Source organism: Hyperolius riggenbachi, chromosome 9 (assembly GCF_040937935.1).
Source record: "Hyperolius riggenbachi isolate aHypRig1 chromosome 9, aHypRig1.pri, whole genome shotgun sequence".
NCBI classification, from domain to species: domain Eukaryota; kingdom Metazoa; phylum Chordata; class Amphibia; order Anura; family Hyperoliidae; genus Hyperolius; species Hyperolius riggenbachi.
The window spans coordinates 142,964,092-143,036,180 of NC_090654.1; positions in this window are offsets into that span (position 1 = coordinate 142,964,092).

Below are 72,089 nucleotides of genomic sequence, written 5' to 3' on the forward strand. Positions count from 1 at the left end.
CGATATACCTCCCCTTGTCCAATCTCAGTTGTACAAGATCTTTTAGCATCTCCCTGACAAAATATTTCCCCAACTGTCCTGATTGGACCTCGTCCCCCCTTATGTCCTGAGGCAAAATGTGTACCTGAGGTCGGGAAGACTGTACTCTCTGCAATCTTTCAATTAAGAGCACCTCTTCACTTACCCAACTAGCATGAGGATAAGTAGCTGCATATGGACTGTGTAATATTGTCCCGTTGTGACCCGTGTAGTGAGAATGGGGTTCCCCATGTTGGCTTTCCCTCCCCCTGGATCACTCTCCCCACCCTCTTTGTCACCTGGAAATGTGGCTGGATCTCGATTTTTACTTCTTGTTTCGAGAACCACAAACCCTCGGCTTTCCAGCCTCTACGTGTGTATAGTTGTTTCGGAGACACCCTCCATTGGTAACCCCAGAGTGTGATGTTGTCCCCGGCGTCTCTCCCGTAGGAGAATTGACGCCTCCTGCTCGTTCCTCTCCAATCTGGAACCATCTCACTCTGGATAACCAAGACAATGTACCCCCGAATCACACACTCCACCTTTTGCATGTATCCATTGTACTGCACTGTACCTTTTAACAAAACTTTTGATCGGTGCATTGATTCTGGGAGTGTGACATTCAATAGCAGATTTACACTGCCGTTCAATTCAAACTTCCAGCACACCTGACCCTTCAGACCTTTCACCCACATTGTGCCATGAAATTTGTTTTCACCTGACACTTGTGTTCTCATTAACCCCTTATTATACATGAGAATGTCCTCTCTTCGTTCTCCTAGGACGAAATGGCAGCCTAGGATCACCAGCAGCACGGTACTCTTCATTATAAAAGCACCTCCTTGGAAAAGAAAAACATTAGCAATTTGCATTATGCTTTGCTCAGCAATCAGGTTTTTTTAGTCTCTTTCCGATCTCAGGAATCTCGTTTTTTAGTCTCTTTCCAATCTCAGGAATCTCGCTGTTCTCCAAACTCAGATTGGCATCTAGAACCTCTCGCTTATCTGACTGACATCTCCATCTTTGCTGCCAGCACTGCAGCTGTCTCGATTCCATATTGCCAAGCTCCTGAAATCGAAATACAAACAAATCAATTCTTATTAATGATTTAGGTTTCGCCCTGCGGCTTGTACTGTGTACACTTTAAATTGATCAATATATATACCGTAATTCATCTCGTTGCTTTATGGTTCTTGTCATAGGAGCCCTAGTGGCTGACCGCACTTAGCCTTCTAAACGGTGCCAGCGCACAGATCGTGCGAACTCTGGTCGCAGTCAATGCTCAGGAACCGTTAAGAATTAGCCGCAGACAACTCAGAAGGGAGCCTGTGAGACACGGGTGATTACAACTTCACCCACTGGTTCAGGGTACTGCCACCACCGCGGTTACCATGGGACCGTGGAGCCCATTAACTGACTAATCCTGCGAATAAAACGGTTAAACACACGATATTCTGTCTAGCCAACAACAAACAAACAGTAGCGTATCTTCAGAGACCCGGGATCAGTTCTGTGTGTGCTGATAAGCAGGGTAGCAGACAGTGAATGACTTGGAGAAAGTCGTTTATTCACGCAATATAAATAATTAATATATACAGACAATTATTAAAATCAACAATTATTAAAACAGTAATAGCCAGTATAAAAAATAAAAGAAGGGAGAAAAATACTTACTTCCTGGAAAGATGTCCTTTTTGTGGGAAAACAGAGTTCTGGGTTTCAATTTGAGTTCAGAGTTCAGACCAGGTGGATGCCAGCATATCCTCAAGCTGGCATCTGATGAATTCAAGATGTTTCAGTGTGGAGGACACTGAGTTTGGGTCCTCTGCCATTCTTATGCCCCTGCTTCAGTAGGAGGGAGTGAGGGCGGGGAGCCATACACCCCCTTAGAAGATGAGATGAGCCCTCCCCTTGTACTGGGGGCTAGAAATCATATCTACCCATATATGGGCTCTATCTCACAGAACCGTACAGGTCAGGGCAGATTTATTAACATTTTCAGGTCTGTCTCGATTTACCCAGCGCCCTGATACCAGACATGAGGGGTGGGACCCCTGTGGTATCATCAGGCACTTTCAAACTGCCTAACTGGCAGTCCTTACCTCAGAATGTTCTGAAACTTCCTCAGAACCAGCACCGGGGCTCATGCTACACTTCCCCCACGTTTGGCGAAGCTGCCATCTCAGGAACCCCAGAAATATGACAGATCTGGGAAGTTATGGATTTGCTATGAGACTCAGGTTATTCCCAGGCAAAGGCTCTTTGAAGTTTGGAGCAGCCAGCGAGGTGTCGCCTCCCCTGCTGGGAATGAGCCAGTGGGTCTGGCTTTTAGCCCAACTAGATTGCTTCTGCCATGGCGCTTGTCACCTTATACCTGATGGATGGGCCATCAGCACAGCTTGAAGCCAGGGACTCTCTGGGGCAGATTAGGCTCAGGCTCATTAGCATATCAAAAGAGCCATCCAGCCTTTAGGATGGTGCTCTCTTTGCTAAGAAAAGGACTTCAGCTGTCCCTACACACTCAACCCAGATTGTACCGATTTGAAGCGCAATCGATGCAGGGAATCGAGTGCGATTGCTTTTTCTTCACGGGCGGTTCCAGGACGCGCCTGCGGCCCCGCAACCGTCCGTGACAGTTCTCATGAACTCTGTTTACTCTTTTTAGTAGATTAGATTAGTACTCTTGTAGCCTGTTGAGCAAGATTCCATGATCGACTGTGTCAAAAGCCGCTGAGAGGTTGAGCAAAATCAGGATGGAACATTGACCCTTGTCTCTTGCAATGAGCAGATCATTACAAATCTGGGTGAGGGCTGTTTCACAGCTGTGATATTTCCTGAAGCCAGATTGAAGAGGGTCAAGGATGTTGTTTCTGGAGAGCCTGTCTTCAAGTTGGAGGTAGACAGCCTTTTTAATCACTTCTCCCAGAAAGGGGAGGGTAGAGACAGGTCTGTAGCTGTTTAGAGCATCTGGGTCTAAGCTAGTGCTAGTCTCACAGCAACTGCTTAGTGCACGTATTCTGGCATTCCTTTCCCTGGACCCAGGCTCTGGGGAAATACTCCGGAATCCGAGATACTCAGTAGAATGTCTCATTATCTTCTACCCTCCCTTCCTCTCAGCTGCTCAGCCCGGAGCCGCGAGCACAGCCTGACGTGACATGGATCCCCCAGCCCCTCCTCCCCCCCTGCCATGACGTGTGGGGGCCATGACTCGTGGGGGCGGGCCCTCCCCAATGCCGCCATTTTGAGTCCTGGACTGCCAGCTAAGATGGCTGCTATGCAATCTCCCATAACAACCTCTTAATCCTATACACATTAGGAGAAAAACAAAATCAAACAGAACAAACATTTTATGCCTAGTTACATATAGCATAATTACACATTGCAGAAGATCAGCATTCCGCTACAAACACTCTTGTAAGCCTGCAAAAACCTTAGAAAAACCCCGTCCCAGCTGTAATCCTAACTGCTTCAGACCTTAGGATCCCCAGTGACGTGCAAATTTCTCCACAGGACAGCCGTCCGCTTATCTCAGACATAACTCAGAACTCCTAGAGCGTGCTGTGTCCTCTTCTCACACAAACCCTTAACCGTTACCATCCCAGTTACAAACTTATTCTGAGACGAACACATAGACTTATGCAGAAATTAAAAAAAATATTTAACATTTAGTCCTAACTGGAACCAGTTTGCTTTTCCTCTATGCTCTTTCTACCCAATCTCCCTCCGACTGCTGCACTCCCCGCTGCCCACCAGCCGACTTTTCTCTGCTGCGGGGGACACCACTCACCTCTGGCATATTTCCCAGACTCTGTGAAGTGAGAGAGAGAGAAAAACAAAAAAAAGAGAAAAGAAAACCCAGCAACTAACACAGTTAACATCTGTCCAGCGAAAAGCATCATGCCCGTGAACAGACAAACGTATATATATATATATATATATATATATATATATATCCACTTTGTAAGCCATAACATGCAACACAGGAACATTAAAGCACATAAACTCTGAAGACAGCACTATGTACGCTTTACACCGGAGCTGCACCCCACCTTACCTCCCCCTTCCCACCACTCCCGGGAGGGGGAGGAAGTACGCAGACTCCAAGCTGCAATTAACACAGAATACATTATCTATTCGTTGTACAACTCCAAATACAATAAAGATAATGCAATATAACAACGTAAACCATACGTGCCTGTGGTCCCAGACTTCTTACGCCTGCCAATTCGATCAGCCTATTCAACTTTCCCGCGAAACTGATTGGACCCCCGGAACTTCTGAGCGTAATCTCTCAGTACTCTCCTAAGTACTTACCTGTTTAAAATATGCTCCCGCGGACTTCACCGTTGGAAGCTCTCACCTCATTGCAAGCTCTCACCACACCCCCCCTTCTGTACATACGCTGCCGTCACATGCACAGATTACAGATGTCACACACCTGTTGCTGCTTTGCAGGTGAGCCTGCAATGGTCTTACTCATTTTCGCATTAACTTACCTAGAACTTCACTGCGATACCAGCTCTGCTAGAAGTTCTGTGTGTTGTACCCTCTGACCACTGTTTGCCGTGCTACTACCCCCAGACTACAAAAAAAAATGGCTGCCTCCCTGTAGGAAGGAGCACTTTGTACTTAAACTACACAGGGTGCAGGGCTAAGCATTCCAGCGTCAAATGCCTGTATGCAGAACCCTGAATGCCCACTTGGTAGGTAGTCATATGGCAAACACTGTACTGATACACTGTCACTCTGTAAATGGCAATTCTTTCATCTTTATAATTGCCCCATGAACTGCTGTCAGTTCTTGGTATTTGTGCTACACTTGGTAGGAGCTGGAAAAAAATATATCTGACCAATCAGTGGACGAGAAAAACGCACAAACAGCCCGAGCCCGGCATTGACCTCTTCGTCAAACTCTGGCCCTGTCCACGACAAAAAACGGAAAAAACATTATCGCTCTGCAGCCACGGCGACGGATACCTGGATTGGTCAACTCCCTTTTTTCCAACTCCGGCACCCCCTGATGCACTGTCCCCCCTTTTACTCTATTGGGAACTCATGCTGCACCACCCGTTAAGGTGCCTCACTTAAAGGAATAATCCCCTAAGCAACCCACTACAGATACTTTCCTGATCTGCGCTGCACTTGCAAATCACTCCCTGGGAAATATCTGACTTCTACGTGTCTCCATGCCCCTAGCTGGGAAACACTTCCTATCCGTGACCATACAATACAATACAATACAATAACATTTGTAAAGCGCTTTTCTCCCATAGGACTCAAAGCGCATAGTTGTGTCTCAGATTAATACAGGGTTGCAGGCTGGGTTGTGTTACAGAGGAGATAGTCAGACGTTCATGAATGCCAGACTAAAGAGGTAGGTTTTCAGTTTAGACTTAAATGCTTCCAGGGATGGAGCTGTCCTGATTGGGTGTGGCAGGGAGTTCCAAAGTGTAGGGGCAGCATGACAAAAGGCTCTGTCTCCAAAGGTTTTGAGGTGGACTCTGGGGGTGACCATGGTGTTGCATCCTTTTGATCTAATATTGTGGGGGGGGGGGGGGTGATGTAGCTGCAACAAGTCCTTCAGGTATCCAGGGCCCAGATTGTGCAAGGATTTGAATGTCAGTAAGCCAATCTTAAACAGAAATCTCCATTTTATCTGTAGCCAGTGGAGTGAGCTCGGGGTTGGTGTTATGTGGCAATGGCGGGGTTGGCTTGTTAACAGCCTTGCGGCGGCATTCTGTACTAATTGCAGGCGGTGTAAGTCTTTCTTATGCAGGCCTGTGTAGAGGGCATTGCAGTAGTCTAACCTTGATGTGACGAAGGCATGGACTAGGGTTGGAAGATCCTCTGAAGGAATTAGGTGTCTAATCTTTGCAATATTCCTTAGATGAAAGAAGGAATGTTTCACAACAGCTGAGATTTGATTCCTGAAGCTTAATTTCCTATCAATCAGTACTCCCAGGCTGCGCACACAGTCTGAGTTTTTCAGGTCTGAGCTCCCTATCCTTAACGGTGTTGGTTGAGACTGGGGCTGCTTTGCTGTTGAGCCCTGGCCCTCGATAACAAGTACCTCAGTTTTGTCAGCATTAAGTTTTAGCCAATTCATATTCATCCACTCCTGAAGCTCAGCTAAGCATGAGTTTATTTGTGGAGTAGGGTTTGTGATGCCAGGTTTGAATGACAAATATAGCTGGGTGTCATCAGCATAGCAATGTCAGGCCATTTTTTTGTATGATTTCTCCAAGTGGCAGCATGTATATGGTGAAAAGTAAAGGGGATAATATTGCGCCCTGAGGTACACCGTATTTTAGTGGTACAGGGTTGCAGAGGAAGGGTCCTAAGGCTACCCTTTGTGTTCTGCCAGCCAGGAAGGAGTTGAATCACTGGAGAACAATGCCATCTATGCCACAGTACTCTTGTAGCCTGTTGAGCAAGATTCCATGATCGACTGTGTCAAAAGCCGCTGAGAGGTTGAGCAAAATCAGGATGGAACATTGACCCTTGTCTCTTGCAATGAGCAGATCATTACAAATCTGGGTGAGGGCTGTTTCACAGCTGTGATATTTCCTGAAGCCAGATTGAAGAGGGTCAAGGATGTTGTTTCTGGAGAGCCTGTCTTCAAGTTGGAGGTAGACAGCGTTTTCAATAACTTTTCCCAGAAAGGGGAGGGTAGAGACAGGTCTGTAGCTGTTTAGAGCATCTGGGTCTAAGCTAGTGCTAGTCTCACAGCAACTGCTTAGTGCACGTATTCTGGCATTCCTTTCCCTGGACCCAGGCTCTGGGGAAATACTCCGGAATCCGAGATACTCAGTAGAATGTCTCATTATCTTCTACCCTCCCTTCCTCTCAGCTGCTCTGCCCGGAGCCGCGAGCGTAGCCTGACGTGACATGATTCCCCCAGCCCCTCCTCCCCCCTGCCATGACGTGTGGGGGCCATGACTCGTGGGGGCGGGCCCTCCCCAATGCCGCCATTTTGAGTCCTGGACTGCCAGCTAAGATGGCTGCTATGCAATCTCCCATAACAACCTCTTAATCCTATACACATTAGGAGAAAAACAAAATCAAACAGAACAAACATTTTATGCCTAGTTACATATAGCATAATTACACATTGCAGAAGATCAGCATTCCGCTACAAACACTCTTGGAAGCCTGCAAAAACCTTAGAAAAACCCTGTCCCAGCTGTAATCCTAACTGCTTCAGACCTTAGGATCCCCAGTGACGTTCAAATTTCTCCACAGGACAGCCGTCCGCTTGTCTCAGACATAACAGAACTACTAGAGTGTGCTGTGTCCTCTTCTCACACAAACCCTTAACCATTACCATCCCAGTTACAAACTTATTCTGAGACGAACACATAAACTTATGCAGAAATTAAAAAAAACATTTAACATTTAGTCCTAACTGGAACCAGTTTGCTTTTCCTCTATGCTCTTTCTACCCAATCTCCCTCCGACTGCTGCACTCCCCGCTGCCCACCAGCCGACTTTTCTCTGCTGCGGGGGACACCACTCACCTCTGGCATATTTCCCAGACTCTGTGAAGTGAGAGAGAGAGAAAAACAAAAAAGAGAAAAGAAAACCCAGCAACTAACACAGTTAACATCTGTCCAGCGAAAAGCATCATGCCCGTGAACAGACAAACGTATATATATATATATATATATATATATATATATATATATATATATATATATATATATATATATATCCACTTTGTAAGCCATAACATGCAACACAGGAACATTAAAGCACATAAACTCTGAAGACAGCACTATGTACACTTTACACCGGAGCTGCACCCCACCTTACCTCCCCCTTCCCACCACTCCCGGGAGGGGGAGGAAGTACGCAGACTCCAAGCTGCAATTAACACAGAATACATTATCTATCCGTTGTACAACTCCAAATACAATAAAGATAATGCAATATAACAACGTAAACCATACGTGCCTGTGGTCCCAGACTTCTTACGCCTGCCAATTCGATCAGCCTATGCAACTTTCCCGCGAAACTGATTGGACCCCCGGAACTTCTGAGCGTAATCTCTCTGTCCCCACACTGGCTCAGTGGATCTGCATCTCCCCCGCGGCAGTTGCGAGCCGGCCTCGGAGCGTTCCTACACCTCCCGCTCCTGTTTAGGCTTTTAACTGCATGTGCACCTGCAGCTTAAGTTTAACGTCCAAGAGTTTTGCCGCTGATTTCCTCGAATTGCAGCCCGTGTGCTGGCTCACGCACACCACTTATCAGCTTGATAAGCTTTCCAGTCCGCGTCTACTCCACTTGTTTCGCTGTGGAATGTCTTAAAAACTTCGGCCCCTGGCCCCTGTCTGCCTGTTTTGCTAGACAGTGAAGGGTTTTTTGGCACCACTGTTATAAACTGTTATAAATCACCTTTTGCTCCCGCACCAGCAACTCATCAGCAAGAGTTGCAAACATGACTCATCACAGCAAGCAGGAGATAGACTTTCTCGGGCTTCTTCAAAGTTTGATGGAGTTTATTAAGTACACAACTATACAGATACAGTTCATCATATCCTGGCCAAGCAAAGTTCCATGTTGCGTTACAGCGGCGTGATTACCTTCCTGCTGAGGGCAATCAGGTCTTCTTATATCTATCCTACGTTACATCTTCTAGACTACCTATGTACAACATACATTATATCAGATTACATAAAGAAAGGAAAATAATTAGGTGTTCCAGTCAGCATATAGAGAGCAGGAAAGTAGGAATCAGAGTGAGCTCCGTCAGCCCCTCTGGCCCTTTAATACCGACTAGGAAAGAGTTAAATGTGACCTCATCTTAGCCATCCCCCAGACCCGGCTATTGGCTTCGACCCCTCGTGGTGTCATAATACACACCTACTCGATTAATATTTAATGATGCCTTTTGCTTACATACAGGAATGTGGTATTTTGTAAACATGGCCTATGTTGATTGTTCTCGTAGTCCATTTGTCTGGGGCAGTGTAGGCCTGTGGCCTTCCTTCAGGAACATGTTCTCAGTATTTGCTTGTTATTCATCTGTTTCAAGCAAACACTGAGATGCCTCTGCCTGCATCACAAGAAACTCTATTTATTTTAAAGGTATACTCTGCGGACAAGCCTTTTACCTAAACTCAGTCCAAATAACTGAGGCCTACTTAAATTATAACAACCAACAGCAGGAGGTTCCAGACAGCAGTCGTGAAGCCCACATGGTGCCCAATACACAACTGGAACAGCACAGTTTTCAACCCAGACACCTCAGAATTTTTTTTTTTTACAAAAAAATATAACTATTGTAGTGGCGTAATAGCTAGTGGTGCATAACTCTGTGGACCCTGGCGGTGGTAACACAGGCAGCAGGAGGTTAAATACAGCAGCAGGAGGAGGAGGAGGATGTCCTGGATAGTGCTAATGTAGCATGAACTAATTCCCGAAGGGGAACCACTTTGCGTTATTGGTTTTTGACCCTGCATAGTTTGGCATGCAAAAGCAAATGCATATTTGCATGTAGAGATTTTCGGTTCGTGAACCGGATTCGCGAACTTCCTCAAAAAGTTCGGTTTGCTTGAACTTCCGCGAACCGCAATAGACTTCAATGGGGAAGCAAACTTGGAAATCTAGAAAAATTAATGCTGGCCACAAAAGTGATGGAAAAAATGTTTCAAGGGGTCTAACATCTGAGTTTTTGCAGGGATGAGTGGGATAGACGCCAAAATTCCCGGAGAAAAATCTGGATTTGACGCAAAGCAGCGTTTTAAGGGCAGAAATCACATTGAATGCTAAATTGCAGGCATAAAGTGCTTTAAAACATCTTGCATGTGTATACATCAATCAGGGAGTGTAATTAGAGTACTGCTTCACACTGACACACCAAACTCACTGTGTAATGCACCGCAAACAGCTGTTTGTGTTGTGACGGCGGTGCTGGACTGGTACGCACCATGGCGAGAGTGCAGGCGATAGCGGTTTTCAAGCCCATATGGTTGCCAGGCTGAGGTGATTGTCCAGCTGATCAAATTTGGTCTGTCCACAATGAAGCAACGACCTTATTATCTTGGTTGTGCCCCCCCTTCCTGAGATACTCATATAGCCGGCGGTCATTGCTTCATTGTGATATGCAAGCCCCTTAACGAAGGGGAATTGGCACATGTACATGCCTTTTGTTTTGTTGTTGCAGCCGCAGTGTAGCCAGAAAAATTAGGCAGGCATGTACACACACCAGAAAAATTGGTATTGCTAGCTAGAGATGTAGCGAACGGTTTGCCGGCGAACGGTTCCAGGCGAACTTTGGGGGTTCGCGTTCGCCTGGACCAAGCGAACTTTTGCGGAAGTTTGATTCGCCCCATAATGCACTATGAGGGTCAACTTTGACCCTCTGCATCACAGTCAGCAGGCACATTGTAGCCATTCAGGCTACACTAAGCCCTGGAGCCCCACCCCCCCCTTATATAAGGCAGGTTTGCCGGCCATTACACTCACTCGTGTGCCTGCTAGAGACAGACTAGGGACAGCTGCTGCAGACTTGTTCTCCTAGGGAAAGATTAGTTAGGCTCTTGGTCTTGGCTTGCTCCTGGCTGATTGTTATTGCTAAAATAGCACCCCTCAACAGCTCTTTTGAGAGATAATGTTTTCCAGATGTGTTTTTTTGTTGTTGTTGTTGCTCACTGACATTATACAGCCCTATCTGTTGCAGCTGGACCTTGGTAATTGTTATTACTGTGCCAGCCAGGCCCTGCCTAACTATCTATACTGGGACACCTACCTATGCCTACCTAACTACTGGGGCACCTACTTACCTATACGGGGACACTTTCCTACCTACCTATACTAGGGGACCTACCTATGCCTACCTACCTATACTGGGTCTCCTACCTATGCCTAGCTAACTACTGGGTCTCCTACCTATGTCTAGCTAACTACTGAGGCACCTACCTATGCCTACCTACCTATACTGGGACTCCTACCTTTGCCTACCTACCTATACTGGGACTCCTACCTATGCCTAGCTAACTACTGGGACACCTACCTATGCCTACCTACCTATACTGGGACTCCTACCTATGCCTAGCTAACTACTGGGACACCTACCTATGCCTACCTACCTATACTGGGTCTCCTACCTATGCCTAGCTAACTACTGGGACACCTACCTATGCCTACCTACCTATACTGGGACTCCGACCTATGCCTACCTACCTATACTGGGGCGCCTACCTATGCCTAGCTAACTACTGGGACACCTACCTATGCCTACCTACATACAAGAAGATAATAAGGTTGTTGCTTCATTGTGGACAGACCAAATTTGATCAGCTGGACAGTCACTGTTGTTCTATCATTGAGCTACCACAGCCCGGCGACCATATGGGCTTGAAAACCGCCACGGCCTACATTCTCGCCACGGTGCGCACCAGTCCAGCACGGCCGTCACTACACAAACAGCTGTTTGCAGTGCGTTACACAGTGAGTTTGGTGCGTCAGTGTGAAGCAGAACTCTAATTACACTCCCTGATTGATGTATACACATGCAAGATGTTTGAAAGCACTTTAGACCTGCAATTTAGCATTCAATGTCATTTCTGCCCTTAAAACGCTGCTTTGCGTCACATCCAGATTTTTCCCCGGGACTTTGGGCATGTATCCCACTCCGCCATGCCCCCCTCCAGGTGTTAGACCCCTTGAAACATGTTTTCCATCACTTTTGTGGCCAGCATAAATTATTCTATTTTTCAAAGTTCGCATCCCCATTGAAGTCTATTGCGGTTTGCGAACTTTTCCGCGAACCGAACCTTCCGCGAAGGAGGTTTGCGACATCTCTACTGCTAGCATTCAGGAATCCGCCTGGAGTCCTGGACCCTGTTAGTGGTGGCGGAGAAGGCAGTCAAGCGGCCTGCAGGCAGAGATGCTGTGTGGGGAGCGACTTAGTGTTGGGGCAGGAAGTCACACGGCGTGCAGGCAGAGATGCTGTGTGTGGGGACTGACTTAGTCTTTGGGCAGGCCTTACCGTGCTTTGCAGACCACGTGTTCAGATGGTCCCTTGACTCAACGCTGTGTGCCAGAGATGACACCACTTGCCTTTCAACATCACAGTACAGTTTGGGTATCGCCTTTCTTGAGAAATAATTGCATATCTTCCACTGCGGTGTGTGGATTTGCTTTTGTGTGCTACTTTCCCTCAGGTGGTCATCCCATTGCAGTTTGTGCTTTTTAAACATGTGCCTTCATAAGGTAGTTGTCCCTACGCGGGTCTTGGTCTTTCCACGGCTCAATTTTTGGTGGCAGAGAATACAGATGGCATTGCTCTCATCTGAGGCAGACACAAAAAAATGTCCACACCGCTGAGCCCTGGGGTGATGGCACTTTGGTGGTGGCGGCCGACTGAGTGTTAAGTGGGATGCCAGAATCAGAGCAGGAGGAGGAATATATGTCACGCTTCCATGCGGAAGCTGAGAAAGATGAGGTGTTCTGTGTTAAATAGTCAACTACGTCCTGACAATATTGGGGGTTGATGGCACGTGCCTTCTTCTGAACACTGTACTTTGGTCTCGGGCCGCATGAAATCACGACAGCGCGACCTCGAACAGACCTGCCAGGTGGCCTGCCTCTGCCTTTTGTTTTGTCCATATAGGGGGATGAAGTGAAAAGTATGCACTGACTTGACTAATACAATGTGCAGTCAGTCACACAGGTGCAGTTAACAGGTATGCACAGAGTGGTATATCATACTGCGTGCGCTCACGTAGGTAGGTGGGTGCACTGTGAACAACAGGTAGTAGGTATATGCAGTACTGGGTATTACAATGTGCACCTTTCACACACACAGGTAGTCACTGAATGTGCTGGGCCTGGCAGTGACACACACACAGTATGGATTATCAAGGCTGTCTATGCAACACAAGTGAATCTAAGAAAAGAAGGAGCACTCTAAGTGCGTTACCAAGGTGAAAACTTTATTGCGCATAACAAATTCAATACTCACCGGATGATAGATTAAAATCGCTTGTCAGCGGGAAAGCCACCCGCTACACCCGTCTGCGGCAACTTTGCACGCGCTGTGGCCAGCAGCGCAGTGTCCGGTGAAGATCTGACGAAGGCGCAGAGCGCCGAAACGCGTAATGACGTCACACGCACACCGTTTGTAGGCCCCACCCACCGCCTCGCAAGACGAGCCTCCTGGTTTCACCGGACACTGCGCTTCTGGCCACAGCGCGTGCAACCTTGCCGCAGAGGGGTGTAGCGGGTGGCTTTCCCGCTGACAAGCGATTTTAATCTATCATCCTGTGAGTATTGAATTTGTTATGCGCAATAAAGTTTCCACCTTGGTAACGCACTTAGAGCGCTCCTTCTTTTCTTAGATTCACTTGCACTTTCCCCAACATTGGAGCAGCACAACGTGTGATTTGCCTAAGTGGACAAGTCTGATATTGGAATTTGATTGGCTGGTAACCTGGAGTTGAAGCGCAAGGGTCTTTTTTGTACTTGTCATATGCAACACAAGTGTCAGTGGGACACACAGAAAAAAAATAGATCACAAGAACAAGATTAGCTCTCAAAAGAGCTGTTGTGGGGTGCTATTCTAGCAATAAGAATCAGCAAGGAGCAAGCTAACAAGCCTACAAGAGCCTAACTAATCTTTCCCTATGAGAGAGTCTGCACTGCAGCAGCTGTCCCTTCTCTATTTACTGCAGGCACACGAGTGAGTATAATGGCCGGCGGGGCATGCCTTTTATCAGGGAGGGAGTGGCTCCAGGAGGGAGTGTAGCCTGATTGGCTACAATGTGCCTGCTAACTGTGATGTAGAGGGTCAAAGTTGACCCTAATGGTGCACTATGGGGGCAAACCGAACTTCCGGAAAAGTTCCCGGTTCGCCGTGATCGCGAACCATGGAAGTTCGCCGGGAACCGTTTGCCGGCAAACCGTTCGAGCCATCTCTATTTGCATGAACTATGTCTCATGCTAAGCCAATTACGCCAGATTTGCAAAGCCAGATTTGTTAGTGTTAAACTTGGAGTTTGAGCACGCATACATTTTCTTGTTGTAAGCATTTTCTTAGTTGTATTCTTTGGAGGCAGGTGGTGGATGGCTTGCTCTAGGTGGTGTGAGCCCTGGGGTGAGCTGCCTGCGCCTGTCCTCACCCGCCCCTCTGGAGTGTTGTGTGTAAGCTAGCCCTGAGCTCCAAAGCTTGGGGAGACCCATGCTTTACTCCTTTCCCATGTGGTGCCCCCAAGTTAATGCACATGTAGCAGAACACAATGGACGTTAAGGTAAGTGCCTGTTTTTAATATTGGGAGGTGGCTGCGAACGGCCTCCCCTCCAACCCCCAACCCCCCCGGCGCACTGGCCACACTTGGGGGGGTCGCCTGCGTCATCCAGCCTCCCCCTCCGGGGTGCTGCTGTGGTTCCCAGGCAGTGAGAGAGCCTGGGGTCCCGCGGCCCCCCTGGTTGTATGGGGGAATTGGGAAGCCTCCCCGTGGCGCTCCTGGATAGTACTAATGTAGCATGAACTAATTCCTGCAGGCAGAGGTGGCCTTAGAGTACGTGGGGCCTTGGGCGAGTGTCATAAGCGGGGCCTAGAGACATATGCTGTGGACACACACACACACTCTGTATAGGTTAGATAGGTAGGTGCCCCGCAGTATAGATTAGATAGGTGCCTGCAGTATAGATTAGTTAGGTAGGTACCCCGCAGTATATATTAGATAGGTGCCAGCCTGCAGTATAGATTAAATAGGTGCCAGCCTGCAGTATAGATTAGATAGGTAGGTGCCTGCAGTATAGATTAGATAGGTGCCTGCAGTATAGATTAGTTAGGTAGGTACCCCGCAGTATATATTAGATAGGTGCCAGCCTGCAGTATAGATTAGATAGGTGCCAGCCTGCAGTATAGATTAGATAGGTGCCAGCCTGCAGTATAGATTAGATAAGTGCCAGCCTGCAGTATAGGTTAGATAGGTGCCAGCCTGCAGTATAGATTAGATAGGTGTCAGCCTGCAGTATAGGTTAGATAGGTGCCAGCCTGCAGTATAGGTTAGATAGGTGCCAGTCTGCAGTATAGATTAGATAGGTGCCTGCAGTATAGGTTAGATAGGTGCCTGCAGTATAGATTAGATAGGTGCCAGCCGGCAGTATAGATTAGATAGGTGCCAGCCTGCAGTATAGATTAGATAGGTGCCAGCCTGCAGTATAGATTAGATAGGTGCCTGCAGTATAGATTAGATAGGTGCCAGCCTGCAGTATAGGTTAGATAGGCGCCAGCCTGCAGTATAGGTTAGATAGGTGCCTGCCTACAGTATAGGTTAGATAGGTGCCAGCCTGCAGTATAGGTTAGATAGGTGCCAGCCTGCAGTATAGATTAGATAGGTGCCAGCCTGCAGTATAGGTTAGATAGGTGCCAGCCTGCAGTATAGGTTAGATAGGTGCCAGCCTGCAGTATAGGTTAGATAGGTGCCAGCCTGTAGTATAGATTAGATAGGTGCCAGCCTGCAGTATAGATTAGATAGGTGCCTGCGGTATAGATTAGATAGGTGCCAGCCTGCAGTATAGTTTAGATAGGTGCCTGCAGTATAGGATAGATAGGTGCCAGCCTGCAGTATAGATTAGATAGGTGCCTGCAGTATAGATTAGATAGGTGCCAGCCTGCAGTATAGGTTAGATAGGTGCCAGCCTGCAGTATAGATTAGATAGGTGCCAGCCTGCAGTATAGGTTAGATAGGTGCCAGCCTGCAGTATAGATTAGATAGGTGCCAGCCTGCAGTATAGATTAGATAGGTGCCAGTCTGCAGTATAGGTTAGATAGGTGCCTGCAGTATAGATTAGATAGGTGCCAGCCTGCAGTATAGGTTAGATAGGTGCCTGCAGTATAGGTTAGATAGGTGCCAGCCTGCAGTATAGATTAGATAGGTACCAGCCTGTAGTATAGGTTAGATACGAAGGTGCCTGCAGTATAGATTATATAGGTAGATGCCCTGCAGTATAGATAGGTGCCAGCCTGCAGTATAGATTAGATAGGTACCAGCCTGTAGTATAGGTTAGATAGGAAGGTGCCTGCAGTATAGATTATATAGGTAGATGCCCTGCAGTATAGATTATATAGGTAGATGCCCTGCAGTATAGATTAGATAGCTAGGTGCCCTGCAGTACAGGTTAGATAGCAAGGTGGCTGCAGTGCTGGGGAGAGCGGGCATAGTTGTTAAAACTCACGTGTCTTCACCGATGCTCTCACAGCTACCATCTATTTCCTCTCCCAGCATCTGTGGATTGGTAATAGTGCCCCCCTGTGGTGACATGCGGTCACGTCATCATAGGGGGCGCTGTTACTAATACACACATGCTAGGAGAGGAAATAGATGGTAGCTGTGAGCATCGGAGAAGACACATGAGTTTTAACAACTATGCCCGCTCTCCCCAGCACTGCAGAGGGTGCGGGGCCTGGGGAGATTGCCCAGGGCAACCACTTTGCGGTATTAGTTTTTGACCCTGCATAGTTTGGCATGCGAAAGCAAATGCATATTTGCATGAGCTATGTCTCATGATAAGCCAATTAGGCCAGATTTGCAAAGCCAGATTTGTTAGGGTTAAACTTGGTGTTTGAGCACGCATACATTTTCTTGTTCTAAACAGTTTTCAACCCAGACACCTCAGAATATATATATATATTTATTTTTTTTACAAAAAATGTAGCTATTGTAGTGGCGTATGGCAGCAGTGCATAATTCTGTGGACCCTGGCGGTGGGAACACAGACAGCAGGAGGTTAAATACAGCAGCAGCAGGAGGAGGAGGAGTGACGTTTGGCAGCAGGCAATGTAACGGGCCATGATACCTAGCGTTGGTACCACGGCTGTAATAAACACCATAGAGCAGGAGGTTCCAGGCATAAGGAGTATACTGTGGGTGAAGTGGATCACCTTTAAAGAGACATTGAAGCGAGAATAAATCTCACTTCTTGTCTCATAGTCAGCAGGGGCATGTGTGCCCCTGCTAAAACGCCGCTATCCCGCAGCTAAACGAGGGTCCATGACCCCCCCCCCCTGCAAAATCAACGACCAACTTGGTGCTGTTGAGGCAGGGCTAACGGCTGCAGCCCTGCCTCTCAGCAAAGGAAGACTGAGAGGGGCGGGGGAGAGGCGGAGATACGCGCTGACAGACGCGCAAGAGGTAGGGCTGCGGCGGTTAGCCCTGCCTCAATCCGGAAGAGGGGATGCACTGTTCGGAGGGGATTTCGGGGGGGAAGGGACCCCCGTTTAGCCACGGGATAGCGGCGTTTTAGCAGGGGCACACATGCCCCTGCTGACTATGAGGTCTGAAGCGAGATTTATTCTCGCTTCAGACTCTCTTTAAAGGGACATTAAGGTTTTTTCCCCTTTTTCCTGCAAGAAAAGTTCATTCCCAAATATATTAGTACCTCTGTGTCAGAGGCAGAGCCCTTAACCGGTAGACTACACAGCCACTGCAGGATTATAGATGCAATTGTTTAGCTCAGTTTATTCTCAGTTCAGGTTTGCTTCAACCACTTGAGGACCACAGTGTTAAACCCCCCTAAAGACCAGGCCATTTTTCTGTTAATAGGCAACTGCAGCTTTAAGGCCTTGTTGCAACTCAGCACACAAGTGATTCCCCCCCCCCCTTCTCCCCACCAACAGAGCTCTCTGTCGGTGGGGTCTGTTCCACACCCCCCTCCTTCCCACGTGTTTATTTTTTTAATATAAATATTTATGTTATTATTTTTTTTTTTTATAAAATTGCGTATTTATTTATTTTTTTCCTTAACTCCCTCCCTCACCCAGCCAGCTAATCACAGCGATCGGCTGCCATAGGCTTCAGCCTATGAGAGCCAATCTGTCTCCTGTGTACCAGGGGGACAGCCGTGTCACACTACTTAGATGCGGTTTCGCCGTCTAACAGTCTCCAAGCAGGAGACTGAAGGCGGATCGGAGCTCCGCCTTCCAAGCGGAGATTTGCGTGCATTGGCGCGCGTGATCTCCTGCTAGCCCCATAGAAGGCCGTTCACGACAATTAATTAATTTTTTTTATATTATTTCATGTATTTTTCTTATTTTTTCATGCAAGTTGTGTTATTGCACAGTTTACCTAATTAGCCAAGTAGCCCCACATTATCAGGTTAAGATCACATGTCACGTCATGTGATTGGAACTACAAAGAGGATGTTAGCATTGCAGCAGGCATAATAGAGAAGCGGAGACGCCGATCCAGCCTCTAGGTAAATATGAAAGCTCCCTGCACCAGTCTGCATACCCTGTCAGGCTGGGGAAGGCACACTTACCCAGCGTAAAAAAAAAAAAACGTCCCTGCAGGGCATATACAGCTTTGCTATATGTGGCTGCTAAAAGGTTAAAATAACTTTTCAGCACTCTGAAATTGAAAAAGTACCAAAAAAGTTTGTGAAAAAGTACTATCTAAATTTTCCTGACGATTTTCTTGTCTTGAAAGGCATTTTATTGTGTTAACGTGAGAAAATATCGCCTGGGAAAAATCTTTTTCACCAGAAAAAGTGAATTGAATTAAGGTCACAGGCTCATATGCAAATCTTCTTTTTCTGCTGATTTTTTTTCTAGGTGATATCTTCACGCCTTGTCATAAAATGTCCTTTTAGGCTGCTTTCACAGTGGGACGTTTAAGTCCCACGTTACAGCAGCCTGTAACGCAGCCCAACTCACAGTAATGAAAATTCAATGTGCTGTTCAGAGTGCCCACGTTGCGTTACATTGTAAGGCTACACGTTGAATGAAAGTGCAGCATGCTGTGCGTTATACTGGGCTTTAGCTGCATTAGACCGCTTGCACATGCTCAGTGACTAGCCACATGGCTAATTAATATTCACTGCACTGTGGTGACGTAACCTGGACTCATAGGGCTTGATTCACAAAGCGGTGCTAACCTACTTAGCACGTCTAAAGTCTTTAGACGCGCTAACCAGGGTGCTAAGTAGGTTAGCACCAGATTTCTCAATCAGATCGCGCGCTAACTTTGCGCGCGCAAAGTTTTACGCGCGCAAAGTTTTATGCGCGCTAAGTCCCATAGACTTTAATGGGCACTTCGCGCGGAGCGCCCTGCGCTCTGTGCAGTACGCGCATAAAGTTTTACGCGCATAAAGTTTTGCGCGCGTAAAGTTTTATGCGCGAAAAGCTTGTTTAGACGTGCTAAGGGGGTTTTCACAGGCGTGCTAACAGTTAGCACCGCTTTGTGAATCAGGCCCATAGTGTTTTCCAGATCATGAATGAATCATTCATGAATCATCTGGATCATCACATTGAACGATTTGGTTCACAGTGGATGTCTGTCTGGAAGAAACAAGAACATACAGAATGTACAGTGCAGGGAAAGTCCTGCTAGTCATTTCACCCCCAGTCTGCTTCCCTAGTAAAATGATTCAAATGATATGTTATACGCTATAGCAGCATAGAGGGTGATATAGCGGCTGGGAACGCGGAGAATCACTCGCGTTCCCAGCCTGTCGCCGAACCCGGAAGTAGCCGCCGGCGGGGACAGGAGGATCAGAGCGAGGCTGCGAGGGCACCATACAGCTTCAGGGGGCTGAGGGATGCCCCAGGTGAGTAAAAAATCATTTTTTATTTTTGACTTAAGTATCCCTTTAAGCAAAGCTTTGGTAGAAGTCAAATTATACAGATGATAAAACAATTTAAAAAATACATTTTTCACAGCCATATCCCAGGGCAGCCAGAAATTAAGATGAGTTAAGATAAGTTAGATGCAGTTCAGGTACTTGAAGCGCAACATGCAAAAGATAACATTTTGATACCCATATCCCAGTGGGGTGGGTGTACAGTATTATATTACTATTGGTGCACATGACAACTTTTCAGAACATACAAAACAAACTATAACAAAACGAAGCAAAAAATGGCTCCACAAATTCCCAAATATTTGTGTAGTAGTTAATACCTTTGGGACTAAGGAGGTTACAGTTACATCCTCTGTGTGGCTAGCTGCGGCTGATAGGACGTAACTATAATGTCCCTGAAGTCCCACCGCTCCCGACGAGATTGCACGCACCTGATAGGGGAGATTCAGCTATTATACGACAGCTGACATCTCCCCTCACTGATCAGGAGCCATGGCGATTACCGGTTGATCGAAGTGATCACTGAAGCGCAGCGGCGGCTGAAGAGGATCCACTCACCTCTGCTGACGTTCCTCCGGCAATCGTCACTGTCCGTCCACTCTGCCCAGCATCCAGCCTCGCTCTGCCTCTAGTGTGGGGTCCCGGCTTGGTGACATCATCAAGCTGAAACTTAGCGGCAGTGCAAGACTGGATGTCGGGGAGAGAGGCGCTGGGGAGAGCTGCTACTCGCTGGACCTGGGGAGGTGAGTGAGTAATGCAGGCTGGGGACACTGGGGACACCTATCTATACTGGGAACACCCATGCCTGACTATCTATACTGGGAATACATATACCTGGCTTTCTAAACTGGGAACACCTAAACCAGGCAAACTCCTCTGGTCTTATGTATAAATGATTAAGTCAGTGTTTGCCCTTTGTAAAATCTTTTAAATCCCTGATTTACATTCTGACATTTATTACATGGTGCCATTTTTACTGTTGGCAGTTGATGTAGCTGCTGCATGCTTTTTGGCAGTTGGAAACAGCTGTAAACAGCTATTTCACACTATGCAGCAAGGTTCACAGACAGGAAACTGTAAAGAGTACGTACTCAGAATTTCTTTGTGGGAGGGGTTTCACCACAATATCAGCCATACAGCGCCCCCTGATGGTCTGTTTGTGAAAAGGAATAGATTTCTCATGTAAAAGGGGGTATCAGCTACTGATTGGGGTAAAGTTAAATTCTTGGTTGGAGTTTCTCTTTTAAAGGTGGGTTTTAATACCGGTCCCCAAGTGGTTAAATAAAAGGAAGTAACAACAATAAACTTTTAAACAAGTCATATTCTCTGTTATCGATATGGGGCTGGGAAAAAAGGGCGCAGGCAGCTAGTGGACAAAAAGGGAGCCGCCATTCACTCCCATAATAAATATCGTTTAATGGGCACCGAACAGGAAAAAAGGGCGCCGGAGATAAATAACGTTTTACAAACTGCGCCCGGAGATTTTTAATGTTTTATAACTGTGCTTGTGATGATTTACGTTTAGAAAATGCACCCGTGACGAATAACGTTTATAAAAATACTAAACATATTTAACCTATTTAACTAAAACATTATTTAACATTTTATCCTTTACTGTTTGTAAAACATTATTATTCACAAAATAAAGCGATCAGTATGTAACTTTAAATTGCAATATATTTTTTACAGTCACTATTTGTAAAACATTATTATCCACATAATAAAGCGATCACTAAGGGGTGTGGTTAGGGTTAGGCACCACCAGGGGGAGGGGGGTCTTTGGTTCAGGCACCACTAGGGGGGTCTTAGGTTTAGGCACCACCAGGGAGTCTTAGGTTTAGGCACCATTAGGGGGTTCTTAGGTTTAGGCACCACCAGGGGAGTCTTAGGTTTAGGCACCACCAGGGAGGTCTAGGGGTTAGGGATAGGTACAGGGAGGGTTCAGTGTGAGAGTAGGGTTAGGTATAGTTTTAGTAAAATTTTAGTAATACTTACTAATGTTTTACTGCACTTATTACGAACGTAGTTATATTTATATCATCGTTATAAACAATATTTTCAGATTTTATTATAAGAAGAAACGATAAATGAAGGTTAATCACAATAATATACAATTATAACGATTAAACATATATAATCGTTTTTTTTAACAAACATAATTATAAGTTTCACTTTTGAAACAGAGAATATTAACGTTTTAACTATTGCCGATTTCATACACATTATTTAACGATTTAGAGATTTGTAAAACATTATTTGTACACTAAATACAAAACAATTTTATCGTTTACACCCCGCGCCCTTTTTTCCCGAAGCCCTTTTTGAACGTATGCCAATCCAGACCACCCACAATACTGTCCATTTTATTACTGTCCAAAGCCATTTGTTCCACTATGTGCATAATCTCATTGAGTGCTTCAGCCGATAATGTAGAGGAGGGGAATCTGGAGGATTTCCACAATCTAGCAACTGTTGTTTTAGCAGCAGAGAGGAAGTGTCAGAGAAGAGGCTTTTTGATTTTGTAGTATTCTGGGTTTGCAATAAGATTACTGGCATAGATGTGATTATACAGACATGCCCTATAGGTACGTCAAAAGTATTATTCACTTTATTACAACATATAATTATCTTTAAAATCGGCCACCATTCTATATTGGTTTGTCTCCAGTGAGCACCCAAAATAGGGACTGCAACCCACCACTATGGTGGTCCTGGCTGATCCCCATCCACCTGGTTCTGACAGGTGGGGTGTAGCTATCCCACTGGTGGGTTGCTGATTAACACCGGTTACGGTGAATGGGACCAGAGCATGAATGCTTGAGGTAGTTCGTCATATATCACAATTGCAGACACCTCTAATTGTAAAGGTCCCCATACCACCGCAAATGGGAGGCAATATTTACAAAAGTGTTAAAAAACATGGCATGGAGGCAATCAGCCTGTGGCACTGCTCAGGTGTTATGGAGGCCCAGGATGCTTCGATAGCGGCCTTAAGCTCATCCAGAGTGTTGGGTCTTGCGTCTCTCAACTTTCTCTTCACAATATCCCACAGATTCTCTATGGGGTTCAGGTCAGGAGAGTTGGCAGGCCAATTGAGCACAGTAATACCATGGTCAGTAAACCATTTACCAGTGGTTTTGGCACTGTGAGCAGGTGCCAGGTCGTGCTGAAAAAAGAAATCTTCATCTCCATAAAGCTTTTCAGCAAATGGAAGCATGAACCCACTTTTGAACCAGAAACAGCGGCAGAAGCGCCTGACCTGGGCTACAGAGAAGCAGCACTGGACTGTTGCTCAGTGGTCCAAAGTACTTTTTTCGGATGAAAGCAACTTTTACATGTCATTTGGAAATCAAGGTGCCAGAGTCTGGAGGAAGACTGGGGAGAGGGAAATGCCAAAATGCCTGAAGTCCAGTGTCAAGTACCCACAGTCAGTGATGGTCTGGGGTGCCATGTCAGCTGCTGGTGTTGGTCCACTGTGTTTTATCAAGGGCAGGGTCAATGCAGCTAGCTATCAGGAAATTTTGGAGCACTTCATGCTTCCATCTGCTGAAAAGCTTTATGGAGATGAAGATTTCATTTTTCAGCACGACCTGGCACCTGCTCACAGTGCCAAAACCACTGGTAAATGGTTTACTGACCATGGTATTACTGTGCTCAATTGGCTTGCCAACTCTCCTGACCTGAACCCCATAGAGATTCTGTGGGATATTGTGAAGAGAAAGTTGAGAGATGCAAGACCCAACACTCTGGATGAGCTTAAGGCCGCTATCGAAGCATCCTGGGCCTCCATAACACCTGAGCAGTGCCACAGGCTGATTGCCTCCATGCCACGCCGCATTGAAGCAGTCATTTCTGCAAAAAGATTCCCGACCAAGTATTGAGTGTTAAAATATGCAAATTTTTTGAGATAGGAAATTTGAGTTTTCATTAGCTGTATGCCAAAATCATCAATATTAAAACAATAAAAGCTTGAACTACTTCAGTTGTGTGTATTTGAATCTAAAATATATGAAAGCCTAATGTTTATCAGTACATTACAGAAAATAATGAACTTTATCACAATATGCTAATTTTTTGAGAAGCTCCTGTAGTACATCAGGAAACGCTCAAAACAGTAGGAGAAAAGCCAAAGGGGCGGAGGGGGGGGGGGGGGTGTTCTATCTTGGAGAAATCCCAGGTCGCCTGCATTTATGTACTCTAATAATGGTGAGGGTACTGGCATTTACCATTTAAGCCTCCTGGACGTAGCAGCTATGTCCAGGAGGCCATGTGCGCTCCCACGGCCGATCGTGCACGCTTGCTCCCGGTCCGTGGATCGTTAGCCCAGGAATCAATGCATAAGGCCGTGGTGCCCGATGATTGATTCCTCTCCCCTGCAGAAAAAGCGACGACTTCTCTCGGGAAGCCTCGCTTTTTCTGTCTCTTGTGTCCCCTACGACCTTCTAAGCGTACATGTTACGCTTAGAGTGACGTCATGTAAACAAACTCATGGCTGCCATCCTGTGGCCAAAAAGTAAAACTACATTTAAATGCGAAAAAAAAATAAAAAATCAACACATCTATACCTAAAAAATTACTATTCACATCCCACCCTTCCAAAAATACCCAAATAAAATGTTTAATTAAAAAAAAAATACAATAAAAAAACACGTACATATTTACCTAAGGGTCTAAACTTTTTAAATAGAAATTTAAAAATGAAATATTTCTATTTTTTTTTAATTATAAGCTTGTAAATAGATGCAATGGATGCAAAACTGAAAAAATGCACCTTTATTTCCAAATAAAATATTGTCGCCATACATTGTGATAGGGACATAATTTAAATGGTCTAATAACCGGGACAAATGGGCAAACACAATACGTGAGTTTTAATTATGGAGGCATGTATTATTTTAGAACTATAATGGCTGAAAACTGAGAAATAATATTTTTTTTCCCGTTTTTTTCTTATTCTTCCTGTTAAAATGCATTTATAGTAAAGTGGCTCTTAGCAAAAATGTACCACCCAAAGAAGGCCTAATTGGTGGCGGAAAAAACAAGATATAGATCAGTTCATTTTGATAAGTAGTAATAAAGTTATAGGCTAATGAATGGGAGGTGAACATTGCTCGGATGCATAAAGTGAAAACGACTGAGGGCTGAAGTGGTTAATCACAAGTCAATGTAGGGGCAAAATGGGTATGCTCAATTAGGGTCAGGGATGGCTCATGAGAAGCATGCTAAGTTAAAATCTGTGAAAGTGAGAATAATAGCAGAAACATTGAATTTGATTTAATTCTGCTCTCTGTCTGCTTTCTTTATCTGCTCTATAAACTTAAAAAAGTGGATGCAACAAATTATGTCCCTAGGTCTGCTTGGTCTGCTGGGATCAGTGCTTTAGGGTCAAGAGACCTGTGAATACTGTTGATGACAATTTCTTCCTCTTTCCCCCCAAAATGGCAACATTGTTTAATCAGGACAGGCTCAATTTCAGGTGATATTTCCACATTTTCTATTTTCAATATTGTCTATCTACAGAATGTTATCAACACTCACTTGAAAATGTATGGCCTCTTGCTGTGCATCTAGGCTGTCTATCCGTTTTTCAACTTCACCTTGCAGGTCCTCTACTCTTTAGCTTCTGTGAATGATTTCTTACTGAAGCTTTTCAGTCGTATGCTTGTATTCTCTAATCTGGAAACATATTTATCCATATCTGATATGATAGGATATGACCATAAGTATGCACTGATATGGCAGTTTACATCAAATGAGCCAGAATGTGTAGAGCCCATTCTGTGGCATTTGCTGTTTTTGCTTAGAATCATTGCAGGTGGGAAAAGCGAGGGAAGGGGTCATATTCTGAAGCAGAAGAGAAACTCCTTGAGTATTCTGGGCCTCTGTGCCTGAAAACTTTTGGGAGAGTACCACTGAGATCACTTACAGTGTCCCAACGTGATCTGCAGTGAGAGGAAGATGACTGCCTTTGCAGATTTCTCAGTATATGGGGTGTTATCCCAAATATGTGGGGACCTGTGGCTGCCCTGTGACTGTCTGGCATGTCTCTTCTCTGGAGCCTCAATATGGCGGGGGCTAGAGTCACTTACCTCTTATAAAATGCAGCATGCCATCTGAATCACACTGGTATGCAATTTGGATAGCAAGCCTACTGAAGTAATAGACAGCATTTCCGTACTTAAATTTCATGCGGAGAAGAAACACTGCGGATTCTACAGTAGTGGAAACAGGCCCTGAAAGTGTCCATACATCTCGTGATTCGGCATCCTGATCGCCCAACAGATTTGATCAAATTGAGAGACAATCGAGTGTGTTCCAGTAGACAATGACTGACCAATATCTGGGTGAATTGCTGTGATTTGTCGATTGAGCAGGATGTCGTTTGATCGTAAAGGAATCAACTACTGTTCACATGATTTCAATCAACAAAGCATCGATTTTTGGATCCAAAGAATGGAGGCATAACATTATTCAGATTGATTAGTGAAGGTAAGTTGCACAGGATATCGCTTGCAGCATGTGGACCACTAGTCAATCCACTTTTAATCAACCACAATGTAGTTGATTGCCAATAAAGTTAAACCCTCCATTGCTTGATACAAAACTGCTAGATGTATGGCTACCTAGGCCCTTTCACACATGACAGAATTTGTATGTGAATAGCACTTTTGCGAATTTGCGTTTGCCGTAGATCTAATTCAAGTCAAGGGCATTGCATTTGTTGTGCATTTTAATGTACATTGTCACATTAAAATTTTCTGCAGGAAAAAAATAGCAATGCCATACAAATTAAATATGGTGCAAGTTAATGGAAATGCAGATTTTCAATTTCCAGATGTGAACATTTGCATGTTAATAACAACATTTGCATAAATAATGACAGTAGTAGCAACACCTCCCCCAAAACATTTCCCACAGGAAGTATAGAGGAGGGACTGAAAGTTATAGCTTTAAAAAATCACACTGCAACTATTTGCACTAACAACATAGGAAAATAGTCAAAATCATATGTGAAAATTCTCACATGCAAATTTGCATTTGTGACAAATGTTGAAAATCGCTATGACAAGTGTAAAGGCACCCTTAAAGAGACTCTGTAACAAAATTTTCAGCCTTATTTCTTCTATCCTATAAGTTCATATACCTGTTCTAATGTGCTCTGGATTACTGCAGCCTTTTCTAGTTGCACTGTCACTGTAATATATTTTCTTTGTCAAGCTTTGTTGACCCAGAGAGGTATGCACTGCCTCTGCTGTGATAGGGAGAAGTTATGCACTCTCCCTCCACGCCCCCTGCAGGCTCTGTGTGTGTGCTTTGTTTATTAGTCACAGACAGGTCTCTGCTCACTTTCAGCTTGTCTGTGTTGTGCTGAGGGGGTAGGGAGCTGCTGCCTGTCACATTGTAACGATTGGTGTCAACGAGAACAGATTTCTCTGATTATTGGTGATCTGCAGTATCACCAATAATACAGATGCTATACCTGATTATGTGTGATCTGCAGAATCACCAATAATACTAGTATAGCCCGAACCAGGACAACCAATGTAATGATAGGTGCTTGGTGCAACAGAGGAGCTGGGAGAGGGGAATATCTCAATATAACAGATGAGAACTAACTCCAGCAAGCTGGAGATGTAGACAGTAGTGAAATAGATCTCCCGAGGAGCGGGTAGAAATATACTGAACAAGTGTACTGATCACCCGAGGAGCGGGTGATTCAGATGATACTGAAGCCACTACTACCTGAGGAGCAGGCAAAGGAGATAATATTGTAGAGACTATTCACCTGAGGAGCAGGTGATTAAGACTGTACTGCAGCTACCGACCACCTGAGGAGCAGGTGATTCAGACTGTACTGAAGCTACCGATCACCTGAGGAGCAGGTGATTCAGACTGTACTGCAGCTACTGACCACCTGAGGAGCAGGTGATTCAGACTGTACTGAAGCTACTGATCACCTGAGGAGCAGGTGATACTAGCAGAGGATCCCTCACCAGTCACTAACTCACTGGCGAGGACAGGAAGTTCAGACAAGCAGGTTTGGCAACAGGCGGACAGAGACGGTACAGAGACAGGAAGCTAAATCAGAGTAGTAATTCAGGCAGAGTCAGCAACTATATCAGATAGGCAAAGGTACAGAATCAGTGAGCAGAAGAATAGTCAAGCTAGCAGAAGGTCATAACAAATAAAACAATTCAATTAGTACTTTAAGCTATCAACAGAATATGGCTAAGTGTGGATCCCCAGCTCCAGCTGGTTCTAGCACACTTTGGGATCTGACTAGGTCTGAGTGCTAACACGTAGCATTTGCAACAGCAGACGCGGAGCAACTGACAGGCAGGTCCTATATATACTAAACGCGCTCCATAGCGCCGCCCCAGTCACTCAGCCAATCCTGAGCATAGCTGGAGTCAGCTGACCGAGTGATCAGCTGACTCCCCTTCTAGATGCATAAAGGTCCTTTCGCTCTGCGCGCACACGCGTAGCCCTTAGTCTGCGAGCGATAGAAGGACCAGGCAAAGCACCAGCATGTAACTGTGCGGGGGAAACTGCCGGCTGTGACGCGGAGATAGTCGTCATGCCGCTTGCTGTTGCGGCAGTATCTCCGCTATCCATTACACACATGCTGAGAAAGCAGGAGTGCAGATAATTCACGATGTAATAAAAACTTGTAGTACACTGTAACATGATTGATATATATATATATATATATATATATATATATATATATATATACACACAAGCATCACTTCCAGGTTAGCGGCCATGTTTTTTGTTTGTAAACACTGCCTAAAACTGGCAATTAAAATCCAGGATCGTGGCAGGGAAATGGCAAAGAGAGATCCAGGAGATCACAATGACTCAATTGATATGTTTTTTTTATTGTACAAATGGGACAGTACAGATTCTCTTTAAGGTGCCCATTAACAGTGCATTTTTTTCACCAAATGCAATCTTTTGATGCAATTTTAGTGATCGAATTGTATAGAAAATTCGCCGTTTATGAAGGCAATCAATAAGGAACAATTCTTAGGCCGATTGCTAAATAGGGTAAAATCAATCCGAAAGTGGAATTTTTTCATTTTGTACCATTAATGGGCACCTTTAGGCTGTGTAAACAAGAAAGATAAAAAATCTTTTAAAATGAACCATTCACAATGGGTCTACGATAATTGTTACTAAAAAAGTTGTCTAGAGGGGCGCATGCGCTGCGCGGAAGTGATGAAACTGACTTCTATGCGGCTCCTCTAAGCCACTGACTGCAGCAGCGATTACCAGGGCCATTACCTCTTTTTTTTTTGCTCCAAATTACCTGCCACCCCTGGGTAACATGCCTATGCATGTCGAGCTGGCGGAAGAATAGGGATTCATTGGCCCAACATGGCGCCCGATCCCATTCCAAAATCATCTAGGATCTCCTTTCTGAGGACGTTGGTGATGCCTGGTCTCAGAGTTTCCCTAGGCTGACTAAAAAAAATCTGGTTGACAGCCTGGAAACCATTTACAACAAATTAGTGTCTTAATTTCAGTCGGAGCTGCAACGGGCTTTCCCTATGAGAGTCTGCAGCAGCAATCCCTTTTCTAATGACTGCAGGCACACGAGTGAGTCCAATGCCTGACACTGCGTGCCTTTTATAAGGAGGGGTGGGGCTCCAGGAGGGAGTGTAGCCTAATTGGCTACAATGTGCCTGCTGACTGTGATGTAGAGGGTCAAAGTTGACCCTCATGATGCACTATGGGGGCGAACCGAACTTCCGGAAAAGTTCCCGGTTCGCCGCGATCGCAATTTGCGGAAGTTCACCGAGAACTGTTCACCGGCTAACCGTTCGGGTCATCTCTAATTGGTCTTCGGGTGTAGAGACAAGTTGGCATCCTTGGTCTGATCATGCTTCAGTTCGGGTAACTTTTCACCATCTTCCCTTTTTCATTGGCCCATTGGAGATTTAACAACTCTTTATTGTCTGATTCCTCCGTGAAGGACCAGCTTGCCACTGTCCTTGAGAATTATTTTGAAAATAATGAGGTTGATGGTCAGTCACCTGGAACTCAGTGGACTGCTCATAAGGCTTTCCTCAGGGACCACGTAATAAGTATTGCCAAGCAAAAACAGAAATCCAGATGTGCTGAAATTGCCCGTCTGTGCAGGGACCTGTGTACCCTGCACAGAAGAAACATAACAAAACGTTCTAACACTTTGAGGGATCTAATTCTTTCAGCGTAAAGAGCTTGAGTCCTGTTTAAACCCTCAAATTGATAGGGAGCTTTGTCGCCTTAAAACTCGGTTCATTCTGTTGGGGAACTCTCATTCTAGAATGTTCGCTTGAAAATTAAGCCAGTCCTACAGAGCCCCACACGTCTATATACTTAGAGATTCGAAGGGGCCGACTTGTCTCCTACCCGAATGTTGTCTTTGAATCCTTTTATCGCAATTTGTACACGGCTAACGCTTCTCCTTCCCCGGAATCTATTAAAGATGTTGATACCCTGCCACTGCCCATGTTGAGCACTGACCAGTTTGCCCTGTCACGGATGATGAGATATGTTTGGCTATAAAATCTCTTAAAAAATTCTAAGTCCCCTGGTCCTGATGGATATACTGCCTTATATTATAAGACATTTAGTCATATACTGTTTGTTTAATTCTGTAATGAATGGTAATCCACTCCCTAGTGAAATGCCATCAGGGGTGCTTACTTTTCCCCTTAATTTTCTCTCTTATGATTGAACCTTTGGCATGGGCTATCAACGTTAATCCTAATATTAACGAGTCCTATTACCTACAAAACAAGTATGTATGCTGATGGCGCTCTTTTGTTTATTACCCAACCACTTACATCTATGCCTAATCTGTTGAGTCTTCTGGATACTTTTGCTAATCTTTCTGGGTTCAAAATTAGCCCCCATAAATCTAAAGTGATGCCAATTAACTTTACCCCACAAATATATAATGTTTGTCAGACAAACTTTCCTTTTGATTGGTCTCTGGACTATATACCCTATTTGGGAATTAAGTTAACCTCAACCAGCATTGCTCGAATGTACTCAAATTCGATTCGAGTACATTCGAATTCGGGTCCGGGTCAAATTCGGTTTCGGTCGTGATCACGCCCATCAAATTTAATTTGAATTTGAGTCATGATCGGTAAGTGAATTCGGGTAATAGTCGTGATCACGAATTCAGATGGCTTTCTGTAACGATCGGTGTAAGCACACAGAGAGAATCTGATTATTGGTAGATCACCAATAATCAGATTCTCTCTGTATCACCAAAAATACAGATCTATACCCGATTATGGATGATCTGCAGAATCACCAATAATACAGATATAGTACTAACCTCTGGACACCTCTAGATATATATGGTGAGTGTTTGGTGTAACAGTAAGACTTTGAGTAACCCACCTGATGAGCAGGTGGCCCTAAGCAGTACAGAAACCTTCCAGCAGCCTGAGACTCTCCAAGGGGTGGAGTCAGGCTGAAGGTAGGAAGGACCAGAGAGTGAGTGACACCTGAAGGTGGATGTCACTGACTGATCTGGAGACTATCTCTTTAGTGGAGAGAGATAGCTCTCGTGGTCGGGCAAGCTAGGTCGGCAACACACGGACAGACAAAGTACAAGACAGAAGGCGGATTCGGTATCCAAGGCAGGCAGGGTTTGGCAACAGAATATCAGATATGCGTGGTACCGAATCAGAGAGCAGAGGGATAGTCAGGAAAGCAACATGTCATAACAAACATCAAACAATGCCTAGTCTTGGGTGGGAGGTCCGTGGTCTCTACACCCTGGAACTAGTCTGATGTATAACAGAATGATAACACAAGTTCTCTAGTTTTGGGTGTGAGGTCCGTGGTCTCTACACCCTGGAACTAGTCTGATGTATAAGAGAATGATAACACAAGTTCCCTAGTCTTGGGTGTGAGGTCCGTGGTCTCTACACCCTGGAACTAGTCTGAAGCATAACAGAATGATAACACAAGTTCCCTAGTCTTGGGTGTGAGGTCCGTGGTCTCTACACCCTGGAACTAGTCTCGCGTATAACAGAATGATAACACAAGTTCCCTAGTCTTGAGTGTGAGGTCTGTGGTCTCTACACCCTGGAACTAGTCTGAAGTATAACAGAATAATAACTGTGATGATCCGCTCAGCTGGCTGCACAGGCAGACAGCTGTTTGTCCATTCCTCTAGTCTGTGGGCTGCAGGTCTCTGGAACTGAGACCTGTCTTTCCATTGCAAGTTTCTGGTCTGTTCTCTTGCTGGGGAATTTGCATACATTCATTATGCAAATCCCCTACCTGCCTTCTTTGATGACTGGCACTATAAGAGCTTTATGTTTCCCAGAATGCTTTGCTGGACATTTCCCTTCCATGCTCTGTTCCTGATGGACACTGCTAGAGTGTCAGCCATTGCTATCTAGTATAGTTAATTCCTGGGGGTTGCTTTAGGCTCCCCTGCTAGCCCAGTCAGGTTGTATTATCTGTATTGCCTGTTCTGTCTTGTCTTGCCTGTTTGCCATTGTCCTGTCCCTATGGTGGTTGACAGGAAATGGTTCTGATCTCTGTTCTTGGAGTATAGCTGGTGCAGCGGTTGCTACCAGCTATCTCTTCTGTTCTGTCTTCTGGGATCGCGCTAGCTACTTTTTGCTAGTGCTGGGGATCCTTCTGTTCTGTCTCCTGGGATCGCGCTAGCTACTTTTTGCTAGTGCTGGGGATCCTTCTGTTCTGTCTTGTTTGGATCGCACTGGCTTCTAGCGGTAGCGGCTGTGGATCCTTCTGATCTAGTTCCTGGAGTGTAAGCTGGAGCAGCGGTTGCTACCAGCTACCTCATCTGATCTGTCTTGTTTAGATCGCACTAGCCGCTAGCGTTAGCGGCTGTGGATCTTTCTGATCTGTGTTCCTGCTTGGATCACACTTGCTCTGGCGGAAGAGCGGTGGATCCTTTCTGCCTAGTTCCTGTTTTTCGTGTGTCTGTCTTGTCCGCTACGCTCTGCAGGCTCGGTGAGGTAACCGTTAAGCAAGCGCTCGCGTCCTCTGTTTCATGTTTGTCTGTTTATGGTTAGTTAGGCGTGCTTGTCTCTATTGTGCTTATCACGTGGAGATCGCGCATATCCGCGTGCACTGTTGCGAATGAGTGCGGTGTTCGCGGTTAGCTAGCGGTTGTTATTTTCCATATCTCCTTATTGTATTTGCTGTGCCTTTGCTACCCTCGTATTCTATTCTGTTCTGCCTTGTGTCACGTCTGGCGATCGCACCTCTCGCGATCGCGTTCCTATTTCGTATCTGCTGTTGTGTGTGCGCGGTCGCGGGGTGGCGACTGGATTGGCGCACACACATACAACCTATCCCTTTGCTCAATCTCATTCGCAATCGCCTCTCTTGCGATTGCGTTCTGCGCTTCGTACAATTCCTGTCTGGCACTTGTGGAGGTACAGAGGATTGGTTCCTCTGCACTCCCCAGCGCCATCTGCCGACAGGAATTTCCCTCTACAGGTGCGTAGCACCTTTTGCTGGGTGCCTGCAAATATACGCTTGTGGAGGATTTCCGCCGTGTCAGCGCACGCGTTGTGCGCTGATCACGGAGAAAGTTCCACAATCGTGACAGAATGTCCAGCCCTACCCAAAACCCCAGTGTAGACGGAATTTCCGATTTGTACGATTTTGTCGAATATGGCTCTTGTACCTTTAAGAGATTTAAAAACCTTGAACCTGAATCAGCAGACGAATTTTTGTCTGAGTGTATGAAACTGTTAGCGAACCCTGAATACCAATGCACCCCAGTGTCTACCTGGGCCCCCCAAATGGTCTACGTTCTGTTGGGGGGGCGAAATGTTAATGTGGGGTTATGATGTGTTAAATCATACCACCCTGAGTCAAAGACCCCTGGAATTCTTGGCCTTTTTAATTCACAATTGGCTGAGATTACCTCAATTACCATACCCCCTTAATGAGTTGTTGTCAGCAGCTCAATCAGCTGTTCCATCTACTCTTTCATCCACAAAGCAGCCATCCAAAGCCTCTAAGTCTAAACGTAAAAGATCTAGGAAGGCTTCCCAGCGGAAAGATCCGTTGCCCCTAGCAACCACAAATAAAGAGGTTATTTCTGTCAAGTCTGAAATGGGCAAAACCATGCAGTATGATAATGATGTTTATAATGCATCTGCTGATCAGTTTCCAGGGTTTTTGCCCCAATCCAAAGCTTATGTGGATCCTGCTATAGGTAGGATCGCACACTACATTAAAGCAGTTAAAAAATCTGTTCTTGTTCCTGAACTCCACCCCTATGGAGATTATTTGGATACTGGCCTGTTTGAACCCCCATTTGCTTCCTGGGATATTGGGGCCTTGCTGGAAGAATTCGATTTTGATTGGAAAGCCTTTTGCGATTTTTACATCGCAAAAAGCGAAGATGTCTTGAATGCTTGTCTCGATTCTATGTACCTTCTGATTGATTCCGATGAATGTGACAAGGATGATGTGGATCTGGTGATCTATGTATGGCAAACGATTTTGGATGAGTTGCACACACACCAACCAATTGATTCCAATAAAGAGACATCTTTGTCGGATGATTGTTCCTGCCTTTCTGGGGTAAAGCATGAGAGTCTTGACTTTGTGCAATCTGAAATGAATGAGTGTGCCGCTGTGGTTGGTTCCTGTGCGAATCCCGAAGGATTCTCTCCTGACAGTGTGCAGTTTGAATCTGTGCGATCTGATGCCTGTTTCTCGGATGTTCCTGCAGATTGTGATCGGCATGAGTCTGCCGGTTTCCTCAAGGATGTGTGGGATCCTTTGTCAGTTAGAAACAGATCTTTGAGATCTTCTGTCTGTGACCCTGCTATGGGGAAAATTTCTCGACTATGCAGCGTCAAAAGTAAAATTTTTATGCCTAATAAAGTTTATCCTGTTGATGTCGCCATTTCTTTTGCAAATGAATCTATGTCTCATTCTGTTCGCACCTGTGCAGGCCTGTTGCCTGATGACAGTTGCTCCAGTGTTTCTGTCCTAGATGCCTTGCAGTCTGCTCCGCAGATCGCGGAAGTTTGCGATATGGAAGCGTCAGTTTCGCAACCTAAAGCGATCTTGGATCCGCAAATTTTGCGTTCTGACTCCTCGGATTCGACATTGTTAGCCGAATCTAAGAGTGAGACAGCGCTTCGGTTTTGTGAATCTGATGCTGAAGCTTCTTTGCCTTGTCCAGAGAAGCTTTCTCTGAACCTGCCCTGTACCATGAATGAAGGCATGATGTCCACTTGCATTGACATTTGCGAGTCTGATTCTGAAGAAAGTATTGACTCTCCACCCAGTACTCTGGATGAGTCATTATTGCCTTGTACAATATCTCCTGCCCTGCCCCTAGAGGCTCGTCTAGGTATTGCTGCTATTTTTACCTGTCTTTCTGCAGTTTTGGAATTGCAAGCTAGTTTGACTACTACGCAGAGTCTGGGTGCAGCGAGATTAAAGTTAGGGAGTCAGTGTGTGGTCCAGTGAATATTCCTGTACGTTCCACTCATGATGATGAAATTCAGTCTCAGTTTATGGTGGAACCTTCCCTGGGACATCTGCCCTGTTCTCAAAATAAAGTTCCAGTTTTGCCCTGTAACATGGATAGTACAGAATCCTTCTTAGACAACTTGAAAAATGATGTTCCTGAGGTCTTGTTTGATGATCTTAAGGTCTCCGAGTTCCTCCCAAAGGGTGCAGAACTTGTAGGAGATGTCTCCTGCCCCCCAGGTCCTTCTGAGGTGTTGCCCACTTCAGTAGGCATTGCTGCCTTGCTGACTACTTTTGCAGCTCTTGTGGAGCTTCACTCATGTGTAGTCAATGATGATATTACAGTTACAGAAAATTCTGAATTTGAGTCCGAGTCTTCTTTTGAAAGACCAGTACCTGTGACCTTTACTCGTGATGATTTTCTGCCCGGTTCTGGTTTTGGCCTTGTCGTGTCGGACTCTGAGGTTGGCAGTTCCCCGACATGTCCTGAGGTTTCTCCTGTACTAGTGCACCCCGATGTGCTCTGTGACCCAGAAAGCCCAAGTGTGCCTCGGTTACCAGCGTACTCAGATGCTTCCTCAGTGGAGACATGTTCTGATATAGCCTGCCTGCTTGCATGCCCAGAAGTGGTCCCTGAAAGTCCTGATCTTGATGGGTGTCCTGCTAATTTTGAGTCTGGAATGATCATAGGTTCCATAGGGGTTCTTGGTGGTTCTCCATGTGAGCCTGGTGAGAGTTCTGGCTTCTTGGGATCTCTGCGGAGCTTCAAGGCGTTCTGGGAGATTCCGGGAAAGGTTTTGCTTGGTGCCCTGAATACGATCAGCAATGACTTTGGTGTTGTAAGGGACACTTCGAACAGGTATTGCGGCAGGTTTGGTATTCTTGGACGCTCCTTGGAAGGTGGTGGGTATTGTCTGGAGGGTGTCGATGGCTTCTTCTCTGGTGTCCACAGTCCTGATGGGTGTTACGCTGAGACTTGTAGTGCTGATGGGCATGTTTTGGTGGCTTCTGCTTCTGATGAGGTCGGTTTCGGATGGACTGACTCTGTAATTGGGCCTTGTCGGGCTGTCCTGACCTTCATGAGTCTTCAGTTAGAGTTTTGTGATGATACCAGTTTTGAGGGATGTCTGGAATCCATCCCTAGAAGGGGGGGTACTGTGATGATCCGCTCAGCTGGCTGCACAGGCAGACAGCTGTTTGTCCATTCCTCTAGTCTGTGGGCTGCAGGTCTCTGGAACAGAGACCTGTCTTTCCATTGCAAGTTTCTGGTCTGTTCTCTTGCTGGGGAATTTGCATACATTCATTATGCAAATCCCCTACCTGCCTTCTTTGATGACTGGCACTATAAGAGCTTTATGTTTCCCAGAATGCTTTGCTGGACATTTCCCTTCCATGCTCTGTTCCTGATGGACACTGCTGGAGTGTCAGCCATTGCTATCTAGTATAGTTAATTCCTGGGGGTTGCTTTAGGCTCCCCTGCTAGCCCAGTCAGGTTGTATTATCTGTATTGCCTGTTCTGTCTTGTCTTGCCTGTTTGCCATTGTCCTGTCCCTATGGTGGTTGACAGGAAATGGTTCTGATCTCTGTTCTTGGAGTATAGCTGGTGCAGCGGTTGCTACCAGCTATCTCTTCTGTTCTGTCTTCTGGGATCGCGCTAGCTACTTTTTGCTAGCGCTGGGGATCCTTCTGTTCTGTCTTGTTTGGATCGCACTGGCCTCTAGCGGTAGCGGCTGTGGATCCTTCTGATCTAGTTCCTGGAGTGTAAGCTGGAGCAGTGGTTGCTACCAGCTACCTCATCTGATCTGTCTTGTTTAGATCGCACTAGCCGCTAGCGTTAGCGGCTGTGGATCTTTCTGATCTGTGTTCCTGCTTGGATCACACTTGCTCTGGCGGAAGAGCGGTGGATCCTTTCTGCCTAGTTCCTGTTTTTCGTGTGTCTGTCTTGTCCGCTACGCTTGCTGCAGGCTCGGTGAGGTAACAGTTAAGCAAGCGCTCGCGTCCTCTGTTTCATGTTTGTCTGTTTATGGTTAGTTAGGCGTGCTTGTCTCTATTGTGCTTATCACGTGGAGATCGCGCATATCCGCGTGCACTGTTGCGAATGAGTGCGGTGTTCGCGGTTAGCTAGCGGTTGTTATTTTCCATATCTCCTTATTGTATTTGCTGTGCCTTTGCTACCCTCGTATTCTATTCTGTTCTGCCTTGTGTCACGTCTGGCGATCGCACCTCTCGCGATCGCATTCCTATTTCGTATCTGCTGTTGTGTGTGCGCGGTCGCGGGGGGTGCGACTGGATTGGCGCACACACATACAACCTATCCCTTTGCTCAATCTCATTTGCAATCGCCTCTCTTGCGATTGCGTTCTGCGCTTCGTACAATTCCTGTCTGGCACTTGTGGAGGTACAGAGGATTGGTTCCTCTGCACTCCCCAGCGCCATCTGCCGACAGGAATTTCCCTCTACAGGTGCGTAGCACCTTTTGCTGGGTGCCTGCAAATATACGCTTGTGGAGGATTTCCGCCGTGTCAGCGCACGCGTTGTGCGCTGATCACGGAGAAAGTTCCACAATCGTGACAATAACACAAGTAATCTGGCTCAGTGTGAATTACCAGGTCCTCCTGGTTCAAACACACTGTTGGATCTGACTAAGGTCTGAGTGCTTCCACGTAGTGTTCGCAACGGCAGACCACCAGCAACTGGCAAGCAAGCAGTATATATAGTTGCAGGACTCTGCCGCCCTGCCCGAGCCACTCAGCCAATCAGAAGTCCAGCAGGAATCAGCTGACTGTCCTGATCAGCTGATACATCTCCTGCTGGTATAAAGGTCCTGACTTCTGGCGCGCGCGCACGCGTAGCTCTTCATCCACCTGAGTGAACTAACAGGCCCAGCAACCCCAGACGCACGCTGCTGTGTGCAAACCGCCGCGCTGGACGCGGAATCAGCCGCCTTGCTGTCAGTATACGCGGCGACTTTTCCGCGTTCTCCCACAGTACCAGACGCACGCTGCTGCGTGCAAACCGCCGCACTGGACGCGGAATCAGCCGCCTTGCTGTCAGTACACGCGGCGGCCTTTCCGCGTTTCCTTACACCTTCAAGCCAAATTTTTTTTTTTTATTTAAATTTTTATTATATCTTTAACACATATACAGCCAGCTATTATAACAGTACAGGTGCATTATAATCACAGCTATATACAGTAAGTAATCATGTAAACCACTCTAAGGCTCCAATAAAGATTGATATAACTACAATAACATTTCTTATGTTTCATTGGTGGCCCTTAGATTTATGGCTATAAGGATTTTAGTTTTATATGTTAGCTCAAATTAGGCTCATTTTGGTCCTAAAGTAAACCTTCTGGATAGTTTTCTTAGGGCACTTAGTGCCAACTCACCAAGCAAATCTATACCAAATAACATTAATATGCCAATTAAACATGAGGACCATAACTAGTAAAAGGATAGATAGGACAGAACAGGATTAGTTAGAGAAGAAAAGTAAAGAAAAGATAAAGATCAAGATTGACATTAACATTATGCCGGTCATGCAATGTCAGCACACATTTTATCTAAAAGAGAATTCAGATACCTTAATTGTCATAAGGAGACATCACCCCATATTTTGCCAAATGCTAACATGTTGTCTTCCAAACGAGCCATAAGATATTCAAGATTATAGATGTATTTAATTCTACTAAGGAGTTTTGATGTTGTAGGAGGATTGACGTCTTTACAGTGTTTAGAGATTAAACATCTTGCCGCGGTCAGGAAATGGTTGAGCAGTTTCAAGGATGATTTTTTTTATTTCGGCATAGGCTTAGCTAATAGGCATATCCATGGATCTAGTGGAACTTCTATTGCTGCGTAAAGTTTTATAAAGTTTCCATTTTTTTTAAGGGAAATCGCAATTAAATAGGTGTAATGTAAAAAAAAAAAAATTGATGGAAAACTTTTTTTCTGCATTTCTTGTTTATTCTTCTTGTCCGTCTTCACCTTCTTCATTTTCTTCTCTCCATCTTTTTCTGCACTGTCTTCTTTTTCTGTTTTACCATCTTCGTTCTCGTCATCATTCATCACCATCATCTTCATCATCTTCTTCTTCACTGGCACCTGGTTCTTCTTCACCTGGTTCTTCTTCGTCTTCTTCATCATCATCATCATCATCATCATCATCTGGTTCTTCTTCTTCATCATCATCTGGTTCTTCTTCTTCATCATCATCTGGTTCTTCTTCTTCTTCAATCATCTGGTTCTTCTTCTTCTTCAGCATCATCATCTGGTTCTTCTTCTCCTGGTTCTTCTTCTTCTTTTTCTTCACCTGGTTCTTCATCTTCACCTGGTTCTTCTTCTTCTTCTTCACCTGGTTCTTCTTCTTCTTTTTCTTCACCTAGTTCTTGTTCTTCTTTTTCTTCACCTGGTTCTTCTTCTTCTTCTTCACCTGGTTTTTCTTCTTCTTTTTTCTACACTTGATTCTTCTTCTTCCCCTGGTTCTTCTTCTTCTTTTTCTTCACCTGGTTATTCTTCTTCTCCTTCACCTGGTTCTTCTTTTTCTTCTTCACCACCACCACCATCTTTTTTTTTGTGTTCATATTCTTCCTTTTGTACCCAACAATGTTTTTTCCCTTACAGAACTCAACTGTTGTAAAAAAATTTCTTCAAAAGCATAGCTAAATTTGTGGCGTAAATAGCTATTGGAGCATGGCATCAATGCATAATTCTGTGGACCCTGGTGGTGGGAACACAGACAGCAGGAAGTTAAATACAGCAGCAGCAGGAGGAGGAGGAGTGACGTTTGGCAGCAGGCAATGTAACGGGGCCATGGTACCTAGCGTTGGTACGACAGCTGTAAATAAACACCAACAGCAGGAGGTTCCAGACAGCAGTCGTGCAGCCCACATTGCGCCCAATGCACAACTGAGTAAGGTGAGAGGGTGCAGAGCGGCACACTTGTCCTAGTGATTTTCGGGTGCTTGACCTGGGACGCTAAGCATCATCCCCAATGATATCCAAGAAGTAGAAAGGTTGGTCAGCACACCAGCTTCTCAATAAGCAAAATTTAATGTATCATATGTCAACACTACGGTTAACAATTGTTTCGGGGCCACAGAGGGTCCCCTTCATCAGAACAGTGCAGACAAACGATTTGTCTGCACTGTTCTGATGAAGGGGACCCTCTGTGGCCCCGAAACAATTGTTAACCGTAGTGTTGACATATGATACATTAATTTTTGCTTATTGAGAAGCTGGTGTGCTGACCAACCTTTCTACTTCTTCAATGCACAACTGAGACAGCACAGTTTTCAACCCAGAAACCTCAGAATTTATTTTTTTTTACAACCAAATGTAGCTATTGTAGTGGCGTAATAGCTAGTGGCGCATGGCAGCAGCGCATAATTCTGTGGACCCTGGCAGTGGGAACACAGACAGCAGGAGGTTAAACACAGCGGCAGCAGGAGGAGGGGGAGTGACGTTTGGCAGCAGGCAATGTAACGGGACCATGGTACCTAGCGTTGGTACCACGGCTATAAATAAACACCAACAGCAGGAGGTTCCAGACAACAGTTGTGCAGCCCACATTGTGCCCAATGCACAACTGGGACAGCACAGTTTTCAACCCAGACACCTCAGAATTTTTTTGCCCACATTGTGCCCAGTGCACAACTGGGACAGCACAGTTTTCAACCCAGACACCTAAGAATTTTTTTTACAACAAATTGTAGCTATTGTAGTGGCATAATAGCTAGTGGCGCATGGCAGCAGCGCATAATTCTGTGGGCCCTGGCGGTGGGAACACAGACAGCAGGAGCTTAAATACAGTGGCAGGAGGAGGAGGAGGAGTGACGTTTGTCAGCAGGCAATGTAATGGGCCATGGTACCAAGCGGTGGTACCACAGCACCTAAAGGAAAACTAGGCCAAAGTAGCAGGGGACTGAAGGTTGATGTTGAGAGTTGTCACAATAATTCCCAGGCACCTCATGTCCTCCTGTCGCCTACAACAGGGGCCTGGAACGTGCCTTCAATCCAGACCTGGTTGACCTTCAGGAATGTCAGTCTGTCCACGAACTTTGTGGACAGATGAGAGCGCTTCTCGGTGACCACGCCACCGGCCGCAGTGAAGCACCTCTCGGACAGCACGCTGGAAGGGGGGCAAGACAGGACTTCCAGGGCGTACTGCGCCAGCTCACTCAGATCTGCAACCGCTTGACCCAGTACTCCAAGGGGTCTACAGGCTCCTCACAGCCGGTGTTAAGCCCGCTGAAGGACCCCATGTAGTTGGCCACCATCCGGGTCAGGCGCTGGCTGTGACTTTGAGAGGAGGATACTGCTGCACGCACCTCCTCTGTCGGCTGCTCTACCATCATGTAGAGTGCCTTAGTCAATGACAGCAGGTCTCCTGGGCGCCTGACGCTGCTGCTGGCCACAGGCACCGGCTGCTGTGCTGGCTGGACAGGGACAGAACGGGTGGAAGGCTGGGGGAAGGCTTCCTCCAGTCGCCGAACAAATATCTGCTGCAACTCCCTTGTTCACTGCTCATGGTCTCCAGCAGGCAGGAACTGACCCACCTTCCCCTTCAGCTGTGGGTCCAGGATCATGCTGATGCAGGCATCCTCCCGAGCACGCATCTGCTTGACCCTGGGGTCTGAGCGCAGGCAAAGCAGCATGTGCGCTGCCATTGGGAACGGTGGTCCATCCAGCAGAGACATCAGGGTCAGCGCCCGCCACGCTGTCCTCCTCTGGCCCCTGAGCCTCTTCCTCCTCTCTCCACCCTTGCACCACTGCAGCTGAGCTATGCTGTTCCCCCTCAGCAGCAACATCCATGACCTCCAACTCCTCTTCCTCCTCCAACATCTCAAAATCCTGCGCAAAGGTGGACTGTGCAGGTGGCTGCTGTTCCAGCTGGATCAGGGCCTCCTCTCCCACATCCACCAGATCACAATGTGCCCTGTCAAGCAGACAACCAAAGGGCACCCATTGGCAGAGGGATGCCTGCTCCTTGCTCACCAGGTTGGTTCCCTGCAGGAAGGGAGCCAACACCAAGCAGACCTGCTGCACCTGCACCCACTGTGCGTTGGAGAGGATCTGGAGTTTGGTGGTGCCGGCGAGAGTGCCATCAACGATGTGGCGGTTGACAGCCCTCCTCTGCTCAACCAGTCGCACCAACAATGCCAGGGTGGAGCTCCAGCGAGTTGGCACATCGATGATTAGCCGGTGTTGTGGCAGGCCCTCGCGCTGCTGCACGTCAGCCAGGTTTGCTGCGGCAGCTGCTGAGCGGCGGAAAGTGCACACAATTTTCCTTGCCACCTCCAAAAGATTGTCCATCCCCTGGTAGGTGCACAGGAACTTCTGCACCACCAGGTTCAAGACGTGGGCCAAGCAGGGGATGCGGGTCAAGTGTCCCCTGTTGATGGCAGACAGCAGGTTGGCTGCATTCTCGGACACCACCAATCCGACTATGAGGCCCCTGGGGGTCAGCCATGTCTTCTCCTGCTCCCTCAGGTAGTGGAGCACGTTGGCTGCCATCAGTTGGGTCTTCCCAAGGCTGACCATCTGCAGCAGCGCTTGGCAGTGGTGGGCCTTCACGTTGCTGCTGAGGCAGGTTCACTTGGTGTCGGGAGCTGCTGCTTCTCCCCTGACCCCGCATGGTGGCACCACATAGTGGGTGACTGGTGCTGCTGCTGCTGATGCGCCCAAGGATGGACCTGCTGCTTCCTCGATGGCACATTCCACTAGGCTGATACAGTGGGCCGTGAAGGACAGGTAGCGGCCTGTCCCGAAACGGCTGCTCCATGAATCCATGGTGACGTGGATCCGCTCACTCACGGTGTGATCAAGAGCGCGGCCCATGTTCACCATTGCAAAGCGGTGAAGTGCTGGGATCGCCATTCGGGAGAAATAGTGGCGGCTGGGGATTTGCCACTCTGGGATTCCGTACTGCAGGAGCATTCTCATGTCACTCCCCTCCTGCACAAAGGAGTATGGCAGGAGCTGGGAGCACATGGCCCGGGCAAGCAACCCATTCAGCACCCGGATGCGCCTGTTGGTGGGAGGCAGCACCTTGGTCACACCAGGAAATGACTCGCTGAGAAGAGTCTGCTGATGCTGGATGAGCAGGAGGGTGGGATGCTGCTGCTGCTGAAGTCTGTGCAGTGGCTGTCTGGCTCTGACCACTGCCTGCGCCACTGTCCTTCAGCTTCAGAAACTCACTGTAGTCCTGAAAATGTTTGGTCTCCAAGTGGGTATGCAGGCACGAGGTACCCAACTTGTTGAGATCGCGACCCCTGCTCAGGCGGGCCCCGCAACTGTGGAAAATGGCACGGGTCTTGTCGTCTTCGCACACAGTGAAGTACCACCACAACTTGCCCTTCAAGCTTGAGGGCTGAGGAGCTTTTTTGCCTTTGGACGGCTGTTTTTTTTTGGGAGGAGCATTGGTGCGGGTGGTGGTGGCAGCGGCTGAAGCAGCAGGCTGTGGCTCCTGCCTTCCACGCCCTGTGCTGGCCACCATGCTGCTGCCGCGCCTCTGTGCCAGAGACGCCTCCTCCTCCGATGATGAGCTGCCTTCAACCAACTGTGCTGGTGATGGCACATAGGGACGATCCAGCACCTCATCATCATCATCCTCAAACATCTCCTCTGAGCCCGCCTCAACCAACTCCTCTGCCCTAACATCCCCTGCATCAGGCCCCTCCTCCTCATCAAATTGTGGTTGTTGTGCGCCAACAACAAACTCCTCCACCTCATACTCCTCCTCCTCCTTGCATGCCCCCATCATCTCCTCCTCAAACTGCTCCACAACATCCCTCAAAACGCTTGCGGTCCCTGGGGTGAAGAGCGAGCTCAGTCAGGGCAGGCTGGTCGCTGGGGTCAACCTCAAACGGTGGTGGAGGCCTGCTGCGGATCGGAGTGCTGGTGGTGGTGACACTGGTCTCGCTGGCACTGGAGGTCTGGCTGGAAACAGTGGCTTGCTGCTCCGCCATCATTTCCACCACAGCCTGTGCCTGACTCTCCGCAATGGGCTGGGGCGATGACCCAGGGCAAAGATGGTAGCAACACGCTGCTGTTGCGCCTCTGCTCCCTCCTCCACAACTCTGCGGTCAGTGGCTGGCGGCGGACCAGTCACAGACCTGCTGCTGCTGGCAGTGGCTGCCACAATGGCAATGCATCTCCTGGTGGTGCCTCGCCCTCTACCTCTTCCAGTCATGCTGCAATAATAAAAGATGAATGGGCCGGCACCACCAATAGTAAATAAAGCTCTTTAATAGATCAAAGCATAGCAGTGACAGACGCTGTTTTGGGCTAACAAGCCCTTCCTCAAACTGCTTGTTAGCCCGAAACAGCGTCTGTCACTGCTATGCTTTGATCTATTAAAGAGCTTTATTTACTATTGGTGGTGCCGGCCCATTCATCCTTTTGACTGCACTGGTCCCAAGAGACACTGGGACGGGTCGTGGCACACCTCTTTTTGCTTGAGTGCTCCTCACTTCATCTCATTTTGCATTGTGCAATAATATACAAATTCAATAAGAAAAACAAAAATTATATATATATATAAAGGACGGGAAAGGATGTAAACTTTAATAAAGTGGTGGTGACTGGCAAATAATAATAATAATAATCCGAACATTTGTATAGCGCTTTTCTCCTGTCGGACTCAAAGCGCTCAAGAGCTGCAGCCACTGGGACGCGCTCAAGAGGCCACCCTGCAGTGTTAGGGAGTCTTGCCTTGAACTCCTTACTGAATAGATACTTGACCTAGCCAGGAATCGAACCCTGGTCTCCCATGTCAAAGGCAGAGCCCTTAACCAGTACACTATCCAGCCACTCATACATTGGGAGCCTATGAAGCGGCCTCTTCCAAAATGGCGCTGCCTAAACTTCCGGTAGGAGCGACTTGCGTGATGACATCACAAACAAGCCACACCACTCCTCACCCTCGGCAAGCGTGCAATCCTGCAGCTGCTAATTACATTCAAAATCTATTTAACCCAGTGAGAGATGCCTCCCACTAGAGGCTCCCTTTGCTGAATCTGTCATTTAGTTTGGTAAGTGAATCTTATCCTGCTCTTTATTACTGTCTGCCTACAAGCGCTCCCCCTGCTGCTGGACGTTCAGATGATGCACATTATGTGTTTTTGTATCTTACTTTGTGACCAGCTCTTTTTAATTTGCAGATAAGCGCAGACCATAGAGTCTAGCACTGTCTGCTGTGTGTTCCTTTCTCCCTCTCTATATAGAGCTGGCCAAGTCTTTTTAGTACCACATTTTTTATCACCAATTGATTCATGTATATAAATAATTTTATTACAACTCCTATGAATCCCCCTAGATTTTTATACATATAGACTTGCAGCAATTTTATTTTCAATGACATTTCCTATCATTCCCTTAGGATTTTTATATACATTGATTTGCAGCAATTCTATTATTTATTCACTACTTGTTTATTTTTATAATGGTTTCTAGATGCATACATTTGCAGCATTTTTATTTATGCACGCCTCCTGAATACTAATAACTGTATCAGTTGTCAATACTCCCAATTGATGATAATATATATATGGACCACCATTGTAGGTGTGCATAAGTGGATATGAAAGTATGTAAATATGCAATTCATGTGATAATAATGTTATGTTGTATATATGTATATATATATGTATATTGTAAGATTCTGGTATGCTAAGGAGCCTTTTTTTACTGATGTAGGCACTGTTATTGGCCTGAGGAAGCGGGCTCTGACAAAATACAACAATTTTTTCGTCACTGAGGTAAGCTACCTCAAATTTATTTCCCGTTTTTAAACTGCTTTTAGATGCTTTTATTACACCAGGGCGCCTCTTATACCCTTATTGTGCAATCATACCCCCTTACCTCACCCGTCTGAGGGGTGGGTACAGACCACACGTGGCTTCGACCACGGCGGATATCTGTCCCCTTTCTTTTACTAAGGAGAGCGACCGCATCCAGGTCCCTAGGGACCGGTAACAGTAAAAAAGGGCGCAGGAGGCTAGTGGACAAATCGGGCGCCGCCATTCACTCCCATAATAAATATCGTTTAATGGGCGCCCGATAGGAAAAAAGGGCGCCGGAGAAAAATAACGTTTTAAAAGCGGTGCCCGGAGACTTAATGTTTTATTACTGCTTCTCATGATTACACATTATTTAATGATTTATACATTTTTTAATATTATTTTTTAACAAAAAACAGTACAATATTTTTTTCAAACATTATTTTTAAACGAAAAACAGTACAATTTTTTTTTTTTTTTTACATTATTTTTAAACGAAAAAACCGCACAATATGTTTTTGAAACTTTATTAATGCTTATCACAGGGGGGTCTTAGGTTTAGGCACCAACAGGGGGGTCTTAGGTTTAGGCACCAACAGGGGGGTCTTAGGTTTAGGCACCAACAGGGGGGTCTTAGGTTTAGGCACCAACAGGGGGGTCTTAGGTTTAGGCACCAACAGGGGGGTCTTAGGTTTAGGCACCACCAGGGGGGTCTTAGGTTTAGGCACCAACAGGGGGTCTTAGGTTTAGGCACCAACAGGGGGGTCTTAGGTTTAGGCACCAACAGGGGGTCTTAGGTTTAGGCACCAACAGGGGGGTCTTAGGTTTAGGCACCAACAGGGGGGTCTTAGGTTTAGGCACTAACAGGGGGGTCTAGGGGTTAGGGGTAGGTACAGGGAGGGTTACTTAGGCACCAACAGGGGGGTCTTAGGTTTAGGCATCAACAGGGGGGTCTAGGGGTTAGGGGTAGGTACAGGGAGGGTTACTTAGTAATTTTTTTTAAAAACGTTATTATACGTTTCACTATTTAAACGAAAGATTAACGTTTTTACAATTGCCGATTTAATGCACATTATTTAATGATTTATAACTTTATAAATCATTAATTTTAAACGAAATACAGTACAATACATTTTTAAACGTTATCCATGCTTATCGTTTAAAACCCCGCGCCCTTTTTTCCCAGCGCCCCTTTTTAACGTACGCCTAGGGACCACCCCGAGTGGAGTCGGGTTTGTTGTCTCCACCTGCTTCCTGTGGTCGATTGCCCCTCTGCAACCCACCTTTGTGAGTAGTGTCTTACTTTTATTACGTTCCATTGTTTTTGACATACTACACCATTGGGCTCCCACTTTTGTCTCCTGTATCTTTTCACTAGAGGGTGTTTTTGACACCCACATCCCACTACGTCCGCAACATGGCAGCCGCCTTATATAGAGGAGGGGAGGGCCAGACTCCCCTCCTCTGATTGGTTGCTAGGGCCTCGGCTGGGGGCCTTCTGATTGGCCTGATGACCCAATGACGTCATCCCCTGGATACCGAAGCCGAATTCGTGATCACGCGTGATCACGGTCGAATTCCAGAGCGCCTATTCGGGTACATTTGAATTCGAATTCAGCAGCAGCATAGCTCTTCGGATTCCACTTCGGCAACCATGAAAATCTACCCGTGTAATTCGAATTCGCGATGCTTGGCGAGCACCACTGACCTTAACATATGAGACCCTATTTAAACATAAATTCCTTCCTTTGTTTGCCGCAATCCTGGGGACTTTGAAGGAATGGCTTGCCTACAAAATCTCCGGATTAGGTTGTATGGGGGCTTAGAAGATGACCCTTCTGCCAAGGCTCCTATTTTTTTTTGTGCACTTCCTGTACCTGTTTCCAGATCACATTTAGCTTGCGTTCAGAGTCAGGTTTTAACGTTTATCTGGGAAAGACATGTATTAGTCGTAAACTTCTTCAAAGGCCTAGACATATGGGTGGGGCAGGCCTCCCTGACTCATGGTCTTATTATTTAGCTTCTCAGTTTGCCCAGATGGTTTGTTTGTATTCTTCAACTGACCGTCCACTCTGGGTCACTTTTGAGAGGGACTCCCTGGGCCCTTACAACCTTCAATCTTTATTGTCCTCTAGTAAAAATCTTGCCAGTCTGCTTATAAATCTCCTACTTCTGCTATGTCATAATATGCCTGCTGCATTCTATACAATACTGTTCTGTTTTCTATGCTTACCTTGTTACCTTACTGTCATCTTATTATATTGTAATGTTCATCTGATATATTCTGGATGTTTATCCTTATCCGTTTGTACTATTTTATGATGACGTTTTTTTCTTCCTATTCAATAAATACTTTTTGTAAACTAAAGAGGAACTGTAGGGAAAATAATGTAATAAATAAACAAGTGGTCTAGCAACCACAAAATACTACTGCCAAAGTAGTTGTGATTTAATCTGTCACATTCATCTGGTAAATGGACAATCATTTGTTAGACAAGATGTGGATGAGATTGTCAGATTTTTCAGAATCCATCAGTGAAAAGCGCATGCACGGAAGACTAGGACGTTTCTTAACCCTTCATTGATTTTCTGGGATCTCTACCATAAAAATGATTGTTTGCACAGGGTCATTAGAAAGATCTGTCATTCAAACCTTCCTGACAAATCTTAGAGGCAGGTTGACTCCCTGTTTTTTTTATATTTATCGCAGCTTAACGCTAACCTTAGCTCTTAACCGCCTCTGACCCTTTTTTGAGAACATAATTAGGCTAAAACTACCTTCGTTTTTCCCTAAGCCAAATATAATCTTAGGTGGTAAGGCTTTGTGCAAGCTTATTAACATGTTTGCGTAGACAATTTCATATGCATTTTATGATGCTTACATTGTACACTTGTATGTTAAAATACGATACAATACAAAAAATGCAAAAAGCTGTCAGTTTTTTTTTTCTGTGAATAAGAAAATGTATTCCATGTTTATGAGCACTGTCAGTCCTAATGCATTACCACACTGCAGTAAAACACAAGAAAACAGATGTAATGTGAACATAGGCTAAAACTGAACATAAAGCGATCCAAAGGGACTTCAAAATGAACAATAAGGCTGGGTAGTGGGTGTTGTGCAGTGACGAGCAAAAATGCCAATATTCTTTTCGCCTTATTTTCGCTAAATAAATACAATATTTGCTTTCGACAAGCGAAAAGTCGCTCGAATATTTTAGCTTTTTTTGCCTAATTTTTGCCGGCTTTCGTGGTTAATAGCAAAGCCCCCTTACCAGATAGAGTCGCCAAATTTACAGGGTATGTTAAAGTGAAAAGTTGGTAGGAGAGGAAAAAAAATAGTGTAAATTTACATATATCAAAAGAAAAGGCATTGATTTTCTTGACAGGTTTCCGAGGGGGTCCATACGCAGTGCATAGAGACCACCTGGAAACTCCATAGAACTGGCAACGCTTTGGTCAGGGATCGCTATATAGCTGCAATAAGGCTGTGTAAGGATCCCTGGCAACTTTACATATTTTTTAAAACATTTTTTTGGGTTCATAATGTGGGACATTAAAAAAAATAAATAAATGAGGAGTCCCCCCTCTCAAGCCACTATAACACCTTGTCCCCCATGCAGTATGGGATAGCCCAAATGCAGAGCATGGGGCTTCGCACCCTGTGCTATTCCAGCCCGCATGGTCCATAGTATGGTATGGCAAAGCCTCCCCCTCTCACCCATTGTCCAATTCATGGAGTGGCTCTTCCCCACCTCTGGAGCCCCAAGAGGAGGTAGGGGCAACGACACCCTGGGGGGTTCGAGTTGGCATCTGGGAGTCCCTTTAAGAGGGGGATTCTGCCCCTTCCCAGGAAAAATGAGTATAGGGCCCTTAGCAATTTCCACAAAGGGTTAAATAAAATAAAAACACAACCACTAAACAAGTATTTTAATATACTTAAATAACCAGAAATACCTACCTCTACCTTTAAAAAAATGTTTCCTCCTCAATATCCCTGGAAATGTCCCACGCCAAGATCTTGATTGAAGATCTCCACGTACCTGCCGCCACACACCACCGCTTCCTGCGCAACTCTAGCTATACTTGGTATAGCTAGAGCTCCATCCATCCCTCCTGCATGGCTTTTCGCTCTCCTCCCCACTCACCGCACCTATCACGCCCACCCACACAGGCACCCTGGAGCACCCATAACACCCTTATAATAGGGTGCTATGGGTGCTCCAGGGTGCCAGTGTGGGTGGGGGCGATAGGTGCAGTGGGCATGGAGAAGAGCGGGAGCCACAGAGGACAGAGCTCTAGCTATACTAAGTGTAGCTAGAGCCAAAACATCTTTAAATTTGGCCCATGGGTCTATTAACAGACCAATTGGGATCCAGTGACATAGCAATAAGGGGGTGCAGAGGTAGCGACCACATCGGGGCCCTTGTGCCAGACGGGCCTTGAGGGACCCTCCCTCAAGCACAGGATTAGCTCTCTTTTGGTCCTGTGCTGGTAATAATCACTTCTATAGATGCTTTAAATAGTAATAATCATTAACAAACCATTTCCCATCTCCTACTTGCACCTCTGGCACTGTAGTTGCCATTGGCAGGTTTTGGTGCCCCATATCAATTGATATCTATATAGCGCTTGGGAGGCCCCATGTAAAACTTGCACTGGGGCCAATAGCTCCTTAGCTATGCCACTGTTGGGATCAGAAGCTTTGGAACTAATTCAAAGATGCGTGGGACATTTCCGAGGACATTGGCGTAGAATTTTTTTTGTAAAGGTGGAGGTAAGTATTTATAGTTAAATAAGAATAATAAAGGACTTTTCTCATTGTCATGTTTTTATTTTGTTTAACCCTTTGTGGAAATGGATAAGGGGTATTTTGTACCTATATACTCATTTCTCCTGGGGAGGGGGCTGGTCAGGACCGGATTTAAGCCAAGGCCACCTAGGCCATGGCCTAGAGCACCACAGGATCAAGCGTGGGTGGGCAGCAAGCTATACTAGGGGAAGGGTCACCTGGCTATCTATACTGGAGGCAGAAGGGTCATCAAGCTATCTATACATAAGGGGGGAGGGTCATCTGGCTTATTATACTAGGGGAAGGGGGGAATCATCATGATATCTATTCTGGAGGAAAGGGAGAGGGTCATCAGTGTATCTAAAATGGAGTAAGGGAGGGAAGGGTCATCTGGCTACCTATACTGGAGGGAAGGGTCAACAGGCTACCGATAATGGAGATAGGAGGAAGGGTCATCTGGCTATCTATACTGAAGGGGGCAGCTGCTGACAGTGGCCTTGGGTGGTAAAGAGTACAAATCCGGCCCTGGGGCTGGTATCTGGGGGTCCCTTTCTTAAAGGGGACTACCAGATGCCACCATGAAACCCCCCCACGGGTGTCGTCGACCCTACCTGGAGGTGTCGCAAACATCAAATTTTGGGTTAACAAACACTGAACTTGAACTTCCGTAAAAGTTTGATTTTACGCGAACCGGGAGAACCGCCATAGACTTCAATGGGCAGGTGAATTTTAAAACCTACAGGGACTCTTTCTGGTGACAAAAGTGATGGAAAAGTTGGTTCAAGGGGTCCAACACCTGGACTGTGGCATGCCGGAGGGGGATCCATGCCAAAAGTCCCACCAAAAATATTGTAGTTGACGCAGAGTCAGGTTTTAATCCCTAAAGGGCAGAAATCACAGTACATTCCTACATTTGAAGAATAAAGGGCTGCTTTTAAATGTCCAGAGTGGTAATGTAAGGGTTATGCCGCTTCACTCTGAAAGACCAAATGGCGCGTTTACTGAGATTGAGGTGTGTGGTGCTGCATGTGCATTCAACGGAACGGACCAGTGTGGGCGTGTAGTACAGGCTGTGATGGGAAGTTATTAATAAAACTGTACGATGGAACCAGTGTACAACATAATTATATTTTTCTATTTTGGCTTATTAGTGAACGCCTCCATGCTAACTAGTTACGTGACCATACAGCCACGCAAGATTGAGCGCTACCAGGTCTGGAATGTGACGCTGGTCAGTGACACTGACAAGAGATGCGATGATTTAGCTCTGCACATGTAGGTATAGGCTTTGTAATTTGACCCCCCAAAAAAGAAAACATGTTTTGCAAATACTATAGTAGGGATCCATCTGAAAATGACGCCTGCGAATAATGGCGCACGGTGTTGCCGCTAATCCGTTTGTCGCTTATCGCTATTTAACGTTAAAGCCTTATTGTTACTTAGCGTTATAGCCTTATTGTTATTTAGCGTTAACACACAGAACCCTCTCTGTACCTATCCCTAACCCCTAAACCCCCCCCATGGTGGTGCCTAACCCTAACCACCCCCCTGGTGGTGCCTAACCCTAAGACCCCCCTGGTGGTGCTTAACCCTAACCACCCCCTGGAGGTGCCTTACCCTAAGCACCCCCTGGTGGTGCCTAACCCTAAGACCTCCCTGGTGGTGCCTAACCCTAAATCTCCCCTGGTGGGGCCTAACCCTAACCTTGACAGTGTTACATTAAATCCATTCACCGTTTTGCAGTTAAATAACTTCTGTAGTTTGGCTTATGTAGGTTAGCTATTGATAAATAACGTTACTGTGCGCAATAATGTCTGCTGTTTGGCATATGAACGGCGCTATTGATAAATAACATTACAGTGTGCCGTTTTTCTTCTTCTTTCCCTGTGCGCCATTATTATGCCGTACTAATGATAAATAGCGATAAGAGTATCTTTTTAATGCGGCACCATTTTTATGCATAGGCGCTGTGCGCCATTATTCACTGATCCGTATAGCAGAGGCCAGACAATGCCATGTCCTACAAATTTTACTCCCCAAAAATTGAAAGTTTTTAAAAAGAAAATTAATGTTTTTTGCATCCCTGGTGAGTGTCACTGACAGGAGAGGCAGTGACTTGGCTCTCTACATGAATGTACAGGTTTACACATACAAATTAAATGTGAGAAACAAATGTCAATGTTATTTAGAAAAATGACAGTGTTATTTAAAAAAAAAAAAGTCAATGTTCTTTTGAAAAAAATGTCAATGTTATTTAAAAAAAATGTTATTAGTGCACTAGGATGTGGAATAGGCCCTGGGAAAATGAGGGTGTGCACTTGTAGTAGAGGAGGGAGCCGCAGCAGCGGATGAGGACTCAGCCGAGGATGAAAGCAAAGAGGATGATGGAGGAGGAGTAGGAGGAGAAGAGGAGGTGGCAGCAGGCCTGCCTGTCATTCGTGGTGGTGTCGCCAAGCAAATGCAGAGCCACGCAGTGGAGGCTTGCCAGTGGTCATCAGGTTTAGCCAATGTGCAGTATAGGTAATATACCCACCCTGACCATGCTTTGTAGACCAGATATCAGTGGTTAGATGGACCCTTGCTCCTACACTGTGTGCCAGAGATGCAGTGACTTGGCTCGGCACATGATGACACAGGTTTACACATACAAATTTAATTTGAGAGCAAAATGTCAATGTTATTTAGAGAAAAAAAATGTCAATGTTATTTAGAAAAAAAATGTCAGTGTTATTTAGAAAAATATGTCAATGTTATTTAGAAAAAAAATGTCAATGTTATTTAGAAATTTTTTTTATTAATGCACTGGAACGTGGAATAGACCCTGGGGAGCTGGGGGTGTGCACTTGTAGTAGAGGAGGGTGCAGCAGCAGCAGAGGAGGGCTCAGTCGAGGAAGATAGAGAAGAGCATGATGGAGGAGGAGTAGGAAGTGCAGAGGAGGTGGTAGCGGGCCTGCCTGCCATTCATGACAGTGTCACTTACTTCACTGCAGAACCATGCATTCCATGCTTGGCAGCGGTCATCAGGTTTATGCAAGGTGTTATACTTACCCTGACTGTGCTTTGCAGACCAGGTATCAGTGGTTAGATAGACCCTTGCCGCAACACTGTGTGCCAGAGATTCCTTGACTTGACTGTTCACATTACGATACAGGTTGGGGATTGCCTTCCTGGGAAAAAAAATTCTGCTGGGTACCTTCTGCTGCAGTGTCCCAATCGCAACAAAATTTTTAAAGGCCTCAGACTCCACCAAAGTGTATGGTAAAAGATGGCCGGCTAAGAGTTCCGACAAGCCAGCTGTCAGATGCTGGGCAAGGGGGTGACTCGGAGACATCGCCTTCTTATGTTAAAAATTTCCTTGACAGAAACCTGACTTTGGGCAGATGAGCAGGAACTGCTCAAGGTGAGAGGCGGAGTGGAGGGTGGATGCGAAGGGTCAAGAACAGCAGAGGGTGACATGGCTGAAGAAGCTGGACCAGGAGGAAGGTGGCTTAGACATAGGGTGCTGCTGATTCTCCTTATGTGTTGATCTCATTGGCGTTGAGGTTTGGAGTACAGGTGCCTTATGAAAACAGTTGTACCTTGGTGGGGTGGACTTCCCATGACTCAGAGTCTTGTGGCACAGGTTGCAAATAGCTTTGCTGTTGTCAGAGGTAGACACACACAAAAATTGCCACACTGGTGACCTTTGGATTGACAGCATTCTGCTGATGGTGGTGGTAGTAACAGCAGAAGTTGACGGGCTTGTTGGCTGGCTGACCCAGGTGCCGATAGATGCTGTGTGGCAGTGCCACTAGCTCCTTTTGACGATCTCCCCTGCTAGTTACACTAACTGGTCTCCTCCTCCTCTATGTCTCTCTATCTAAACTGTCCCCTTGTTCTTCATCTCTTCTTGCGGGCCTCTGCCTTTCATCCTCTGCCAATAATGGTTGTGCATCACTAAATTCATCACACAAATGTGTGAATAACTCCTTTGACATATCAAGTAGAGTGGCTGTGGTGCAAGTGCTAGTGGTGGTGGCTGCCGAGCAAGTAGTAATAAGTTGTTGTGGGGTGCCTGAATAAGAGCAGGAGGAGGATGGTGCGTGAAGGTTCCATACGGAAGCTGTAGAAGATGGGGTGTGCGATGTCAGCCAGTCAACTACGTCCTCTGAATTCTTGGTGTTAATGGTATGTGCCCTCTGAACACTGGGCCGCAGGAAATAACAGCAGCACGACCTCAAGGACACCTGAGGGGTGGCTTGCCTTTTTTTTATTTGGGGTACCGTGCCTGCAACAAGTGAAAATACATGCACTGGAGTGCTACTGTGCCTGCAACTTAATGTGGCAACAATCGCAGTAGTGTACACAGCTCTGGGTGTCAGTGGGCTCTGTGAAATATCATACACAGAGAAATGCAATAGAGCTATCACAACACAATGGAAGAAAAAACACAGAGAAATGCAATAGTACTATCAGAATACAGTCTAAAGTAATGCACTGGAGTGTTACTGTGCCTGCAACTGAATGGGCCACAACAGTAGTAGTACTGTGCACAGCTGTGGGTGTTAGTGGGCTTTGTATCAGAATTAGAGATGGGTCGAACCTCCGATTTTAGGTTCGCGAACCGGGTTCGCGAACTTTCGCGTAACGTTCGGTTCGCGTTAAAGTTCGCGAACCGCAATAGACTTCAATGGGGATGCGAACTTTGAAAAAAAAAATAATTATGCTGGCCACAAAACTGATGGAAAATATGTTTCAAGGGGTCTAACACCTGGAGGGGGGCATGGCGGAGTGGGATACATGCCAAAAGTCCCGGGGAAAAATCTGGATTTGATGCAAAGCAGCGTTTTAAGGGCAGAAATCACATTGAATGCTAAATGACAGGCCTAAAGTGCTTTAAAACATCTTGCATGTGTATACATCAATCAGGTAGTGTAATTAAGGTACTGCTTCACACTGACACACCAAACTCACAGTGTAACGCACCGCAAACAGCTGTTTGTGTAGTGATGGCCGTGCTGGACTGGTGCGCACCATGGCGAGAGTGCAGGTTTTGGTGGCTTTACAGCCCATATGGTCGCCTGGCTGATGTAGCTGAATGACAGAACAGTGACTGTCCAGCTGATCAAATTTGGTCTGACCACAATGAAGCAACGACCTTATTATCTTTTGTGTGCCCCCCGAGACACTCATCTAGGCGCCGGTCATTGCTTCATTGTGATACGCAAGCCCCTTCACCACGGCAAGGTAATGATCACGAAGGGGAATGGGCGCATGTACATGCCTTTTCTTTTGTTGTTGCAGCTGCCCGCAGTGCAACCAGAAAAATTAGGCAGTCATGTACACGCACCAGAAAAATTATTACAGCGGCCGCTGCTAGCAGCGGCCTAAAAAATTCAGCAATCCGCCTGGAGTCCCGGACCCTGTTGGTGGTGGCGGAGAAGGTAGTCAAGCGGCCTGCAGGCAGACATGCTGTGTGGAGGGACTGGGAGCGACTTAGTCTTCTTGGGGCAGGCCAGGCAGCCAGTCACACGGCGTGCAGGCAGAGATGCTGTGTGTGCGGGGACTGACTTAGTCTTGGGGCGGGCAGCAGCCCTCCGGGATCCATGCCTCATTCATTTTGATAAAGGTGAGGTACTTAACACTTTTGTGATTTAGGCGACTTCTCTTCTCTGTGACAATGCCTCCAGCTGCGCTGAAGGTCCTTTCTGACAGGACGCTTGCGGCAGGGCAGGAGAGAAGTTGGATGGCAAATTGGGACAGCTCTGGCCACAGGTCAAGCCTGCGCACCCAGTAGTTCAAGGGTTCCTCATCGCTGTTCACAGCAGTGTCTACATCCACACTTAAGGCCAGGTAGTCGGCTACCTGCCGTTCCAGGCGTTGGTGGAGGGTGGATCCGGAAGGGCTACGGCGAGGCGTTGGACTAAAGAACGTCCGCATGTCCGACATCACCATGAGATCGCTGGAGCGTCCTGTCTTTGACTGCGTGGACACGGGAGGAGGATTAGTGGCAGTGGTACCTTGCTGGCGTTGTGCTGTCACATCACGCTTAAAGGCATTGTAAAGCATAGTTGACAGCTGGTTCTGCATGTGCTTCATCCTTTCCACCTTCAGGTGAGTTGGTAACAGGTCCGCCACTTTGTGCCTGTACCGAGGGTCTAGTAGTGTGGCCACCCAGTACAGCTCATTCCCCTTGAGGTTTTTTTATACGGGGGTCCCTCAACAGGCAGGACAGCATAAAAGACGACATCTGCACAAAGTCGGATCCAGTACCCTCCATCTCCTCTTGCTCTTCCTCAGTGATGTCACGTAAGTCAACCTCCTCCCCCCAGCCGCGAACAATACCACGGGAAGGTTGAGCAGCACAAGCCCCCTGCGACGCCTGCTGCGGGTGTTCTCCTGCCGCCGTCCCCTCCTCCTCCTCCTCCCCCAAAGAAACACCTTGCTCATCATCCTCTGAGTCTGACTCGTCTTCTGCACACGACTTCTCTTCTTCCTCCTCCTCCCCCCTCTGTGCTGCCACAGGTGTTGAGGAAACAGCTGGGTCTGATGAAAATTGGTCCCATGCCTGTTCCTGCCATAACGGTTCCTGGTCACGCTCATTCACAGCTTCATCCGCCACTCTACGCACAGCACGCTCCAAGAAGTAAGCGTAGGGAATTAAGTCGCTGATGGTGCCCTCACTGCGGCTCACCAGGTTGGTCACCTCCTCAAACGGCCGCATGAGCCTGCATGCATTTTTCATCAGTGTCCAGTTGTCGGGCCAGAACATCCCCATCTTCCCAGACTGTTTCATTCTACTGTAGTTGTAGAGGTAGTGGGTGACGGCTTTCTTCTGTTCTAGCAGGCGGGAGAACATGAGCAGGGTCGAATTCCAGCGAGTCGGGCTATCGCAAATGAGGCGTCTCACCGGCATGTTGTTTTTCCGCTGAATTTCTGCAAATCGTGCCATGGCTGTGTAAGACCGCCTCAAATGCCCACAGAACTTCCTGGCCTGCTTCAGGACATCCGCTAAGCCAGGGTACTTTGCCACAAATCTTTGAACAACTAGATTCATGACATGTGCCATGCAGGGTATGTGTGTCAGCTTCCCCATATGCAAAGCGGCAAGCAGATTGCTGCCGTTGTCGCACACCACGTTGCCTATCTCCAGGTGGTGCGGGGTCAGCCACTCATCCACCTGTTTCTTAAGAGCAGCCAGGAGAGCTGCTCCAGTGTGACTCTCCGCTTTGAGACAAGACATGTCTAAGATGGCGTGACAGCGTCGTACCTGGCATGCAGCATAGGCCCTGCGGAGCTGGGGCTGTGTAGCTGGAGAGGAGAACTGCCACTCAGCCAAGGAGGAGGAGGACAGCGAAGAGCATGTAGCAGGAGGAGAGGAGGTGGCAGGAGGCCTGCCTGCAAGCCGTGGAGGTGTCACAATTTGGTCCGCTGCACCCTGCTTGCCATCGTTCACCACCAGGTTCACCCAATGGGCTGTGTACGTAATGTAGCGGCCCTGCCCGTGCTTGGCAGACCAGGCATCCGTGGTCAGGTGTACCCTTGACCCAACGCTCTTCGCAAGAGATGACACCACTTGCCTCTCAACTTCACGGTGCAGTTGGGGTATGGCCTTTCTCGAAAAATAAGTGCGGCCTGGCATCTTCCACTGCGGTGTTCCGATGGCCACAAATTTACGGAAGGCCTCAGAGTCCACCAGCTGGTATGGTAACAGCTGCCGAGCTAACAGTTCCGCCACGCCAGCTGTCAGACGCCGGGCAAGGGGGTGACTGGCCGAAATTGGGTTCTTCCGCTCAAACATTTCCTTCACGGACACCTGACTGCTGCTGTGGGCAGAGGAGCAGGAACCGCTCAAGGGCAGAGACGGAGTGGAGGAGGGTGCCTGTGAAGGAGCTAGAGGGAGAAAGCGGCAGAAGCAGATGATGCACCTGAAGGAGGAAGAGGAGAAGGAGGGTGACTTTTCTTTTGTGTGCTGCTGCTGCTTTTGCTCAGGTGGCCATCCCATTGCTGTTTGTGCCTTTTCTCCAGGTGCCTTCGTAAGGCACTTGTCCCTACGTGAGTGTTGGCCTTTCCACGGCTGAATTTTTGTTGGCAGAGCGAACAGATGGCTTTGGTCCGATCTGAGGCACACACATTAAAAAATTTCCACACCGCTGAGCCACCCTGGGATGTGGGCACTATGGGGACCTCAGCAGCTGATGCTGAAGGGCAAGTTGGCTGGCTGTACATAGGTGGCGATACATGGTGCCGGACTCTGCCACCAGCTGTTTCTGACGAAGAGCTGCCCCAGCTTCTTTCAGCAACTTCTCTCCTCCTACTACTCTCTGACTCCACCTCTGAACTGTCCCCCTCTTCATCTCCTCTATTGGGAACATACAGAGGATCCCTATCATCGTCAGCATCGTAATCATCCTGCCCAGCTTCGCTTGCCTCAGAAAAATGCAAACATGCACCATCAGTAGGTCCTTCATCCTCCTTACACGTTACATCCATAGTGTTGCCGCGTAACGCAGACATATGAGCTGGTGAAAAATCATCTGGCTGTAACAACAATGGCTGTGCATCAGTGATTTCACCACTAAATAATTCTTGCGAAGTGTCAAATGCAGCGGAAGTGGTGCTAGTAGTAGCGCTGGTGGCTGAGCAAGATGAGGTGTTCTGTGTCGCTAAATACTCAACCACGTCCTGACAATCTTGGGAGGTGATGGGACGTGCCTTCTTCCGAGCACTGTACTGTGGGCCAGGTCCACACGAAATTACATTTACACGACCTCGCGCAGACCTGCCGGGTGGCCTTCCTCTGGCTCTGGCACTACCTCTTCCTCTACCTGTTTTGTCCATATCGGGTATGCACGGAGTGGTATATCACACTGCGTGCACTCACGTAGGTAGGTGGGTTCACTTAACTGCACAGGTATGCGCACTGATGCGGTGGGTTCACTGAACACAACAGGTATGCAGTGGCGGGTTCACTGAACACAACAGGTATGCAGTGGCGGGTTCACTGAACACAACAGGTATGCAGTGGCGGGTTCACTGAACACAACAGGTATGCAGTGGCAGGTTCACTGAACACAACAGGTATGCAGTGGCGGGTTCACTGAACAGGTATGCAGTGGCGGGTTCACTGAACAGTACAGGTATACAGTGGCGGGTTCACTGAACACAACAGGTATGCAGTGGCGGGTTCACTGAACACAACAGGTATGCAGTGGCGGGTTCACTGAACAGGTATGCAGTGGCGGGTTCACTGAACTGTACAGGTATACAGTGGCGGGTTCACTGAACACAACAGGTATGCAGTGGCGGGTTCACTGAACAGGTATACAGTGGCGGGTTCACTGAACAGAACAGGTATACAGTGGCGGGTTAACAGAACAGGTATGCAGTGGCAGGTTCACTGAACACAACAGGTATGCAGTGGTGGGTTCACTGAACAGGTATACAGTGGCGGGTCCACTGAACAGAACAGGTATGCAGTGGCGGGTTCACTGAACACAACAGGTATGCAGTGGTGGGTTCACTGAACAGGTATGCAGTGGTGGGTTCACTGAACACAACAGGTATGCAGTGGCGGGTTCACTGAACAGTACAGGTATACAGTGGCAGGTTCACTGAACAGAACAGGTATGCAGTGGCGGGTTCACTGAACAGTACAGGTATACAGTGGCAGGTTCACTGAACACAACAGGTATGCAGTGGCGGGTTCACTGAACACAACAGGTATGCAGTGGCGGGTTCACTGAACACAACAGGTATGCAGTGGCGGGTTCACTGAACAGGTATGCAGTGGCGGGTTCACTGAACAGTACAGGTGTACAGTGGCGGGTTTACTGAACACAACAGGTATGCAGTGGCGGGTTCACTGAACACAACAGGTATGCAGTGGCGGGTTCACTGAACAGGTATGCAGTGGCGGGTCCACTGAACAGAACAGGTATGCAGTGGCGGGTTCACTGAACACAACAGGTATGCAGTGGTGGGTTCACTGAACAGGTATGCAGTGGTGGGTTCACTGAACACAACAGGTATGCAGTGGCGGGTTCACTGAACAGTACAGGTATACAGTGGCAGGTTCACTGAACAGAACAGGTATGCAGTGGCGGGTTCACTGAACAGTACAGGTATACAGTGGCAGGTTCACTGAACACAATAGGTATGCAGTGGTGGGTTCACTGAACAGGTATACAGTGGCGGGTCCACTGAACAGAACAGGTATGCAGTGGCGGGTTCACTGAACACAACAGGTATGCAGTGGTGGGTTCACTGAACAGGTATGCAGTGGTGGGTTCACTGAACACAACAGGTATGCAGTGGCGGGTTCACTGAACAGTACAGGTATACAGTGGCAGGTTCACTGAACAGAGCAGGTATGCAGTGGCGGGTTCACTGAACAGTACAGGTATACAGTGGCAGGTTCACTGAACACAACAGGTATGCAGTGGCGGGTTCACTGAACACAACAGGTATGCAGTGGTGGGTTCACTGAACACAACAGGTATGCAGTGGCGGGTTCACTGAACAGGTATGCAGTGGCGGGTTCACTGAACAGTACAGGTACACAGTGGCGGGTTCACTGAACACAACAGGTATGCAGTGGCGGGTTCACTGAACAGGTATACAGTGGCGGGTTCACTGAACAGAACAGGTATACAGTGGCGGGTTCACAGAACAGGTATGCAGTGGCAGGTTCACTGAACACAACAGGTATGCAGTATCGGGTTCACTGAACACAAGAGGTATGCAGTGGCGGGTTCACTGAACACAACAGGTATGCAGTGGCGGGTTCACTGAACAGGTATGCAGTGGCGGGTTCACTGAACAGTACAGGTATACAGTGGCGGGTTCACTGAACACAACAGGTATGCAGTGGCGGGTTCACTGAACAGGTATACAGTGGCGGGTTCACTGAACAGAACAGGTATACAGTGGCGGGTTTACAGAACAGGTATGCAGTGGCAGGTTCACTGAACACAACAGGTATGCAGTGGCGGGTTCACTAAACAGGTATACAGTGGCGGGTCCACTGAACAGAACAGGTATGCAGTGGCGGGTTCACTGAACACAACAGGTATGCAGTGGTGGGTTCACTGAACAGGTATGCAGTGGTGGGTTCACAGAACAGGTATGCAGTGGTGGGTTCACAGAACAGGTATGCAGTGGTGGGTTCACAGCACAGGTATGCAGTGGTGGGTTCACAGAACAGGTATGCAGTGGTGGGTTCACAGCACAGGTATGCAGTGGCAGGTTCACTGAACAGGTATGCAGTGATGGGTTCACAGCACAGGTATGCAGTGGCAGGTTCACTGAACAGGTATGCAGTGATGGGTTCACAGCACAGGTATGCAGTGGTGGGTTCACAGAACAGGTATGCAGTGGTGGGTTCACAGCACAGGTATGCAGTGGCAGGTTCACTGCACAGGTATGCAGTGATGGGTTCACAGAACAGGTATGCAGTGGCAGGTTCACTGAACAGGTATGCAGTGGTGGGTTCACAGTACAGGTATGCAGTGGTGGGTTCACAGAACAGGTATGCAGCCAGCCAGGAACAAGTTAAGCCTAACTAATCTTTCCCTGAGAGACAGTCTGCAGCAGCTCGCCCTACTCTCACTAACGCAGGCAGCACACGAGTGACCGTAATGGCCGCCGCTGCCTGCCTTATATAAGGGGGGGTGGGGCTCCAGGGGCTAGTGTAGCCTAATTGGCTACACTGGGTCTGCTGACTGTGATGTAGAGGGTCAAAGTTGACCCTCAAGGTGCATTATGGGGCGAACCGAACTTCCGCAAAGGTTCGCCAGCGGGACGCGAACGCGAACCACCGAAGTTCGCGTGGAACCGTTCGCCGGCGAACCGTTCGGCCCATCTCTAATCAGAATACATTCTAAACTAATGCACTGGAGTGCTACTATCTCTGGAACTGAATGTAAGAACAATAGCAGTAGTACTGTGCAAAGCTGTGAGTATCAGTGGGCTGTATAGTGTCATACACAGAGAAATGCAATAGTACTATCAAAATGCAGTGGAAGAAAAATCACTGGAGTGCTAGTGCTATTGTGCCTGCAACTGAATCATCCAAAAATAGCAGTAGTACTGTGCACTGCTGTGGGTATCAGTGGGTTGCGTAGTGTCACACACAGAGAAATGCAGTAGTACTATCAGAATACAGTGGAAGAAAAAAACACTGGAGTGCTATTGTGCCTGCAACTGAATAGGCCAACAATAGCAGCAGTACTGTGCACAGCTGTGGGTATCAGTGGGCTGTGTAGTGTCACACACAGAATACAGTCCCTGGAACTGATTATGAGAACAATAGCAGTAGTATTGTGCACAGCTGTGAGTATCAGTGGGTTGTGTAGTGTAACACACAGAGAAATGCAGAAGTACTATCAAAATGCAGTGGATGTAAAATCACTGGAGTGCTACTGCTACTGTGCCTGCAACTCAATGTTATAACAATAGCAGTAGTACTGTGCACAGCTGTGGGTATCAGTGGGCTGTGTAGTGTTACACACAGAGAAATGCAATAGTAATATCAAAATGCAGTGGAAGAGAAAACACTGGAGTGCTATTGTGCCTGCAACTAAATGGGCCAACAACAGCAGTAGTACTGTGCATGGCTGTGGGTATCAGTGGACTGTGTAATGTCACACACGGAGAAATGCAGTAATACTATCAGAATACAGTGGAGGAAAAAACACTGGAGTGCTACTATCCCTGCAACTGAATGGGCCAAAAATAGCAGTAGTACTGTGCACAGCTGTGGGTATCAGTGGGCTGTATAGTGTCCCACACAGGGAAATTCCATAGTACTATCAGAATACAGTCTAACCGTATGCACTGGAGTGCTACTATCCCTGGAACTGAATGTGAGAACAATAGCAATAGCAGAAGTAATGTGCACAACTGTGAGTATCAGTGGGCTGTGTAGTGTCACACACAGAGAAATGCAATAGTATTATCAAAATGCAGTGGAAGAAAAATCTCTGGAATGCTAGTGCTACTGTGCCTGCAACTGAAAGGGCCAACAGTAGCAGTAGTACTGTGCACCGCTGTGGGTATCAGTGGGCTGTGTAGTGTCACACACAGAGAAATGCAGTAGTACTATCAGAATACAGTGGAAGAAAAAACACTGGAGTGTTAGTGCTACTGTGTCTGCAACTAAATGGGCCAACAATAGCAGCAGTACAGGGCCGGTTTTAGCAACAATGGGGCCCCAGGGCAAAATAAACCTGGGGGGCCTCCGAACAGATACCCTGGAACAAAGGCATTAAGGGACCTATCAAGGTTATATAGGGGGACAACTGACTCTTGGGTGCATGCCAGAATATTTTAATATAGAAAAAAATTGGTATACAAAACCACATATACACATAATTAGAACATAGAAAACACACACTACATAGACAAAGTTAAAACCGGGGTACAAAAACCCTGAAAAAAGCCAAATCTCCCACAACCATATTTGAATCTTTTGGAGGCTGCAGTCCTCCGAAAAGATATAAAGCCGGACACATCCAGAGCCACTAATGAACGGAATGTAGTTCTAGATAGAAGCTGTATAATCCAGTTGACTCAATCGCAGTCATATAGAACCATCTATCACCATCATTAAGATAAATTGATTGGACTCAATCGCAGTCCTCAAAGTCACATGGACATCTTCAGTGATTATTGTATGCTGTACGTCAACCTGTAGCTTAGGATATGAAGCATGGAACATGTATATTCAAAGAATCAGCTGTAGCAAAGCAGAGATGTAAAGCCATGCAAGCGTGGTGTAGAAGGCAGCCGCAGCTATACTCAGAATGGCAGTCCAGCAAGCCTCCAAAGTTGTTGTATGCAAAGCTATTGCGTATTAAACCGTCAACATCCACAAGCAATGAATAGGGTGCAGCCAGCAACAAAGACACTGAGTAATGAGTTCATGAGTTCATAGTTACCACACCGCTTGATGTGCGGGTTAGATGTGAATGAAGATTAATTGCTGAGATGGAGGTAGAATTGCGGGTTCCGGGCTCCTGGTGGTCCTGATAGGTGGTTAGAGGTTGTGGCAGATGGCGTCAGACGCTATACATCTGACATGTTTCGCTGTCTAACTGACAGCCTCTTCGGAGATTAGCGTCTGAGTATTGCGAGCGCCATAACGCGAGTGTTCAAGGCGTCCAGCCGGGGAACGCCCACCTCCCTCTCAACCGCCGCAGCCAATGGAAGAGGCCCAGCGTGAGCGCCGAGTTCCGCCCACCACACGCCGCGCATAGCGGCGGAGGTGTGCGCGTCATGCGCTTCATAGTGGGACGCAAACAGGAGGCGTCCCACTGACTGTAGGGAGAGAGGCGCTGCCGCAGGAGACCCAGAGCCTCGAAGTGGCACATATATCACAATATTGTTATACTATACAAGACATCATTAGACTCCTATTCAAGCCGAAGCACAAAATCTTCTATAGCTTTCCTCTATATGTGTCCAAAATCTATTACCTTAGAAAATACATATATAGCAGGGCGAGCCCTACCCACATTGTACAAAAAAGAAAAATAAGAAAAATGTGAAAAATATATGATTGTATGAAATATCTTCATGTTTCATGCGAGAGCATGAACATAAACTTAGGGAAAAGCCCCAACGATACAATAATACTCTATGAAAAATCATAATGAATAGTTCCATACTGGGATCCAAACAACTAAAAAGGAAGGGTGAGCCGTGAAGAAAGGTAAGAAAAGGAGAAAAAGGTGATAGAAATGAAAAGAAGGAAGAGGAATGGGAAGGAATGGGGGGGGGGGGGGGGCGGGGGGAGGGAGGAATAGGGAAGGAAGGAGGGGGCGGGAAAAAGGGGAAAAGGGGGGGGGGGAAGGGAGAGGGAAAAGGGAGGGACAGGGAAGAGAGGTAGAAGGAAAACAGGGGGGGGGGGGAGGAAAAAGGGGGGGAGGGAAGGTAAGGAAGGGAGTGGGGGAAGAGAAGAGTGGGGGAAAGAAAAAGGAAAAGAGGGAAGGGAGAGAAAAGCAAAGAACAGAAGAGATATGCAAGCAGGTGAAAAAGAGAGGAGAAGACCGGAGAGGGAGATGAGGGGGAATGTACGGAATCAAGCCCAAAAAGAGGCTTACTATACGGGAAGAAAGGCTCCATAATGGACTGCATCATTCAGGCCCTTGCCTCTGGTGGCGTCCAGAGTAAAAATCCACCTCAATTCCATCTGCAAAAGTATTTTGTCGACATTGCCCCCCCTTTCATGTGGATGCACTCTATCCAAACCCACGAAGTGGACAAAGCTGGAGTCCCCACCATGTGTCAGATTAATGTGTCTCGAAATGGGGGATTTAAAGTTGCACCCCCCAATATCACCAATGTGTTCCTTAATGCGTTCTTTGAACGCCCTATACGTTTTACCTATATAGAAGCATCCACATCTGCATGTCAGCAGGTAAACAACGCAGATGGTGTTGCAGTTCACAAAATGCCTTAGTTTCCAGGTGCGTCCGTTGGGGAGTGCAACCTCACCCCCCACTTGTAGATATCTACAGTACACACACCCCCCACAGCTATAAGTCCCCAACACCGTACAGTGCTTGGAGGCTGCTCTGGAGCGGAAGTGGCTAGTAGTCAAAGAGTCCCTCAGGGTTCTAGAGCGTTTGTAGGTCACTAGGGGTCTGGGAGGTACAAATTCCTGGACCGACGGATCAGTGCAAAGTATATGCCAATGTCGACTTAAAATCTTATGAATTTGATTTTCCTGGTCGCAGTATCTAGTGACCAGGCGTACTTTCTTGTCATCCTCGTTTTTCATCTGCTTCCCATCTGATTGACCCAACAGCGTTAATCTGTCTGTTGCTTTGGCGCGTTTATATGCTTTCTTTAGCCATTTGTCTTTGTATCCCCTTTCAAGGAAGCGTGCACGTAAGGCTTTAGCCTCCTTTTCAAAGTCTGAATCTTTAGAGCAGTTTCTGCGGATTCTTAGATACTGCCCAATCAGGATCCCGTGTATAGTATGTTTGGGGTGTTGGCTTTCTGCTCTTAAGAAAGAGTTGGTTGCTGTTTCTTTACGAAATAATTGTGTAAAGATATACCCGTCCATGTTTACACTGACCCTTAGGTCCAGGAAAGGCACCGAGGTCGAGTCACAGTTCATAGTGAATCTCAGATTCAATTCGTTCCCATTGAGCCTCAATACAAATTCATCGAGGAGTTCTCTGCCCCCCGTCCAGAACATCAAAATGTCGTCTATGTACCTGTGCCACGAGACTATGTGGCACAGGTACATGACCAAACTGTCGCTGCCAAACAGGCAACGCTCCCAGTCCCCCAGGCACAGGTCGGCGAACGACGGAGCACACGTTGTGCCCATCGCCGCCCCCTGCACCTGGAGGTAATGGGAGCCATCAAATAGGAACACATTATTGTTCAGGATAAATGACAAAAGTTCCAGAATAAAACGATTATGTTCATACTCAGAAACGTCCAGCTCGGACAAAAATTTGCCCACTGCAGTGACTCCCTTATCCTGTGGTATGCTTGAATACAGAGCCTCCACGTCCAAGGTGACTAAAAGAGAACCAGGGGGCAACTGCAATCCCTCTAAAATGGTAAGAAGGTGTGAGGTGTCCTTAACATAGGACGGGAGACCTAAGACATGTGGCTGCAGATGTTGGTCTACATAGACACTGGCTCTCTCAGTCAGTGCTCCACATCCTGACACTATTGGGCGTCCGGGGGGCTTTGTTAGATTTTTGTGGACTTTTGGTAAGGCATAGAAGGTCGGGGTACCGGATTTTTGACTTTGAGAAAATCTGCTGTTTGCGGGCTAATGACCCCTGTTTGAACAGCTGTATCAATAATCAACTCTAGTGCCACCTGGTTCTCAGTCACCCTGGACGGAGACACCCTGCGATAGCACTCTCTCTGACTCAAAATCCTATGGCACATATACATATATTGTTCGGTTGACATAATTACAACATTTCCCCCTTTGTCCGAGGGTTTGATCACCAGATTGGTCATGGTCGCATAATTGCATAAGGCATTTAGCTCCTGGGGACTCAAATTCAGAGAAGGGCTGGGTTCCAGCCATAGTTGACGAATATCCCTTTCAATAAGATTGATGAACGTTTGAACCCCCGGGCAAAGGGAGAAAGGCGGAAAGGAAGAAGACCTCTTTTTGAATTTATTCCTATCTACCACAGTTATAGAGGGAACCGGTGGGTCATCAGCTTGAATCCATCCAGCCTCATCCCCCAAGTCAATGAGGGTCATCAATGTCCTATAATCTTTATTTGACCACTCCTTCCACTCCTTAATTACCCCACCCAGGGGAGCCTCCGTCTTCTTTTTATGTAGACTTTTCAACACTAAATTCCGACAGAACATGTTTATATCTTTGAAAAGTTCAAAACGATCCAAAGTGCGATTGGGACAAAATCCGAGACCTTTATTAAGAAGTGTTTCTAAACCGGCCTCTAAGGGAACCCCCGATAAGTTGATAATTTGCATACAATGACGGGTATCCCCTAGGGGTAAGTCGGGTGGAAGGTGAGGGAGAGGTGGAGCTGAACATACATGTTCTAAGTGTTCCCTGTTGTCAAAATGTTGCTGGCTAAAAAAGAGGCTAGTTCTAATGAAGACTCCGATCCAGCCGAGGCCCCATCTACCTCCTCGCACATATCTTCTGAGGTGCATCCCGATAGATATTTGTTAATGGGGCCCTCCTTTTTGGGATATCTTTTCTTTTCTTTTTTCTGCCTATTATCGATCTTTCTATCAATTGTAGTTGATCTGGTATAGGGGCGATTATTAGTTGGTACTTTATTAAGTATGGATTTGGGTAGAGAGTTGGCGCTACCTAACGATGAATCTGAGTCCTCAGGTGCACTTGAGACTGGAGTATCTGTTGGCAGGGATTCTGTTGGGGGTGGGCCAGAAGGTGTAATGGGTCTAGGTCTAGGTTTCCTGTCTTCAATTGGATTCTTATATTTATTCCACCTATAGGCGTAACCCAAACGATAGGCTGTCTTATCCTTTTCAAATTTATTATCCCTTCTAGTTACTATGTCCCGATTATATTTTTCAATATGCTTTTTAAGAGCTTCACTTCTGCTCTTAAATAGGGAATGGTCTTTAACCGAATCCAAGGATTCTAAAGTTTCTATGATTTCTTTATCAATTTTCTTCAAGTCCTCCTTCTCTAAATCTTGCATGAGAGTCAAACAAACCTTAGAGCAGGCTTCAAAGTTCTCCTCCCATTTTTTCTTAAAGCCTTCGGTTAGATCACGCCTGTAGGGAAAAATTTGTACCCGAAGCCACTGTGGGGTCTTCGAGTCGTTTAAATAGTCACGGTTGTATTTGATATTCCACCAAACTCTTGATTTGTGTTCGTATAGCTTCTCTAGTCTTCTAAATCCTAAATTGATGGTTCTAATCTCACCCCTAGTCTCTCGCTCCCTAGTACAAATCTCTCCCACCTGTTGAACAATATCCTCCCATTGAAACATAGCGGGATGGGAAAGGGAGAAGGAACAAAAAGAAAGAAACCCAGAAAAGAATAAGAATGAAACAAAAGAAAAAAAGAAGAGAAAGAGAAAGAACCGGGAGGGAAAGCATAAATAGCTCACCCAACCGAAATCCCAAATATGGTTATGAACTATTCAAAAAATCCAAATATTTGTATGCACCATGTGGGCAAAACTGCACCGCTCAAAAAGGCCCTCCCACTACAGTGTCCAAGGGCTCAAGCCCCAAAATGCATGTAAAAGGACCGGAAAAGGACACCAAAGTGGCAGATGACCAATCATGTATGTTGGTGACCCAACCTAGGCCACCAATTATATATTCAAAAAAGTGGAATAAATCTCAGTATATTCACTAACATGCACCTTGTCAGCAAGGTAAATATCAAGGTTATATAGGGGGACAACTGACTCTTGGGTGCATGCCAGAATATTTTAATATAGAAAAAATTGGTATACAAAACCACATATACACATAATTAGAACATAGAAAACACACACTACATAGACAAAGTTAAAACCGGGGTACAAAAACCCTGAAAAAAGCCAAATCTCCCACAACCATATTTGAATCTTTTGGAGGCTGCAGTCCTCCGAAAAGATATAAAGTCGGACACATCCAGAGCCACTAATGAACGGAATGTAGTTCTAGATAGAAGCTGTATAATCCAGTTGACTCAATCGCAGTCATATAGAACCATCTATCACCATCATTAAGATAAATTGATTGGACTCAATCGCAGTCCTCAAAGTCACATGGACATCTTCAGTGATTATTGTATGCTGTACGTCAACCTGTAGCTTAGGATATGAAGCATGGAACATGTATATTCAAAGAATCAGCTGTAGCAAAGCAGAGATGTAAAGCCATGCAAGCGTGGTGTAGAAGGCAGCCGCAGCTATACTCAGAATGGCAGTCCAGCAAGCCTCCAAAGTTGTTGTATGCAAAGCTATTGCGTATTAAACCGTCAACATCCACAAGCAATGAATAGGGTGCAGCCAGCAACAAAGACACTGAGTAATGAGTTCATGAGTTCATAGTTCATTAAGGGACCTTTTTTTGCAGCTGGTATAGTCAGGGTGTGAAGCCCCAATTGGTCGGAGCTCCACATTCTGACTTTCCCAGCTTCTACGGGGGACAAGGGGTTAAAAAAGTTTCAAGAGGGGGTACCCCACATAACTTTTTCATTTAATTTCCCACCCTCTAAACATTAAAAAAAAAAAAGAAAATAATTGGGAAAATAGGAAAAAATGCCAGCGATCTTCATACAGCCATATTGCGGATGTATAGCGATCCCTGGCCAAAGCGCTGCGGCTGTGGAGGAGTTTATGCGTACTGCGTATGGACCCCCTGGAAACCCCGTCAGGAAATTCATTGCTCTTTCTTTTGATACATGTAAAATTTCACTACCGTTAGGTATGCTACTAAAAGTGACATTTTCCGCATTTAAAAGTATACTTTTTTCCTTCAAAACTTTAAAATCGATTTTCTCAAAAACTATAAGGTATTTTTAAAAAATTGTTGTTTTCCTCTTATTCCCAATGAGCTCCTTAACATATCCTGCAAATAGGGTTTCTAGCATTTAAGGTGATTTGCTATTAACCGTGAAAGTCTGCCGACTTTTAAATGTATACATTTTTTTTCTTTGAAAATTTAAAAAAATCAATTTTCTCAAAAACAATAAGGTCTTTTTGAAAAAAATGTTTCCTCTTGTAGCCACTGGGGGCCCCTACAGGCTCTGGGGCCCTGTGGCAATTGCTTCCTTTGCCTCTATGGTAGCACCGGCCCCGCAGCAGTATTGTGTACAGCTGTGGGTATCAGTGAGCTGTGTAGTGTCACACACAGAGAAATGCAGTAGTACTATCAGAATACAGTGGAAGAAAAAACACTGGAGTGCTACTGTGCTTGCAACTAAATGGGCCAACAATAGCAGTAGTACTGTGCACAGCTGTGGGTATCAGTGGGCATAGCTGTAACAATAGACCCTGCAATGGATGCAGCCGCAGGGGGGTCCAGAAACCACATAGGACCCTGTCCTGAGAGACTGACAACTAAGGGCAAGGAGAGAAAAAACGTTCTGTTCTCTGCGCAATTGTTCTAATGACTGCATCTGCCACTGACAAGGAATTATACAAAGTTCTAAAGACAAAGATTTGTAGACAGTTCCTATTCACTGTTCAGCAGGGTCTTGCCTACAGCTCTGTTCTAACCCCAGTCTTTCTACCCCTCCCCAAGTGCTGTGTCCTGTAGTGATGCTTGAGGAATCTGGGCACGGAGAGAAAAAGCTTTCTATTCTCTGCACAATTGTTCTAATCACTGTGTGTGTGTGTGTTTGTGTGTGTCTAGTTACGCTCCTGTCAGTGGGCTGTGTAATGTCACACACAGAAAAATGCAGTAGTACTATCAGAATACAGTCTAAACCTATGCACTGGAGTATACTATGCCTGCAACTTAAAGGGAACCTAAACTGAGAGGGATATACATTTTTCCTTTTAAAATAATACCAGTTGCCTGACTCTCCTGCTGATCCTGTGCCTCTAATACTTTTAGCCACAGCCCCTCAACAAGCATGCAGATCAGGTGCGCTGACTGAAGTCAGACTGGATTAGCTGCATGCTTGTTTCAGGTGTGTGATTCAGCCACTGCTGTGGCCAAAGAGCTCAGCAGGGCTGCCCCGCAACTGGTATTGTTTAAAAGGAAACATCCATATCCCTCTCAGTTTAGGTTCCCTTTAAAGGAAACCAGAGACGGCCAGAGATAGGAAAATGAAAAAGATTTTATACTTACCTGGGGTTTCCTTCAGCCCTTTTCGCATGGATTGCTCCCATGCTGCCGTCCTCCGCCGCCTCTATCACCAGTACCAAGTCCTGTCACTTCTGCCGGAAGCAGCCAGTTGTACGCATCCACAGGGACTCCCTCCCTTTATGCATGTGCCTGCG